The sequence below is a fragment of the Megalops cyprinoides genome, chromosome 3, assembly GCF_013368585.1.
Source record: "Megalops cyprinoides isolate fMegCyp1 chromosome 3, fMegCyp1.pri, whole genome shotgun sequence".
NCBI classification, from domain to species: domain Eukaryota; kingdom Metazoa; phylum Chordata; class Actinopteri; order Elopiformes; family Megalopidae; genus Megalops; species Megalops cyprinoides.
Window position 1 is genome coordinate 19,881,880 of NC_050585.1, and position 72,089 is coordinate 19,953,968.

At 44.9% G+C, this 72,089-nt stretch overlaps 3 protein-coding genes across 3 annotated transcripts; 2 read left to right on the plus strand and 1 right to left on the minus strand.

Annotated features, from left to right (window-relative positions):
- Positions 1 to 4,246: 4,246 nt before the first annotated feature.
- LOC118774880 (protein numb homolog) lies at positions 4,247 to 42,000 on the minus strand. Its single transcript, XM_036524452.1, has 9 exons — positions 41,792 to 42,000; positions 15,300 to 15,441; positions 13,307 to 13,381; positions 11,159 to 11,233; positions 8,771 to 8,911; positions 8,053 to 8,257; positions 7,373 to 7,636; positions 5,672 to 5,839; positions 4,247 to 5,465 (listed from the first exon to the last, which is right to left on the minus strand). Exons 2-9 carry the CDS (start codon positions 15,423 to 15,425, stop codon positions 4,705 to 4,707), a joined length of 1,815 nt encoding a protein of 604 aa, XP_036380345.1. The 5' UTR covers positions 15,426 to 15,441; positions 41,792 to 42,000; the 3' UTR covers positions 4,247 to 4,704.
- Positions 42,001 to 45,504: 3,504 nt separating this feature from the next.
- Positions 45,505 to 51,515, plus strand: LOC118774939 (F-box only protein 46-like). Its single transcript, XM_036524563.1, is given in 3 exon segments — positions 45,505 to 45,988; positions 49,430 to 50,216; positions 50,218 to 51,515. Coding segments are annotated over 2 exon segments (1,932 nt in total). The 5' UTR covers positions 45,505 to 45,988; positions 49,430 to 49,536; the 3' UTR covers positions 51,470 to 51,515.
- Positions 51,516 to 67,269: 15,754 nt separating this feature from the next.
- crx (cone-rod homeobox) lies at positions 67,270 to 71,769 on the plus strand. The gene is made up of 3 exons (XM_036525086.1): positions 67,270 to 67,366; positions 70,309 to 70,460; positions 71,134 to 71,769. The coding sequence occupies exons 1-3, from the start codon at positions 67,270 to 67,272 to the stop codon at positions 71,767 to 71,769; spliced, it is 885 nt and encodes a 294-aa protein (XP_036380979.1).
- Positions 71,770 to 72,089: the final 320 nt, after the last annotated feature.

Genomic DNA, 72,089 nt, shown 5'->3' on the forward strand with positions numbered 1-72,089 from the left:
CAGCAGGAGCCCACTCACAGATAAGGCCTGCCTGCCTGACTGTCTTCCTGCCTGCTTGCCTGGCACTGAATCAGTGTGTCCCTATCTCCATGCACGGTGTGTGTGTATGTGTGTGTATGTGTGTGTGTGTCTGTCTGTCTGTCTGCCTCTCTCTCTCTCTCTGTCTGTTTATACATATTCCTTCATGCAGTGGGAGAGTTTGCCGTGCCCTGACTCTGCTCCTCTGTCCCACTGGCTTTGTGCTCCCTGCATGAGGGTTTTCTCTGTGTAAACCGCATTCTGAATGGAAATGACTGCTTGGCTCCTCTCCAGGTCACCTGCAGTGTTGAAGGCATGCACTTGTACACTCATTATTCCTTAGGCCTTCAGGCATAGTTGGGCGTTTATAATATCACCAGGGTGGTGTCATAATCGATTACCAGTTTACAAAGAGCAACATCTGTGCTCACACAGAAGATCTGAGTCCAATTAATCATTTTAACGAGCTGACTGCTAGTGTTAAGGGGTGTGGTGAAAACAGGCATGTGAGTGAATTTCACTGTAATGCTATGGAAACAAAATCTCTGCACATCTGATGAGTAAAAACATCAATTAAAATAAACGCACAAAGTTCCAAACACTAGCTATGCACACACACACACAGTCATACACATGTGTATGCACATGCATGCACAGACCACAAACACATACATATGCACACACACGCACGCACATACACACACACACAAACACACACACGCACAAACACACACGCACACACACACACACACACACACACACACACACACACACACACACACACAATTACACACATACGTAAATCATACACACACATGGGATTGTGAGGGAAAGTCAGGCTAAAATCTGCAGGGTAATCACAAATCATCAATCAATCTTAATTCATAGCTTGGACAATAGAGCAGTGCTCCACACACATTTAAACAAGAGCAGGTGTTCACTGTCAGACAGCAGCAGGGTCCCTGCAACATGCAACACTTAAACAAGGCCAAGAAATAAATCTACATTAAATATAAAAATACATTTATTTAGATGTAGTGAAAATAAATGTTGCTTCAAATAACACTTTTCTGTTATAATTCAATGGAGATTAACTGAGGAGAAACGGAATATGATTTATAATTGAAGGATTCTGGGACTGGAGGTTGCATTGGCTAAATGGTTTGCATCAGTTTCTGTTCCAGAGCAGCTTCTGTGCCCATTTATTCATTTGGTTTTGTAAATATAATATAATATAATATAATATAATATAATATAATATAATATAATATAATATAATATAATATAATTTATTACGAACATTATAATGTGAGTTCAAGTCACATTAAACCACTACTGGAGACACGTTTACATAAAGCATCCCCTTTTATGTATTGGATGCTGAATAGAAAATGCTTAATAAAATTAAAATAGTCTGTCGCCTGAAAACGCACACCAGACATCAAATAAAATACATATCATATGAAATGTAATGCTGAGCCCATGTGTGTCAGGCTCTATCTATGCTCTGTTTTGCCTCTAGTTCATCTCCAGGAGGTCAGTGTGACACTGTAGTGACTGCTGTAATTATCCAGGTCATTTGAAGCTGGCCTCGGTGTTCCTGGAACACAGGAAGACAAGATTCCTTTTCTTGACACATTCTAACCGCTACTCCTGCCAGACGCTGAATTTAAACTAAGTGGTCGAATGTACACTGTAAATAAAATATCAAAGAATATGACTGATATGATATGGAACAATATTTTTCTGCCTCTTTTTACACTTTCATAATTTGGTGGTGCCAGTTTCAGTGCATTGGGGGGCCAGCATACTAACCGCCGTTCATTGTTTGGCTCTCCAGATTTGGACAGTGCATGGATTACTGCAGAGTAGCACACATAGCTTTCTGGGGAAAGACATAAAGGCTGGCCAAAGGACTAATGTGTCTCAGTTTCTCTAATAGGAATGATTGAAGATGCAGCAAGAGAGCAGAGATGAGGGAGATATTACTCTTGGTGGCTGTAAAACAGAGGGATCTCTACTGTCACTCTGGTGATCTGTTTGCGTTTGAAGTCAGGTACCTGTAGACACTATGCACTGATTTTGTGTTCTCTTCTTACATTTGATAAGCCAGTGTACAGCTGGACTTGCATGGTAGCTGAACAAGAGCAACATTCATAACTCCCCATTTAGCAGGAATAAAATCAATGCGTTCAGTCTGCCCAGGGAGGCTGGTGAGAGACTCACATACACAGAAAGACAGACAGAAAGACAAATTCTCTGACCAAAAACAATGCTCAAATGCCTCACTTTTTAATATTATATTATTTATTTGTCTTTGTACAATGTAATTTATAATACAAATATGTAGGTTCAGATACAAAACTCTGTAAATAAAGATTAAAAATAAGCTTCACTGATTCGTTATCACTACACTACATTTTACAATCAAGTTTATGAGGTAATTTAGTTTTCTTCTTTTATCAAATGGAAATTACCAAATTTTTATATTAGAGGTGGTCTTGAAGAGGTGCAAACGAGGGGACTGCCAAAAGTACTGTCTCAATTCTTTTGATTTTGGGGTAAAGAGGATAGTGATGTGAAGCACTCTGCTCCAAAAGTCTTGATTTCTATTTTATATTCTTCATTTCTAATGAGAAAGGTAACTGGGGGTCAGCTTTTTTCATACATATAAAATCCTAACTGACCAAGTAATTAGAGGGTAATGATCAAGAAATTTAAGGAAAAGCCCCAGGTCTTTACAGTGTAGGTCTGTGTAGGTCACTGCTGCGCCAAGACCATTACAAAACCACGTTTATGCAGGAACACAGGAAAATGGTCACATTCCAGTCATTGCTTCCAATGCATTTTTTCCACATGTGTTAAAAAACACCAGCTCTCAGCTATTGAATGGCAGGCCATTTTGATTCATTTTGTCAGCAGTGATAGTGTACTGGGTAAAATCTCCAGGTAATCTTCAGTAAAATCCCAGGGATTTCAAAAAGAATGATGTACCTGATCTTCATCTTCAGCTCTGTGTGACCCCTGTGTGACCTCATCAGTATCTCTATTTCTCTTGCACATCAAAGAGTTTTCCTCTCCTCCTGGATCGCTCCTTAAAACACTGTTACGATACCATTTTTGTCTCACATAAAATGTTTGAACAGGACAGTTCTGACCGTTTCTCAAGAAATGTAATTGAGAAAAGATCAGTTGGTACCAGATGTACAAATTGTCATGACTACTTCATAGACAGTGGCTAAAGAGACATTCCACTCAACCCGAAGAGCAGTAAATGACAGAAGTCTGATGTTGCTGTGTGTTTTCACACCCAGCTACATCAGAACACACTTTCTCCACATTAGTAAACCTCTCAGCACATAAACCTTCTGTCTGCCGTGTCTCAAAGGTAGCTTTATTTTCTCATCCTCTTTTCCTTTCTGGGCAAATTTCATGCTGTTTGCTTCTATCCGCTCACTGCCATTAAACTCTGCCATTAACCCCGTCTCTGCAGCTGTGCCTTTCCACTCCTTCCTTCCTTCCCTGGCCACTCACAGACGGCTCACTCTGCCATCTCCCTCCGACTCACTCATTCACTTACCACCTCAAACATCACTACAGCCCATCCTCTGCCTCATCCAAACTCACCTGGCACCACCTGACATCATAAACCACATGACCTTATTCTCCGCCTTCCTGATACCCAACGCCCTCCCACCACCACCGAGACAGTCTGGCAGTACAGAAAACAAACCACAGACAGCTATGGCACCCGACCCCTACTAGCTGCAGGCAACATGCTTGTATGCATGACCTCAGATCTCAGGCTTCCAGAACCTTCCATATCAACTGGTTAAGTCTTTGTAGGCCTGCATAACTGACTCAGGAACAGCCAGTCCATTTCTACCATGGTACAACAGTGACCGGTTGCAGTGGAATGACAGCTGACACACAGGGCTCTACACATGTGAAGAAACGCACTCTTCGCTTTCTTCCTCACAGGTGATGCTCTCACAGGTTCACCGCAGTAAGCCTGCAGATTCGGTCGGTGTTTTCACCCTGATCAGTTCTGCATTACAACAATACTAACCAAAATCTGCTGGCCTCTTCTCCAGCTCTTCCAGTTCTACACAGATATAAATACATGACAATTCAGAACACTTTTTTTGGTGATTAAAATTTAGATTAAAAGGAGAAAAAATACAATAAAAATAATAAATAGAGATAAAAAAGTAAATATTTTGGCCATCAAAGACACCCTTGTATTTTTTTGGTCAAGATATGTGGACCAATCCTTTCATTAATGCCCCTGTTTCAGATAGTGTCATCTGCTAGTAAACCAGTGACATTTCCATACACACGAGGAATGTTGTCCACTGTGCCTTGGGGTTAAGACCAGGTCCTAGTTTGGTCTACTCAAGTTCATTAGTTCTCCAACAGGTTTTGAAACTGAATCTGAAATTCTGGTTTAGCACCTGACATGAGACTACACTACCAGAGGTGCCTGGCCCTCCATCATTGTTTCCAGGAAGCCTTTCTCCTGCAACCCCTTTCTGTCAGCTTCCTGTCAGTAAGTCAAGTGGGAGGGACAAGAAGAAGTGGTTCTCCTGGGAAAAAACTGAAGAAATCGGGAAAGCTGAGACGGAACGGAATAGGGAGTGTTTCGACTGTCCGTTTGTGCCGGCGAAGCTGACGGGCGGAGCGCGACTAGAGCTCGATCTCGAACGTCTTCTGCAGGTCGTTAGAGAATGGGTTCGCGGCCTTCTGTGGCGTTTTGGACTCCAGTGCCGCCCACTGAGCCTCGAAGCGCTCAGCCTCCTGGGACTGGGTGGGCGGGGCTTGCTGCAGGGCCTCGCCAGGCCAGGCTGTGCCGTTGCTGGTGCCGTTCTGGCCGGCCGAGCTGGTGAGAATGGGGTGCGCTGGGAGCCCATTCATCGCCACTGGGTTGGTGAGCTGGGCCCCTGGGATGCCTCCGTGGGCCTGAACACCCTGCTGCCCGCCAGTGGCACCCCCCGTCTTGGACCCTGTCAGCCCCACGCTGCCCATCGAGGGCATCCCCGCCCCGGTGGCCGTGCAGAAGGCATTCGCCACCATCTGGGAGGGCGTGATGCCCACCACGGGGACGCTGGCGCTGGGGTAGGTCATGCTGTTGGCCAGGGTGGGCATGTAGGCCTGCATGGGCATGAAGGCCGGCTGCAGGGGCGGAGGCACGTACATGCCCACGGGCGCCGGCGTGGCGTCGAAAGCCAGGGGGAAGGGCTGCACTGAGGTGGGCAGGGAGCCTGGAGGCCCAGGCACCACGGGCACTGCAGGGGGTGGCATGGTGGCCAGAGGGGGCTGCTGGGTCCTCACTGCCTTGGCCACCTCCTCCAGCCAACGCTCCGCTTCAGAGGGAGTCCGCTTGTGGCCGCCCTGGTCCAGGGGAACCGTCTGCACCACCCTTTCTGCCTGCGCCCACAGATTCGTGCCTGAAGGTCAAGGGAGCAAGCAGAATACATCAGAAAATACTACCATTAGATATCTGATATTTTTTCCCCATTGTGTGGATTTAATGCATGAACACTGTATGGTATAATTTTCCAAAGACTGAACTGAGCAGTGAGAGAAATTGAGATGAGCAAATGTTTGAGAAGGGCACTGACAAAGACAGAGAGAGTAGGTGACGTATTCTCACTTTGCAGTGGTGTGGGTGGTGGCAGGATAGCCGGGGGCACAGTGCACGCTGGGATACCGTTGGTGGACAAGGAGGTGAAGGGGTCGTCCGAGGGCTTTGTGAAGGATGTGTTGATTTGGCTGCAGAGGGCGTTGATGCTGTCTGCTTCACCCAATATGGATTCCATCTCTGAGAAAGAGGGGGAAAATCGGGTCAGAAGATTTGCTTGGGTCATGCACATGCACATGCACGCGCACACACACACACGCGCGCACACACACACATACACACACACACATTAAAATGCAGGAAAAAGCATTGTACAATTAATCATACAAAACAACAACAAATCTGAGATCCCTGTACCTCTACAGCTGCACTAATTTTTTTGTAAAACAGGGAAAATGAAAACAAGTAACACAGTGAATACAGCTAGAGGGTTTCTCAGGTTTCACCCGTTAGAGCACAGCATTGCAAGAGCAGAACTAGGGTTTCTCTTATAGGGGTGCAGAATTATGAATACAGCTGTGGGGGTTTCCCCCGACTGGTGCAAAACATTGCAAATACAACTGCAGGGTGTCTGTGGTCAGCATGAAGTGATGGGGAGCTGAAGAGGGCTGGCCTAGCACAGTCAGCGTATTGAGGGCTAGGATCAAAACACCCATTGTCTGAGGAAAGCCAAGGAATTCAGAGGAAGACTGTCTGCTGTAAAGTGTGTGTGTATATGTGTGTGTGTGTGTGTGTGTAGATGGTAGAGAGCAGAAAGAGACTCAGGCAGTGACAGACACCATGTCGAGAGAGGAAGCCACTCGGGGTACAAGCAATGCCTCTCTGCTTGGTGTGAGGTCCTACATAAATCACTCCAACGGCAGGAAATGCTGCATCTGCTCATAGCGCATATGGCCATTCAACAGAAGGACGTAAACACCGAGCAATGAGAGAGATGATCCTGCAGCAAAAATACTGTGATATGAATACTAATAATGGCAGCAATAATAATGTTGTCATTATTATTACAGGGCTAAACACGCTCAGTTTCCCTCTAAGCTTTTTTCTGCTTTGGTTACTTCCAAATTTACAAATAATTGCTGAAAAGGACATTGGAATTTAAGGACAACCTGAATACACGCCTACCAACAATGTGCTGCTTAGCTGATTCTTGCAGCTGAATCTGCCCATATATTATTATACTGTTACTATTTCAATACTGCTCATAGGGCAGCCCTGTTTTTTCTGATTTGCTCTGAGGGCCTGTCAGCTGCAGTAATAACACTCGGGTGGGCTTGTAGGCTTTATTTATTATTTACTGAGGTTTTCCTCCATGAAACTGCCAGTGAGGCCCTAGCTAATCTTAGCACCAGCTAGGAGAGTGGAACTTATTGGCAATAATTGTGAAGCAATAATTACTGCTGTGGTCATATTACTTTCACATTCATCTTTTGCATTCACATGGTCGTCGGCCTCACTGTCATTGGCACGATGGTAATTAGAATGACTACAGTTGTAGTTGTAGCAATGAGAACTGACCTGGCTTCACGCTGTGGAAATTGCTACGAATGTCAGTGTTAGAGACCATCAGAATGAGAACTGATCTGGGTTCAGGCGCTGGAAATTGGAATGAGTGACAGCGCTGGAGACCATCAGAAAGAGAACTGACCTGGGTTCAGGCTCTGGAAATTGGAAGGAGTGACAGCGCTGGAGACCATCAGAAAGAGAACTGACCTGGGTTCTTGCTGTCGAAGTCGGTCTTGCGCTGCAGGGTGGAGGGCAGGTCGTTGAGCCGCAGGGAGAGCTGCCTCTTGAAGGGGGAGTTCTTCTGGCTGAGGGCGGGGAAACCCCGGAATGAGCCCTGTCGCACCAGCTGCTCGATGGGGGCGTGGCGGCGGGGAATGGCATGCCCGCTCCCTGCATCTGCCCGCTCCCCCGGTGAAGCAGCGCCCTCTGGTGGGGAGGCAGTGCCCGGAGGGACAGCGGGACCAACTGTCTCTGTGGGGGAGGTGTCACGTATACATCATTAATGCCAACATGCTAATGTGGACTGGATATAGACAGTGATGTACTAGACACACTGCACAGTTAGCTACTGTGGTGTAGGAACAGAAGCTGTCATTACCAGGAAGATTTTTGTAAACAAGAAATATTTTTGTAAGTAATGGATATTTTAGTAAGAGAATAGTAGCTTTAAACAAAGGACCCCTCAAATTACTTTGCAAGCATTTTGATTCCAGAAGTTACCCTTGATTTCTGCACCCTGTTGATGTTGGTACATTCAGAGTGATAGTGCGTGGCAACAAATAAGCCAAAAATTGAGGTGAAGGCATTGCAGGGGTCTGGACTAGGTGGCGGTGTAGCTGGTGTTGCAATAATACTGCCAGGCAGGCAGGGGGCAGCAGCATTGGTACCTTTCTTCTTCTCCTGCAGGTGCTTCATGATGTCCTCGCGGTCAACCTGCTGGCTGCCGGATGTGACCCGGAAGGAGCCTTCACGCACAAAGGAAGTGCGGCTCGCGTCAAAGGAGGCCGTGACTCCACACTCTTTTTCTCGTTTCTGCTTCCGCTCCAAACAGGCAGCGAACGCACAGCCCACGGCATGACTCAGTCGCTCCCCCTGGTGGAGATAAATACCTCCTACATTTACTTTGGATCTACAAGTAATTTGCATGTTTTGTTTTGCCACAGAAAGAACTGTGCTATAAATATTCGGAATGATCTAGTGTGGTCCAATTTTTGGCTATTTTGGGCATTTTCTGTATCGGGGAAGAGAAAATTATACATGGACACACAGACAAAAAGCATATGCAGCACATTTTACAACACTTTTGACATTATAGAAAGCTAAATAAAGTACACTGCATGAAAGTGACAAGACCCAAGACAAAAGTAATCTCTGCATACACCACATTTAGTCTGTTGAAATATGACAACTCTAAATACAAGATCTCAGTATTTTTTAAATTAATTTAGGAGCTGCATTGGTTGTGAAAGCCATGTTATTATGGTGATAGGGTTAAAAAAAGTATACTCTAAAAAGCCCCTTATGGTATACCACTCCTCCATAGAATTGGTGGTGGCTGACGACCTGCCTGTGGCGCCCCCCGGAGGCAGTGCTGTGGGAACTCACCGAGTCCTTCAGTGCCATGAAGCAGTGGCAGATCCAGCGGCGTGTGGTGCCGTCACGGCAGATGTAGGAGAAGGCCTTGTCATAGTTCCGATCAGGCGCACAGAAGGACACCTTCTCAATGGTCTGGTCAACAATGAGGTCCTGCAGATAGAACACAAAAAATTAACACGGCTAGCACTGGTGAGATTGAAAGCGAAACACTAATTAAATGACTAATTAAATGACAATATGAGACATATGAGCTTTAGAATATAGCTATATATTATTAGCCATATGTATATGGCTCAAGTATAGTATACTGAATATGTGTGTGACATGCGTCCTGTACTGTTCAAATCCTCCTCCTTACTATTCATGGACCTGATTTAGGAGTCATGAAAGGATGGAATTTTTCACATTTTCTTTTTATGAGAGGATAAACTTGTTTACAAATGCAAAATGACTCTATATTTACCTTAAAAAAACAAGACAACATCACTGACGAGGACTTTCAAAAGAACACCCAGTGTCGTTCTACGAGGAACTAAAACCCAAAGCGTTCCATTCGACACAGCTAGGATTTATGAATCTAGCTTGTGTGGGCCATTCACTAACAGCATGATGAATTCAACCAAGTACTTTCCCTGAGGTCATCTATTGACTTTTTCCAGTAAACTTATTTTCTAGTGGAGTCTTTTCGAGCTTCAACTGAACTTGTTGAGTCACAACTGTGAGGTGAAATACTAAGCATTTTTCCCTCAAAACGTCCCCCACACGACCTCTACACAGCAGACACAGAGCAGGGCCCTGTATGCACAGGGGATCCAACTCCCTCCGGTTCCTCTGTTTGCTGATGACTAAAAGAGCAGAGTTCCGGAGCGGAGGGGCCTCCGTTCCCGGCACCAGCCCGGGCGGAGGTGGGCCCGCGCTCCGGGTCACGGCAGAGCGAGTGGGAGTTTAGAGAGAGACGGAGGAAGAAAGAGAGAGACGGACATGCATTCGCCCCGAGAGTGTCTTTTCCACCCCTCGCCCTCTGAAAAGGAAGAGAGGGAAGAATGCTCCATTCACCACCAGCCAATTAGCTGATTAAGGGGCCGACCGAGGAATGAAAAGAAAGCTGTGAATAAGGGTGTGAGGGGGCAGCACGGGGATGGGGAGGGGGGGCTAGGGAGCACAGACACACAAGTTCACAAAGCGGGCACACCAATGACTCAAGCCACAGGACTGATACACGGGTGAAAAGTGTCTGCTTCTGGCAATGCTGTGTCCTTTGCATTGACTGTAGGGCCAGTGTGTGTGTGGGGGGGGGGGGGCACAGAGGGAAAGTGGGGGTGAAATGAGGACAGAGGGTGAAAGAAGAGGTGTGTGTGGTTAGGGGGGTGGCTTGCTGAGTAAGTGGAGAGTCAGGGGGTGGTGAAGGGTGTGTGGAGGAAGGGGGGGGGATTCATGTGGAGCAGAACAGGAAACAAAAAGGCAGCTTTGTGGCGTTTTTTGTTCCTGCTCTGAAAAGAGACTCTGGTAATTGCTCTCGTGATGGGAGGCCCCCATTGTGCTGGCATTCAAATGGGCAAGGGGTGGCGTCTCCACCCCTGCCTGCCCCCCCCCCCCCCCCCCCCCCCCCAGTGTTTTAAGACTGAACTCTGGGCCATACGAGTCTTGACTGGCTGACGGGATAAATATGCACACCAGTCATCAGCGTGGGCCACAGAGCAGACTGGTCTCAACCAGTTCTGTGACATCATCACTCTCGCATCACACTGGGACTGAGTGATGGATTGGAACATGACCGGGGTTTGAGTCACAATCGGGAGAGGAGATCATGTGACCCAGCTTTGGCAGATGGCCAAACTCTCACCTGCAAGGCCATTCCCAGCTTCATGTGTATGTACGCATTTAATTACATGCTCATTTTGTGTCTACAGAGAGTGTGTTAGTCTGCCTTTGGTGTAAGTAAACATGTATTGTATTCCTCACATATGGTTTTGAGTAGCCTGGAGAAGGAAGGAGGAAGGAAGTTGAGTAAGGAACATTTTTACAACAGGGCACACTGAGAAAGGCTTCTGCCAAAACATGCCTGTCTAAACATCACTTTCCATGTCTCCATAAAAGAAAAAATATCCTTAAGGATATAAGTTGCCATGGTTATGTTTTGCCAGTATGGCTACATGTTGCCAGTGTTTCTTATTACTTCCACAACAGAAACAAACAGGCATCTGTGTATTCCGGGTAAGGAACATGACGACAAATCTGTTCATAAGCAGGAACAAAATGGTGCTCCTCTGTGAATAAAGAGAAATGGAACTTTCTCTGAGGCTGAAAGGCACATATTTGCTCAAACAGGCAAAGCCACACAGAGGTGCACTGTAAGCCTTTTCTGCTGGTGTGGAGTGCAGACGTAGGCGTTCTTACCTTGGTTTTGTCGTCCACGACCCTCAGGCCATCCGCTGACACCCACAGCACGGCTTTGACGGATTTACTCCCACTCTGACCAGACAGGAACACAGACAAGCTGGTTTTATTATTTAGTATTTTCCCTCTGCTTCCCCCCCTTTCCCCTGTTTTAGGCTTGTCTCACTGTGACAGGGTCATCCAATACACTCACAAGCCCACCCAGTAAAATCTTTCACACTACATTTCCCAAAATGCACCAGAAGAGCAAATTCCAAATGGAAGGTAGGCATCTCTTGGTGGGCATAATGTTTGTCGCTGGCTGCACAGCGTTCTACTCCACTACTCCGTTGTAATGCTGCGCTTGCTTTACATAAACAGTGAGGGAATGTTACGTCTCTTCTCAAAGCTTACTTTATTTGATTGGCTGCCACATGCAGAGTTCCTACTGACCGGGCAGCGGGCAGGATTAGATACCTATAAAGGCTATCATGATTAAATTAAAAAGACATCTGTTATCTGTTAAAGTAAAGAGCTTAATTTCATGAGAGTTCTTGGTTAGCAGTGAGTCCCAGCCCTTGCTCTGAGTGCATTCTGGTTTGAAACACATTCCCTTGCACGGTATGATATTTTTTTAAATTAGAGCTTCAAGTCTGATCAGCATCATGACTCAGGGAGGCACGCGAGGGACAGAGGCGTTTTAGGGAAAGTGCTGGCCAGTGAAGAGGAAATCTGCTTGGCTGCACACGCAGCATTCATGCACACCTTCACAAGAGCTGTCAGTGTATAAAAGCATTAAATGAGGACTGTGGACAGGGCAGGCAGGCAGTGGGGTTTTGGAAACAAGTGTGAGATTCCCATCTGTGGTAGCTTGGGGGGGGGGGCAGTAACAGGGCTGCCTTCGAAATCTTAAATGAAAAATCCCAGCGTAGGAGAGAAAAGGAGCGGCGGGAAACGACAGGAACTGAAGAATGCAATGGACTGATGAAATGCATAATGCATGCATCTGCATTGCCCTGGTGAAAGAGAGGGCCAGGACATGGTCAAGGCGAACAAGAGAGAAAAGAAGGGGGGGGGGGGGGGCACAGCTTTTCCACAATGAAATCGCAGCGAGGGGATGGGGGGTGGGAATCACTCCTGGACACTGGAATTCCTCACAGTTCTGTAGATATATTAAAAAGAAGAGCCGGGACGGCTGGAATGAAGGAAAACTGAAAAACAATTTAACACATGCAGGAATGGAGCGGAGCTCCAGAGGTGCAGGATATATAAGTTGGACCACTGCATCGGCTTCAATAAAGGTTTAAGGCTTTATTTTCTTATTGCAGATAGAACAGATCGACATTTCCATGTATATACTATGATTCAAAGATAAATGAAAATGAACACTGAATGTGGTGAAATTGATCTTATCAACTGCCCCAAGAATACAAGCTAAAAAACCAATTCATCACACACAGGAGCAGACTTTAACGGAATTTGGTCAGTACAGGGACTGAGGAGTACTTTGGGACCTGGACATTGCACCTCAGACCTGACATCTGCCCTTTGACATCTGACCCTCAATGCGTAGCTGCGGTTTCCACCACTCTCTCATAATGAACACCGTCATTACTAAAAGCAAGGAGTGAGATTCGGTTCACAGCAGTGGACGTGTTTTCTGAAGGTTGAGCTCAGTCATGTATAATGTAAGAACTTCTCCAGTCTTTTTTTGGCAGTGCGCTGCACTGTTCAGCAGGTCTCCAGCGCCAGACAGCTGTGTAACAGCCTGCGACAATAACCCCGCCACAGAGCCAGCCCCGGGCCAACGAGCAAACTCATTAAGGGCTAAACGCTGGAGAGGACAGCAGGGTCAGGGGCCAAAATGGATTCCGGCACCTTCCAAAAGAGTCTGCGGGGAACACGGGTGGAGCCGAATTGAAAATGTCAGCGAGAACGAGTGAGCGAGGGAGGAGAGAGAGAAAAGGGGAGAGAGGGGGGAGAGGAGGTTAAAGATAGAGATCAGAGAGTAAGAACACAGAATGAGTAATAAAGTTCAGGCGAAGGGCAGACACGGCCGAAATCTGATGAGGTGATAGAGGAAGAAGGAGGAAAAGAAAAAACTGGGCTATAGGAGAAGGGAGGAGGTGGAGGTCAGGTTTAAAAACAGAGGGAAGAATAAATACTCACAACTTTGAGTTTCTTCACAGCCTCCTCACACACGTGCATCCCTCTGGACTCTTCCACCTCCACATGGCCCAGATACTACAAGCAGAGAGAAGATCACCGGTATACTCAATACTAGCCACAATGCACACAGATATGTGCGTGTCTGTATGTATGTATGCATGCAGACCGTTGTGCATGTATGTATGTGTACATGTATGTAGACTAGTGTGCACAAATATATGCATACTTTTAACGATTAATTGTTCCTTAAAAGGAAAAGAGTTACTCAAACCCCCAGAGTTACTGTTCTGATTGATTGAGACTGCATTGCTGTCCATTGAGAGGCCAGGCAGAGCTGGTAACCTCTTGAACTAAAGTTTTCCAAGGTCAGGGGTGATACCCTGTATACCAAAGTTAATACACTGAGGGGACAGGGTTCTTTTCATTGGGTAAGTAATGGTATGAAACACATAGATTTCATGTTCGGTCAGTATTGTTAATGAAGTAATATAACTTATTTCTTGCCCTCCTTTATTCTCTCAGTTTATGGAGCGTGGGCTCCTTGCCTTATGGGCGCTTTGGGCTCTGGCCAGCTATTGATGTCTTGACACTGTCTTGAGTGCAGTGCTTTTCACTCTTCTTATGGAAGTGTTTCTGGACCACAGCAATTAGCAGCATCATAGTCAATTTCCCTTCAGACCATCAACCCCACCCCCATCTGCACCAGCTCCCTGCGCCTTTCCCACATTCTACAAAAGACTATCCAAAAAGGAAAAAAAAAACTGTGTGCTTTCCCACAATGCACTGGGCTTGGCAGATAGCTTTAGTAAGGGTAGCAAAAAACAGATTCCAAAAAAGAAAAAACAGAGACACTTCAAACAGCCACAGCATACTGTACAACTGATCATTCTCATCCCCTCGCCTGGAAGACTCATGTGGGTTTACTTTGTCTTTTTATTGGCCAGGACTCTCCACCAATCACTGCATGGCAGCCAGCTCCTCTGGTGTGATGCTGTGCAGCCTGGCTCTACTCTCACAGCCACAGCCGTGTTATATAAAAGGCAGAGAGAAGGAGGAAGTTCCAGCAGCCATACCCATCTCCTTGGTAACCCCTGGACTGCCTGTGTGTCTGCCCACACAAAAATGAATATGTGCCCTCTAGCACCATCTCTGCTATGCAGACAGACAGCTGCCTCCATAGACTTACAAAACACACTGAGGTCAAGCCATCTCAGGTCTAGTGAGGCTAGTTTCCTCTCACACTATCGGTTGCCTCAGACAGGCCCTAAAAGCAGTTGAGGGGTGGCATGTCTGATGCTGACAAATTGCATTACGTTTTGGATTTCAAAAAAATGGACCACAGAGCATGCCAGTGTTAACGATTCCCAAACAATCAATGTTTCAAACAATGTAATTAGTATTTCCCGGTGGTGGACAAGGCCCGATATGTTTGTATCATAAGGTGACTATGATCAGACTAGCAAAACTTCAGGACATCACAGTGCTTGTGATACTGTCACTCACTTCATTCATCTCTGCTGGAAGGGTATTACCACTCTAACTCTTCTAGCCATTTCATTTTTTTGTACCAGAGCTTGTTTCTCTGCAAAGCACAGTTAAGATTTCCATATTGAACGACAGCTGATTTGGGCAGCAGTGTGGTGCAGTGGTCAAGATGAGAAGCAGGCCTTGTAACTCTGGTTGCCAGTTTGATTCCCAGGCAGTGCACTGCTGCTGTGCCATTGAGCAGGATACTACATGGCACTGAATACCCAGCTGCAGACGAAGATGATATGCGAAACCCTGTCAGCTGCTCTAAATATGAGCATCTGCAGGGTAAATAAATAATGTCATATAATGTACGATTGGCTCAGACTGGCTGATTTGACTGGCTGATTGGCTCAGACTGGCTGATATGGAGGTTTTCATCCACTGAGGTGTTCATTTAATGCAGGGGTGAGGGACAGAATGGATCAGACTGGGCCAGATCGGGCCGCTAGAACTAGGAACTCACCCGCACAGAGAAGTTGCATTTGCCCTTGCGCACAGCCTCCTCATCGGCCTGCCACTGGTGCGGCCGGCTGGCCTCGGGCACGTAGGTCGGCTTCTTCCTGCGCAGGCTCTGACGAAGTTTGATCATGTCGACGTCGCTGTCGCTGAGAGAGAGGGGGAGAGGGAGAGTTTGAGTTTTAACACCACACACTGCCATCAGATCCTCTGTGCATAAAACTCCCCCACACTGCAAATACTCTCAAAGTGAATCAAATTGTCTGCCAATTTGTAGTATGAGGGCTTGACCCTCAGAGACAGACAGATACAGTGAGAGAAGGAGAGATAGTTGAGTGAGAAAGCAGGGTCGAACAATTCCTTTTTTACCATCTCAAGGTCCCACTATCTGCAGTGATATTCCATTTTTGGAATTGGGAGGTCTTGGCTGAGAGAGGATTATGATTGTATGTAATTTCATATATTATGTGTACATGTTATTTTATTACCTCGTTACATTCTCTTGTAAACTCCTATGCTTTGGCAGTATTTACTGTTGCATTTTGAGCCAGAAAAGCATTCTGAATTGAAAAATTGAGGGTGTCGATTATGGGTAACAGATGGTACTTGTAGCCATTTGCATTCAGACTGCTGGATTTCAAGGGTACACTGTAGCCTGCTCCAGTGCTGGTTGGAGGGGTACAAATCCCTTCCTGCTGTGAGGAGCCCTGCAGTGCCTGAGAGCATGTTCCTGATGAGGGGATACCCGGGTCTGGGTAAGGGGCTTTAGAGGAAGGGCAGTGGGGGCGGTAGGAGGGTGTGGGGAGCCCTCAGAGGGACCCTTGGCAGCTCAGCGCAGTGGACTCGGGTGTTGTCTCTGTTGTCATGGCTGATGTAATCAAACATGCCATGAGGTCATCGGGTCTAATAATGGATGAGCTCCTGCCAGAGGCTGCTGGACAAGCCATAGGAGGAAGGAAGGGGGTTGAGGTGAGGGAGAGAGGGAGAGGGAAAGACTGAGAGGCAGAGAGGAAAAGAGAGAGAGGGGGGAGTAAGAGAGTATTTAATATTTACTCTCTATGGGCTGGAGAATGGTGAAAGTATTCTGCAGTACCAGGGTATCACACAGCCCCTTCTGTCTAAACTGTAAAACCACCCCCCCCCAAACATACATAGGGCAGAGAAAGAAAAAGCTAAGAGCCAAGAGTTTCAGTGACAGCTGAGGCCAAATGCACATTCCCCGAGACCCAAGGGCGAGGAAATGACTCCCAAAGTGCACAGAGTCAGAGGTCACAGAGGCCACGGCCAGTGTACCCCTCAGGTTTCTCTTGCATGGACCTGGCAGAGATTTCAGACAGCTCTCTTTATGGGGAGGGGGGGGGGGGGGGGGGGGGGCAGGGGGGCGTCTGTGAGTCCTCTCTAACTGCTCTAATGGAGCATGACGATACTGGAGCAGTAATCATTAGAGCACATTTATGCTGGGGCTCTACATTGGAGGGTGGTAATGATAGAGCACAGTTATGCTTGAGCACAGTGCTGTTGGAGCATGGTAACACAGAAGCACAGTGACGTTAAAGCATGGTAACACAGAAGCACAGTGACTTTGTAACACAGTCACGCAGCAGCACAGTTATTCTGGAGCACTGTGAAGTTTGGACTGCAGATGAAGCCACCCAGCTTCAGAACCCTGCAGCTTATGGCTCTCCCCACGTCCCCTCAGTAACAGACACAAACAGCCCAAATCACATCACACCCCTCCCAACACGTGACCTCACCCTGCAATTAAAAGCAGCTGGAGACCATACTGCTGTTCAAAAAACAGGGCAGGAGTGAAGCCAGGACACCCCACCCCACCCCCCCCCACCCCCCCGAACGCACATAAGCACTCTCTGCAGTATGCATACAAACATTTCCATGGAAAAAAAACCTGCTTCTCCGAATATTTTCGTTAGCAAACATCTGGAACACATTGAGGAAATCAGGGGAGCGAAGGAGAAGGGGTTAGGGAGGGACAGGATCAACTACGGCATTGTTTCGCCTTTCTGAGACAGCGTCTGGAATGTCTGTCTAGTTTCCAACCAGCATCTTTCCCCTGGTCTAAGCCGCGTGTTTCTGCCGCGGCTCATGCGGGCAGGCTGGGATGCCCAAAGCAATTAGGAGATAGGAGAGATGGAGTGGGGTAAGCTGGGTCGGTTCTGGTTCATTTCATCTGAGCCGTTTCCCGTCTTGCTTGTTTCAGCCTCCTGGGCTGTCAGGCCCGTTCTCCTCTAAGCTCTGTCCTACCTCTACCAAGTCCTGCACCCTGGCGAGAGCTGGACAGGTGACAACTTTTTTGGCACAAAAAGCCCTGCTCTTTTCCACTGCTGATTCAGCTTCCAGGTGGGGTGCTGTTGTTGTACCTTTGAGCAAGGAACTTCACATGACATGAAGAAGTTAGAAGTCTCCTGGAATAAGTGAGCCTGCTAAGCAAATAATATAATGCAAATGTAATGCTAAACCTGTAAATGAAGCAATTTTTTTTCGCAAATTAAACAAAATCAGCCCAGTCTAACTACAAATCAACCAACTGAGTAATTCAAAACCCAAAGACATTATATTATTATATTTTTGGCAGACTCCCAAAGACTTTGCCAGTTACTCCTGAATAACTTACATAGCTCACACTTACATAGTATCCATTTTCACCATAGGATATTTACTGGGGCCATTCAAGCAAAGAACCTTGCCCAAGAGGACACAACAGCAGTTCTCCACCTGGGCACTGAACCTACAACCTTTAGGTTACAAGCTCACCTCCTTCAACACCACACTGTAGCACACTGCTGTGCTAAAAACGTGTGCACCTTCATCCCTTCCCTGTGCAACACTAACTGGTCACAGCAGTTCCCTCACTCATATCATAAATGCCATCATCCTCCGCGGGTGGTTCACTGAGAAGGGACGCCTTCTCACTCTCACTGGGTCTCTGCTAGGGGTGCTGTCAGAGCCCAGATCCAGGAATCCACCCCTCAAGCAGGTTGCTGGCTTGTGCTGGAAATCAGCCTGGCAGTGAGTCACTCCGGCTTTACTGTAAGTCAGCTGCATGGATACACGAGCGCATTTGTGTACAAAAAAGGGAAGAGATCTATGCGGTGTCAGCATTCGTCTCTAACGGCAAGGCATTTCTTTTGATGAGAGTGGGGGTGAGTGTCTGTGAGACACAGCGTCTGTCTTTCTGTCTGTCTCTCTGGTAACATAAACTTTGCTGTTTTCATCATCTTGTCCCTCTCTCTCTCACTCTCTCCCCTCCACCCCACCCTCACATTCGAGAAACAGCTCACAAAACGAAAGCTAGATTACGGCTTACTTCAGCAAGAAATAAGTGCCTTGCTTATTCAGATAATGGACCAGAGTGACACAGAGGAAGAGCCTTAAGATGCGTGTCTTGTGCACATACATATTTATGAAAAAAGCAAGAAAAATGCAGACTAATCAAGAGATTAAAGATGGTGGCTAAATTCAACAAGAGCTCAGTAGGAGAGCCCACCTGATGACTTCATATGAAGAAACTCAAAGAAACCACTGTGTCACATAGCCACTGATCTCTGCCTTACGTTAATGCTAATTAATTCGTTTTTATCTCAGCAGACAATCACAGCTGCAGGACTCATAAAAAGCTTTAGGTGACGCATCCTGAGTGTGACGGAGTGCCGTCATTACGGTTGAGTATGCGCTCTGACTGCCATACCAACGAGCCTGGCTCTTTGGCGTCGTGGTCAAAGTTGCATGGTTGGTACCCTGTAAACCCAGGTTCAAGGCTGGGTGGGGTGACTGCTCTCGCCCTTTACTACACTGAGAAAACTGTTCTGCATCTGCAGACAGGTCTCTTCATTTCTTCTGACAGTGTACAATCTGCACGTAAGTTCTCAGTCTGCAACTCTCCGCTCTATGACCCTAGTCACAAACTGTTGCAGCATGCTGCAAAGGGACAAGGCATTTCCATATGCAGCTGTGCTGATAACTAGGAAGAAATGTTTTGACGCTGTCAGGGATCAGTGAACATCACAAACATGGGTTAATTCAGCCTGCATTCCAAAGGAAAGCAACATCCTCACATTTCCAGAGCTAACTTCAACAAACCGCTGTTTATTTATTTATGCATTTATTTTCAAATTCTCCAAATTTTAACCCTTTTTTGGAATCACCAGTTGCACACGGGGCTCATCACGCCATCCTCCAAAATGCTCACACAGCATAAACGACTGTTCTTCATGCTGCAACTCCCACAGAGCACCGGGACAGCCAACGCGCAAACGGAGCGTGGACACATCCCCCTCCCATCATCTGAGTGACTCACAGTGACTCTGCGAGTTCTCCTCGAAAGGTCCATCAGTCTGTCCAACACAAATGGATAGGAGGTCACCTGCACAGACCTGCGCAGAGACCTTTCCTCCACGCAGAGGTTTGGCAAGAACGCAGCCTGGCCACACAGAGTGCTCTGTGACTGCACATCCCAGCTTTTTCAAAGATTAAGGAGGAGGAATTCGGAATGCAAAATGTTCACTTCTTCCCCAAGTGATGTCATAAGGAATGTTTTTAGGAAGTGTCACCCTGGGGCTTATCACATTTTATCTCCTGTCCTCAACCTCTCTTCCTCCTCCACCCATCCTCTTCCCCCGAGTGCTCTCCCCATTCCCCATCCTTGTCTTTCTCCCTTACCCCCGCCAACCCCTGGCTATCTCCCTGACAACACAGAACAGCCAAAACTGAGCCACATCTCTGCACCGTTACCACCCTCCCAGCCCCACCCCATTCCGTTACCCATCACCTATCACCTGGGTAGCTAAAAACTCAGATGAGGTGGGTTTCTGCTGCTTTAACCTTCACCAAGAGCTGCTTTAGTAAATTCCCAGGGGTACAGTGTGGATGGATGACATTTGAAATGCAAGTTAGGCCACTCTTAGTAAGTGCATCAGCAGATATGTAATACAAAGTGAAGCTCCGACGTTAAAGATTAACTTGGGTTAGGGCGGAATCTAAGTGTTAAAATTGGGGAGCTTTGCTCGTAACCTGACCTGAGGTTGTAGGTTCAGTTCCCAGGCGGAGCGCTGACATTGCACCATTCTGCCAGGTAATGTGCGAACAGATAACAGGTAAAAATATAACATAACAAATAAGATCCCAATCACAGCCCCCTGGCCCAAAACCAAGTGACGACAACCGGTATTAAGTATTCATGCATTCACTCTGAGAACAGAGGAGGCAGTGTTGCCTCTTCAGAGAACGCAAGCACCCAGAAACCAACACTGCTCCAAGCTCAGTGAGAACAAAAATACAAACGGATCAGCCAGAAAAACAACCCAGGCTTGTAATTATACATGTGGAAATGTGCACACAGATGCACAGCAATGTTCTGAGGTCATGTTAACCGGGAGGGGTTAAAACACAGCACCGTGGGAATGAGCCCAGAGAGGTAAACCGCTATGAGCAAAGCAAAGGGGTGTGCGTGTGTGTGTGTGTGTGTGTGTGTGTGTGTGTGAACGCAGCATGCACACAAACAGCTCGCAATCTGGCCACACATTAGAAAGCCGCCAAGTTCTGTGAGCCACACTGCCCACAGTATCGCCGATAACTTTCCAAATTTAAATGCACTAAGAGCTAATTAACCACACCATCATGGTGTGAACACAGGGAAAAAAATTGGACAAAATGAAACACGGAATGGATCAGATCGCCAAATGCAGGATAATCAAAATATCAGCAAGTCAAAATGTTGCGCTCAACAGCCTAATGGGACATAAAAGTGTTATACCGTGTTATAACATGCTTTTTTGGGCTTGTCTGGCAGTGCCTTTTCTACCTTGTGTAACTTCTGCATCGCCGCCGTTGCTCAACACACAGCATAAACACACACCGTCCATCCTGGCAACCTGATCCCTCGAGCCATCAATGTAATTACACAAGGGAAGGCCTTCCAGGAAGCCCCTGAGCTCAAAGCACAGGACTGGGAGGTAGAGCGTTGTGGTAGTACCCAGAACTACGGCGCGGAAGCTCTGTATTATTAACCCCAGTGCACGGCGGTGTGAGGCTCTGTTCCTGGAACCTCATTTCCTGGAGAGAGGAGCACTGAGCAGGAGCGCTCGTCTCTGGAAGCACACCCACACCTCACGCTCACCACCTTGTGTGTGTGTGTGTGTGTGGGGGGGTGTTGTCTCCCGTTTCACTCATTTAAGTCCCTCCTCTTCGCCCCCTTTAAAAGGAACCTGTTTGACAACACGCCCAAAAGAAGATCAATGGATACCCAAGTCTGCAAAACTGTGGAGGAAAACAAAGGCAGGGGGATTGGGGAGGGGTGTTTGTTTGGAACCTCAAGTAATCCTTCTTTTTTCCAGGACTCTCCCATCAGACAACCCAGCTACAGAGAATGATGAGTTCATCTACAGTACAACAAAACCCACCCTCACCAGAGCTAAAGCTCAAAGACTCAGACACCCACTCTAGTTCACTGCAGCTGCTAGCTCCCTAAAGCCTCATAAAATACCCTCAGAAAATAATTTAAAAAAAATCAGACTTCTCATGGTTTTATTTGCTTACCAGACAATGAGTTACAATGTTTTGCAACAATAGCAATGTGTGAGGACTGAAATCGGGAGCAGCAAAGCTCCCTTTACCGACAGCCACTCATTTAATTACCACTTATTTACTTTCACTGTCATGTACTGGCAACTGGTGGAACCACCATTCCGCCTTTCTATATTATTAGCTAATGTGTCTTCCAAATAAAGTTCAGGAATTCAAAGAAAGGAAGTGGCCGTATGAGTGTGCCTTGAAGCAGTGTGATGTAGAGATAAGGAGCAGGAATCAAACTCAAAGATTTGCCAGATCGATTTCCAGGCAGGCCTCTACTGTTGCGCCCTTGGGCAACGCACTTAACCTGAATTGCCTCAGTAAATATTCAGCTGTATAAACAGATAGCGTGTAAGCTGCTCTGGACAAGAATGTCTGCTAGGCAAATGTAATAAATTTCTGCAATGATCAATCGAAGGACTTTCTCAGAACAAGAGGGATTCTCATCCTGGGAACACGCAAGGAATATGTGGTGAGTTTGAGTGTTGCCATCACAGGAAAAGAGGAAGAGACAGTGAGGGGGTAACTGTACAGAGGAGAGGTGTACAAATGATCCCATATCAGAAGGAGGATTCAAGCAGTTAAGGAGGACCTTCTCTGTCCCCAGATTTTGCTAGAATACACAGCTGCTACCCATAAAGAACAGCTGGTGAATTCCTTAAGGCCTCCCGGGTGCCAGGCTACCTTAAACGGGGACCACAGGGACCTTGGGAGCAGTTCACATGCTGTCGGTTTCCTTTCAGCCCTGCCTCTCCACCCAGTTTAATCAGCCGGGTCTCTCGAACAAACAACCCGAGCGGATTTAAATCTGAATCTGGGCTGCCTCATTGAGAGCACGCTGAAGCGTGTCTCCTGGAAAACGCTCACTCATAATTTATTCATCTTTCTGGAAAACAAAGTCATTTTTTCCACAGTTTTAATTTTAATGAAAAGGTCAAAATTAAACATTCCACTGCTCCAAAATGTTTTTAAAACATTTTGCATCAAATTTGATATTTTAAAGATAGACCGTTAAAAATATGTATGCCTACTAATCTGTTGGTGAAGCCAACTTGTTAAGGGGACAGGAACTGATATGCCATATCTTTCTGGAACTGACCAAGTACCCCATTCTTTAGATGCAAGCGTTGGTATTAGAGTGCACAATCAGCCCAAATTCAAGTGCAAAACCCACCCTAAAACAATCCCTAATTTACAGTTATTTAGCAGTGAAATAAATTATTTCAATTTAGCACACAGTAAAAAGTGATCACCATGGCATTTCCTGTATCTTAAAACACAATCAACTCACCTTAATTCCTCCATTCCACTATCGCAGTTCATCGTGCCAAAAGAAACTCTTCGCTGTGTTTGAAACAGGTTTTGAGAAAAAAAGGCCTTTTTATATATTGCCCCAGCGATACCGCAGATCTCCAGTTAAATTTCACCAGGGCCGAAGGAGGAAAAACAGATTTCACCTCTTCTTAAAAGATAAACTTTGACAAAAAATCGAATACGGCAAAGGATATTCTGATATTGTCATGATGCAATACCAAATTCTGATAAAGTCACAGATGTCAGCATTACTTATGGGATGCTCCTAATGACCTTGTCAGAGTGAGACAGGGAAAGCTAGAGAGAACGGGAGTGTGGACGCGCGACCTGGACAGCACTACCACAGTTTCAGCTTCTCATCTGTGATCCTGCCTGTCCCCACAGTTTTTTTTCCCAGCATTCCTGGAGTCTCGCAACACCCTGGCCTCTCCCGGTGATCTCATCCGCTTAGCGCTCTAACACAAACGAGGCCCACGAGCCCTCCTCTCCCCAATAATCTGCATCTGTGCCATCTCTCTTTCTTTGAGCTGAGGCACCTGCAGATGTAAAGTAATTCAACAAGGGACAGACAGAGTGAGACAGAGGGAGCGTTAGGTGGCCCGCTTGATATTGTTGTGTAATGCCCACAGATAAGCCTGTCAATTCACTGTAAGCCAAGACACTCAGACTCGTCTGCTTCTAAGCCTATTAATGGTATTGCTATGGGACACAATGACCTCACAGAGGCTAAGACTGCACTAATGTGCAACAAAGCTCCCAAAATCAGATAATCACTTTTGTTTCCTTCTCTTGCCATTAGTACCATTGCTGCCAAGTCTCATACAAAACTATGACTCTGTTTACTCTAATGCACACTCTGTGCCCACATAAAAATAATATTTTGAGAGTATATTTTAGAGAATATCTGTTTTAACTCAGTCAATACATTGCAAATATGTTGTGTGGACGTGTATGGGTGTTCACCATGTGAGTACCTTTTACACCAAAAGGAAGAGTGCTGTAACTGAACCGTCCACAGTGTCTGCTATCACCCCTTTTTACTGTCATATTGTATGTGTTTAATATTGGTCATTTAAAGAAAAGTCTTTCTATGCGAGTTAACTAGGCTGCCTCTCATTATCCAATTCTTTTTTCCATATTATACGTGCAAAAACATTCTATCTACATTTAAAAGTACTGGCAAATTTTACAGCTTTACCCTGTCGACGATATTGTCTAGTTTCAGTTAAAGACACTGTTGTGGCCACAATGTACAGTACAAATATAATTAGAACAAGTACTAGCTTTCCTGCACATTTCAAGTCTCCATCATTGCTCAAAGTCTCAAATCAATGCTCCACATCCATCCTCTAATTCCCTATCTCTTCATGCCATCACTAATATTAAAAAAAGACACAATGGAAAAATACAACATTCTTGTGCATTGTTGTAGAAGCTCTCAATGGATGCTCTTCATGGTAAACAGCCACTGAATTTACACAAACAAGTTGAACAGGTTTAATACTGTGCACTGCTACAAAACATGAGTTATCATGAGCCATTTCAGATATTACATATTTAATGTGAGCATGTTTCTTTTATAATTCAATATATTTTTATGGGTTACACTTTTTTGTGATCAGAAAGAGCTGTGCAGTTTATGAATTCAAGCTTTCTTATGAACGCTGGTGCTAAAACGTCACAGCAGCGTCATGAGAATGTTTCATGTTGGCTGCGCCGGGTACCGCCTGAGTCAGAGGAAATGCCTGTGGTTTGTGCGGCGTTTGCGGAGACGTCACTGCGGGAGCTTTGGCCAGACTACACTCTCATAACCTCAAATAAACCCATGTTATAACATCACAAACCACTGGGTCCTATGTTTTTTCCCACTGGTTTGTGTATGGTGGAAAACATCAGTTAAAATATCTACAGTGTTCTTATTTTTGACTCACTTTGCCTTTTTTGTGTTAAGCTACACCTGTGTCGGTGACGGTGATGTCACAGTTTAAAGGAAGAACGCTGTCCTTGTAAATAATGTTTGTGGCGGTCTGCCAATCACTGTAGCTGCCAACAATCACTGTAAGTGGTGTTTTATAGAGATGAAACACTTCTGCTGAGACCACCACACCTGTACCTGAATAGGACATCCATTGTTGAGTTCTACACATGGCATAGCATTCTACAAGTCTGCGGCACAACTCACTGACATCCATCAGGGTTTTCTACGCAGCCATTGCTGAAGAGCACTTGGCTCGAATGCAGGTGCTGTCAACACCATTGTGTTACGTTTGCATCAACACAAAGTGATGCAGTGGGGCCTCGTGAGGTCATCTACCCTGAAAACAATAACTGCCACCGGCTCTTTACAGGTGGACTGTGGGCTGGCGCAGCCGAATGGCAGTACAGTTGAAAACCAATTTCTGGCCCAGTCCAACGATGGGGACACTATGCTGTCGGAGGTACCCGCGTTTCAGGTAAGGCTTTAAGCCAACATCCGGACTCACTGGCTCTCTCAATCTATCATTACCCCCAACTGACTGGCTAGATAATTACCTATATTCCCTATTGGCATTGACCTACCTTCTGGTTAAATAAAGCTTAACAGAAAGATAGTTATTTTTTTCTAAATAAAACACAATTAGCATGGAAATCTGTATGGAGTGCTCTGTATAAACTGTAAACAAATCTGTAAAAGCACATCTGCCAATCAGACAGTCACAGAAAGCTGGGGAAATGCCTGTGGTTTATGTGGTCTTTGGGGAAATGTACACAAGAGAGACAGTCCAAGCTAAACTCATCTGCACAACATAGAAGACTATGCTTCTACGAACACTGATTAGTGGTGGATACTTCAACAGCATTTCAGCCGATTCTGTGCTGTGCTGGAGGCATTTCCTTACAGTCCACACATTTAAAGCCAATTTGTATAAAACCCATCACTTGTGTCCATGTCCTGCAAATTCCTAGTTCTGTGTTGGGGACATTTTTTAAGTCTGTAAAGCTCTGGGGTTAGATCTTGTCCAACTAAACACATGTGATGGTGAGATTTAAATTGAGCCAACAAAGATTTTTTTGGGTGGGTGGGGGTTGCTACGGTCAAATTTTTACAGATCTTTGCCATACGCATTTAATAATAGGGGTGTGTACATTTACGCCTGCATGTCTGACCATGTATAAAAATGAGTTAAATATATGTTGAGCACATGTTAAATATGTGTATGTATTCAGCTGTGAATACTGGTGTATTCATTTGGTAGAATTCTCCTTCAAGTGCACTAACTCCAGCAAAGCAACAGGGGGCAGCACTGCTCATATCCCACAGCTGCTGCAGGTGTGGTAGGACCTCTGTTAACCCTTCCATCTACCACATTCTCATTTGCTGTTCTTGGTCTACTCCCACTGACAGGTGGACCACCGATGGCTGGATCAGTGGGTTTGCTGGAGGGGCCCTCTCTACTCTGACCCAGTTAGAACTGCAATCTGCCTCTTGGCTCGGATGCGCACGATCTCCTCTCAAGCGTTTGTTGAAGGCAACACAAAACAGACAAGCAGCACTGGTCCATCAGCATGATGCTGGTTTCCATTCAACCTGAGAGGCTGATCATCGTGATCACATCTAATTTCAGTCATTTAAATTAGACATCTTCCAGCCCATCCCAACACCAATGTTCCCACTCTGCTCACAGGAGGAAGACACAGGGAGTGTGAGCAGTTGTGCGCAACCTTCATCAGGCCTCCACAAAAACACGCAGATGAACATGACACTTCCCAAATCCATTCTTGCAGAAACACTGAATCAATCAACGGCTTTTTCTGGTCGAGTTACAGGGCGGTGACGTCATCGGCCTTGCAGAGACGGGTACCATCAGTGGATGGAGCCATGCACCTGACAGGGCAGTGCCAACACCTGTGCACCTGCATACAGTGTATGATGCTCACTCACCCTTGACCCACTTAATTTCTGATGAGTTGCTATTGATTTCTAGATTTCTATAGATTTTTATTCGGACAAAGGGCGAGGGTCCCTTTCAACTGTGTCAGCTAGCCAAATGCATCTTAACCCCACCCAATCACTTTTCCACCTGACCAACCACTTCCAACCTTTCCAATACAGGTATGCTCACAACTGTATTCTAGAAATCGTGTGATTGATCAACATCTCTAGCAGCCTAAAACTCTGCTCGCCGCACAGTACCCAACCCTTCCCATCACACCACCAGAAATGTGTGTCTGCTGTGTTTACTACTCAGAGCAGGCTGACCCATAACCCTACTCTACTTCTCTCACACTGTCCGCCCTACAAACGCGGTGCCCTGAGAGAGGAATCGCAGAGCGGCAGGGCCGGGGGGCATGGCATCGCGTGTGCAGATAATCTGAACCACAGCCAGCCTGCGACCTAGAAAACTCTGCCACATAACGTTGTGACAACAGTCATTTCCTCCAAACGCCCTCATCCCTGCCTGCTTACACGGGGGAAAGCAAAATGTAACAGTCTAAATGCAAAGGGAGCTACACGAAATAAAATGAATTGATGTAATAATTAATTGACTGATGGATTGTATTAAAAACATATTTAAATCATACAGCGTAGAGAAACCAGAGACAAACCATTTATCCACTATCCTCTCCTTACAATGTAACATTTCAATATGCATTCTCTTAGAATATTGAGAATTATTGATAAGTATAGATACTACACTTATCAGACTAACACCCAACAGGGGAATTGCTCCTGACACACACACACAAAATATATTTATTATAATGCGATAATGTAACAGAAAGGGATTAGTGTGCATACATACAAATTAATGGGATAAAAACATATATTTTTTTAAAATGTAGGCATGTAGGTAGGAATGGGAGCTGGGTTCAGGGCGTGCTTCCTGATGTTAATATTCAAGTCACTGCATGGCACATTGTCAGATGGTGAGGGTAAGGAGCAGAGAGCAGCTGCGTATCCAGGCAGCATGGCTCTGCTGCTGTTTCTAGGTCTTATGACCGGAACAGGGAGAAGGGCTCGGCCTGCGATCTCCTCCTCCCCACATTACTTCTGCTGCTGTTGTCAAGTTCAACATACAGCGCTGAATCGGACAGACACGTCACATCCTGCCTCTCCTCATCTACGTAAATCCAAACCCACCCACCCCCACCCTGCCAAAACAACCCCATCCTCCTTCCACAGCCTAGCAACTGGCACCCATGGCAACCCAGGGGGATCTGTGAGGCCAGTGACGAAGGCTGCTGGGTTCAATGAGACAATCAGAGACAGGCGGAGAGGCAGTGTATCATCCCAGAGGAGTCACATGATTCTGCTTACCTGAGAATACCTGGAACTATATTCTCCACCCACTGCAAAAAGAATCGGTGCTCCAGAGCAGCTCAGACAGTCTAGATTAAGCTCCAGATGCATTATAATGTCAAAAATCACACTGTAACCCTTTAATACATTTCATTCACATGTAGGTAGTGGTGTCCTGTTTGTGCAACCCCCTCATGCCAGCTAATTAGATGCACTGTGTAAGTCTCTCTGTAGTGTACGCACCATGACAATAATGTAATGTAATGCAAATTTGCATTATACAGTATGCCTTTTGGTTATAAAGTTTACATGAAGTTTTAAGTGGCATCTTCGATTGTTTTAAGTGTGGACGGTCAGGAGTTAACCACTGTGTGCCTCGAGCGGCGTTAAATCGCCACTCGGCTGCCTGTGGTGACTCAGTCGGCTGGTGATTCTGCAGTATAGCAGCTTTGCATTGCAAATCTCACTTTCTGCTGCTCCTCCTGCTGTTTCATCAGCATATTCTGGCATGCTGCTCCGTTCTGATGATGCAGATAATGACATGCTTATGCGCTTTTTGTGTTCATTTCCACTTTTTCCTGATTTCAGGCTCCAGATCAAAGCAATGAAACGTATCTACTTTTTAGCTCTCACAAAAATGTAAGACGTCCTTTCTCTCATTAAAGTGTAGAAGTGTATGACTTTATAAGACACCATTTTTTGCAGTGACGAATGTTGGTTAAAATAAACGATTCAAATAAAATCAATATTTTATTTGCTATAAATATTTCATATTAAATAGAATATTTTGAGCAATCTAACAGTGTTTTTAATGCATGAGCTCCACTATTATAACCTCTGTTCTTAGGCGCACCCATGATTCCATCAGACACAGGTTTCTCCATTCACAGTCTCTGATTGTTCTCGGAATTTGACAAAATGCAACACTAATGCCGTCCTGCTGGGGGATAGAACTGGTCCTACCAATTTTCAGGACACCAGGTCAAAAGTCAAAGATCAAATTGCATCTCCCATTGAACAACAGGGGGGAGACACACAGACACACACACACTTCCCACTGTTCCAGCGCAGGACCCTCCAGGTAAAAACACAGGCCACAGGCGCACAGATGGTTCCAAAGCAGGAAACGAGTCCATCAGGACAAAAACGAGATACGGGGCACCCTCACTCTGTCATGCTAATGGCACAACAGCTGCCTGGAGGTGAGCGGCTGACAAAAGGGGGGCAGGGAGGGGTCTGAGCAAAGAACCCCCCCCACACACAGACACACACACACACAAAATGCCTGCTTGCCCTTTGACCTCCGGACACACTTGGTTGCTGGCCGTCTGCTGTCCCAGAGAGAAGCAGGAACAGGATGAGCACCTTGTTATTTATTTTACCAGGCAGGCGTCCCCCATCCTGGCCAGGCCCCGCTGCGGCCATGTGACCTCTGCTCTGTTTGGACAGCCGGCTTTTTAGCGGCAGCAGCTTCAGGCAGTGCTGTGGTGTAGCGTTAAGGTGCAGGCCTCGTGACCCAAAGGCCAGCGGTTCAGTTCCCTGATGGGGCGCTGCTGTTGTAGCTTGGATCAAGGTCCTTACCCCAGATCAGTTCACTATAAATGTATAAGTCTGGGTTACTCTGGGTAAGCATGTCAAATGTTATACACAGTATCTTGCCTGCTAGTCTTATGGCAGGACTAATTATCACTGACCCGTTAAGACCACACCCTAGCCCTCCATAAGGGGTGCGGCAGACCTCATTCTCTGGCAAACCCCTAAGCTGGGTGAGAGCCAAGCCAGAGGCACAGTCAGCTGTGAAATCCATAAATCTTTGCCAGCACATGTCCATGCGAAATCACACTGGGCTGGGCTTCCAACAGCTCCTGCTGTGACAATCGAAATGGTGTCCCAGTGGCCCTCCCATGGGCCAGTAAGAGTCACGCCAGACTGCCATCTCTTTCCCTGTCCCAGTTTGCTGGCTTAAAGCCAATTAATGAACGCAGGAAGGTGAAATGGAAGATCATTGTTTAAACATTCATTTCCATGTTTATTTTAATCCCCCAGTGCGCCTTTTGACACACCCCAAGCTCCTGAACTGGACTGCCCAAGAGCAAAGAGTTACCAGAGAGAGCCATTGTAGGTCGTTAGCAAAAAGCATTTCATCGCAGTGAAAGGCCTGACCAAGGTTGTGATGGGGGGGGGTGCCTAACCGACAGTTTCACAGAGCTGTTTGCTTGATAACTTGCGAACAGGTGTTGACGCTGCCCATGAAGCTAGCATTGGATGTTTTTACAGACTGCACTCAGACACTGGCAAAAGAAGTGTCCCTTCAGCAGCAATCAAGGACTGATTGGTAGACCCACATGATGTAGTGCATCTGGCACAAAAAACTCCGGTGTGTATTTCAAAGTCCCAACTTATTCCCCTGCTTTAAAGCCTTCTGTCTACAAAGAGCAGCCCAGCAGGGTTCGGTATCTGCTGACAGTGTTAGAAAGTGCGGGCTGGCGCGCAGACGGCATAGTTCCCCCCACCTTCAGAGGAAACGGAGAGAGTGAGCCACTTGCTGACGGTGCCCGCCTGTGAGAGGGACGCGTTTGTCTCCGTCACTATGAAAACGAGGCCTTGAGAGCGGAGCCGCTTCTTAGCCTCGGCATTCAGCTCCTCGGCTCGGAGCGGCAGCCCTGCTCTCGTCCTCATTCACCGCGGAGTGATGGCACTCCTCACCGGCACTCGTGCGATTGAAAGCTTCCAGTTAACAGCTTGAGGAGAAGAAAAGGAAGTGGCACTAAACTCTTTTTAACTCCCTTTCAGGCTCTGAAAAGGAGAGAAATCAAAACAACGCAGAAGGCGAAAAGTATGGCAGGACAAAAGAGGGAGAGGATGGAGGAGGGGGTGTGGGGGGGTGGGGAGGGGTGAGAGGGGGATTAAAGTAACAAATCACAGATGGTCTCCGCGTCTCGTCTTTTCGTGAGCCTGATAATAATTAATCGAAACGACCCTGATTCTCTTTGTCTGGGAGTATGTCTGTCAAACGTAAGCGTGCGTCAGGCACAATGGGTGTCGGGCAGAGGCCCTCCCCCAGACCTCCCCCCCATCAATAGTGTGAATAGCAAGGCACGAGCAACACAGTCAGAACAATGGATGAAGGGGAGGAGAGGGGGTGCAGCAGCCGGCGGCCGCACTGCCCACCCCCGGGCCTGCTAGGCCAGCCTCTGGAGTACCCTGACCCCTGGCTTCTCTGAAGGCCTTGGAGCCAGATTGTCAATGCTTAGCCACACTCTGGTGTGACTGACAGGGCTATTGTTCCTGTGTGGGAGGGTTTCTGTAGGGGGTGGGGGTTTGTGAGGGTTTAATCAGGGTGGAGCAGAAATTCAGCCCCGCCCCACCCAAAAGTCAAACTTTGGAACAGCTGGGATGGGTCTAGGAGACACAAAGAGGGTGAGCGCATGTGTGTGGGGGGGGGCTGTATGTATGTGTTTCACTGTGCATGTGTGTGTGCATTTGTGTCTGTGTGCTTCTGTCAGCATGTGCATGCGTATATGTCTGTGTGTTTGTGTATGTGTGTATGGTGTATGTCTGTGCGTGTGTGTGTGTGTGTGTGTGTGTGTGAGTGTGTGCGCATTGGGGGGAGGGAGGATAAGCCCAGGCAGGCTTCCACTCTAAAGACTTGACAGGGCCCTTTTGTGGTGGCAGCTGGCTGAGAAGGGGTTAACGCCAGCTGTGCTCCCCACTGCTCCCCTGTCTCCTGCTCACCCCACCCCACCCTTGAGCAAACACCGCCAGAGGGAGAGTGTGCTGTACTTTTGGAAAGGACTATCCCATTTGCAGCCCATTATAAAATGGTCTGATACAGGGAAGCAGGGAGGCATGCTGTGACTCCTGCTGTTCAGTGCTCTGATGCGGGGATGCTCAGACCGGACAGAATCTGTACAGCCAGGGAGTCCATGGTTCTCAAACCACCCTACTGGAAAAACAGTTTACACAGGCAATGCACAACATACATTACCAAGACAAAGACATTTCATATCTCTGAGAAAGAAATTTTTGCACAGTTTGTTGTAGGAAATTTCAACAACATGTACACATGCTCCTTGCTTGACTACATCCATGGCACAGCAGCCAGTTTTGAGGTGTTTTTGGTGAGTGCCTATCACCGATATAGTCCAACAGGTCTACAAGCACAGGGACAGTGATGTAATATCAGTACAAGGTGCATCAACAGAAATGACTACACATAATCCCAAATGAGATGTGTCCCTCCACTGTAACACTGTGTCCCTCCACACTGTAACATTAGATATTTGATATATCAGAAACCTGGAAATCACCCCCCCCCAACCCCAAAATAACTAGGAGCCCCACTGACCTTGACACTGACCTCCATTTAATTGTTTTAACCAATGAAACACGGCAGAGAGGTAAACATATTGACTCATTTAGCTGCATTGTGCAGGAAGGACACCTTAATTAGCCAGAACTCCCTCAGCCTCTGTAGGCTGTGCTTCAACTCAGTGGGCGATGATACAGTTGGTGTGATGCAAAACACATCCTCAAAAATGAGCCTGTCTTTCTCTCTCTGAAAGTGTGACAATAGAGGTGAGGACATGCAGCTAAATAGTCTGGAGAGACAGTTCTTCTGCCTCACAACAACCTTCCTATGAAAGTATTATACATTCATATTTAGATCAGTTGAGTTTCCTGCAGAGCACAGTTTTTTATTCCTTATTTTGATTCATTTCTGAAGTGAAGAATATTGCTTCAAACGCAAGATACCCTTTCATGCTATATGCTAAAGGCAAAAGGAAAAGTAGGGTAGAAAATCTATAGGATTCCGGGGTCCAGTGAGGACAACATTTGTGTCAGTTTTCACAGCAGTCGATGCATAATCGACCATCACAGAGAGCATGAACTGCTTTTGTGACAGAACCACAGAACACGTGACACAACACCGCTAGGATTTCCACAAGGGAATAATGTAGAGTTCAATACTGTGAGGACTTCTCTAACTCCACACAGATGCCCCCAAACTCTCCTTCTGACCCCTCCATCCCCCACCACCCACCCCCATCAGGAGTCTGACAGTTGCAACTTAATCAGTACCCCTAAATTCGGCACACCCTCTCCCCTCTCCCCTCTCCCTCCATTTCTCTTTCTCTCCATCTTGCCAGTTAATCTCTCTCCAACTCTGCCTACCTCTGAGCTGGTTGGCTTTTGTCTTCACCTAGTTCGTGGCTTATACACATGCTTACAGCAAAAGTGCAAGCCTTATGAATAGCCATGTATTCAGGCATTAATCACTTGGACCATTTCCCTGAGCAGGAATACATACCAGTGTATATATTGGTATATCCATCTCATCTGTAAAATAATAACAGTGAACAAGCAAACAAGGTTTTTCATTCATCCTGACTAAGCCTTTAAATAAACGTCTTGTCAGTGTTCCAGAATCTTAATTCTGATTCAAGCATGCAATAAGGATCCGTACTCTACATCACACATAACCACACTACCATTTATATATGCAATTTTTAAAGCATGTAGGCTGCCATGTGTCGCGTGAGCTTCCGGGACCCTCGATGGCAGTTCTCCCTCTCTCACAGGAACACAGAGGTTCCTCTGATGGAGCACATCCGGTTCACTTGGGTCTGACTACAAGCGCCAAATTCTACAGCTCCGTGATATGAGCAAACACAGACGACCCTGTATCAGCAGTGGGTGACAGATTCGCACCCTCCTGCGAGAGGGCAATGCCTCACTCCATCCACCCCAACACACCTGGGGGTGAATGTGCTTTGTTTACCCAAAAACAATGCCCCTACATAGCCATAAGATTTTATTACATTGAATGTCTAATAATAACATTATCTTTGAATATCTTTATGAATCTATATCTCATGGCACATGGCCTGTGAGAGCAATGGAAGAATCAATGAAAGGTCGAACAACATGATTTATATCAACAGCCATATACTGTAGCTTAAGAGTCAATAAGAAATATAACATGCCACTGAACATGACTGCACTTTTTCACAAAAAAAAAATTTTTTTATCCATCATTATTTTTGTTCTTTTTTGAGTACCTGTGTGTACCTGAATGGCTCCGATGACAGCACCTTCATGTCCATGTTCCCAGAACAAACCATTACAGAGATGGCATAGGGTCACTGTCCTAGACATTCTCATGTGGCACTTACAAGTGTCTCTTGGAATTCTCCCCAAAGTTCATAGTCAGATTATGTTTTTTTAGCACAATAAAAGCTTCAATTCAACAAGATCATCTAAATTATATCCACAAATCCTAACAAAGGACAAGTGTGGGAGGCTTCAAAGACTTCTCCAATCTTCTGAGCGACAGAGACAGCAAAATGTGGTGAAATTCTGCCTTCTCACAGAGATATAAAACTAATTCTTGTTAAAACCAACACAAGTCAATCCAACCTGCCAAGCATTGCCTTTTGTCCGTCAGGGGGGTGTGCTAAAGCCACCTCCTTTCACACAGGGGAGGGCGGGTCTAATCCATCGCCATCACGGCGCCAGAGAGCAGGGAACTTGCCCTTCAGCGTATCATTAATAATGTGATTAAAAGCATTACGCCCGCAGGAGATGATCAGCAGAAGATTTAAGCAAGGTGCTCCGAATGAAGCTGGCAGGGGCTGTGGGGGTGTGGGGTGCACGGAGGAAGGAGATGACTTCCTGTAAGAGGTAGTCCCGGCCTGTTCAGGATCCACTGTTCCGCTTTAGCAATGCAACAGTTCAATGGTACAACCACAGGCCACAATGCAAACTAATGGTTCCCAAGATCACACGCAGACTAATGGCTCCCAAGATCAAATACTTGAATAATTAAACCCCACCTTTTCTAACTGAACACTGTATGAAATGTCCCGCATAAGCCACTGCTCTCTCAAGCTTTCAGGCAGTAGAATTAAGAACACCAATATCGTTGTGAGTATTGAATGAAAAGTACAGATCCAAGTAATCTGTGATCTCACGGTTGAATAGTTGAATGAATAATCAAATACACGGCCTCATACCTACTCAAAAATACAGACACTACTGACTGCAATGCAATAAGGGCCACCTTTGGTCATGTTCCTTTATACTTCTATGCCCACTTATTTCCAGCAAACTGAAAAGGACCTTATTTCCATGCATTCACTCATCCTGATTGTACTGCGTGTTAACGTGTACTGAATTACAGCGCATCATCCTGCATTAAGTTCTCCATATTTTTCCCCCTATCGTACTTTACACCATGTGTCCTTGCACATGCTAAACTGTTAACCCGCAGGCTTCTGCTCAAACTCCAGAGCCCGAGGGGGAGCGACTCCCGCCTACCCCTCACCCCCTCCCCCATCCCCTGCATTGACTGCCTACATCTGGAGAATTCTGTTCATGGTCCGCAGCCCCCCAAACCCGCCTTCTGGATGTGCTGCACTTCATCACTTGCTGAAAAGCCAGCCAAATTGCCAGCCACGCTCCAGCGGTTCATACTTCAGGGTCCGCTCTGCTGAGGTTTAGACCAGAGCGGGTTATTTATGGACACGTGGCTCTACTAGCTCATCCACATACAAGCCTACGATGGGAGAGGCACATATTGGATCAGGCAGGAAGAGTTACAGGGGCATTCAATCTAACTACCATGGTGTTTCAACCATCAATTTGAGTTAAAAGGGTAGGCAAGTGTTACATTTTTTATTCTTATACGGTATTGTTGTATTATTTTCCTGACTGTTCAACATGGGAGTATACTTAAGAATTGAAAAATGTAAAACACATTTAAATTTGTAACTCCAAGCACACAGCACACACTCACACACTCCAACATGCACACATACACATGTGTACACACATAACATACACTCAAACACACACCTACTCACACACACACACACGCACACACAAACACAGGAATGTCAGACAGACAGAGCATCGGGAGTGGTGTAAGAGAGGAAAGACAGCATAAAGCCTTATTTCTGGATTACAGTTTATTCAACCCATCTCACACTTTCCATCTGCTGTTTCTGCCCCCTTTCACCTCACATTCTGCGCCTGCTAAAAATGACCAGGCTCCCTTCCAAGCCTCATGGGCATGGGAGCAGCAAACGAGAAGGGACAGCTCCGAAAGTCTCTCCTTTCGGCCGAGGGGTCCAGTTAAGTGACACAGCTGTTCACTTGGGAAGAAGGGCAGGAGCTAATCCATTTAGTTCCATCTTTCAGCGAGTCAGGGGAGGTCAGACAAGCCGAGCGAAACACGTCAAGCCAGGCTGAAATCTGGAGACCACAAGCAGCGTTGCCCCTCCATTCACCTGCAGCCGAGCCAAAACGTCCGACATCCTATAATTCTGACTGACATTGTGGGACACCACGTCCCACAGCTACAACAGTCAACAGGATGACAGCAACAATGGCAATTTGAAATACAACCAATCAGACAGAAATGTAAGACACTTAGGACAAATTCAAACAGATCCATTGATGCATGGAATATTGCGAAATGCACAAATGCACAAATATTCCTATGGACATTTCTGAATGGGCCCCGGCTTTGTAGTTTGTATGAAGGCTAGCGCAGTGGAAGATTTGCTCTTTCCTTAGGCATTATGTTGTGTGGTGCTCCTTAGGAAACTACAGAGCAAACAGAGCTTGAAACATATCACTCTGATAAACTCCTAAAAATCAATCATTCAGGAGAAAATGTATATCAAATATTCTGACACACAAAGAAAACAAGATACAGGACCAAAAGTTCCACTTGAATAAGCAGATATGTGACATTAGGCCGATTGCTTGTCTCCCTGTCCATGCTTGTTCACCTATCCATCTATCTGTCAAGAGTATGTTTGTATGTATGTATCTGTCTGGTTTATTATCCATTTATCCAAAGGGGGCTCATTGAACACACTCAGACTCAAAGCTCCACTTTGCTTTAATCAGTCCAAACTCATCCCTGCATTGCAAGCTTGAACAAAGAAAATGGGACAATTTGTTTTTCTCCCTTTTTCTGTGACAGTTTACATCCAGCCCACTCGCTCTAAATACAGTGATTAATTCAACAGATAAAAATAGCTCTGTGTCTTATATGTGACAGTACCTGCATGCGGTACGCTGCAGCACTGAACAGGCATACATCACGCACTGACAGGCAAATATCATGAGCAAATATGTGGCTTTGGTATTAAGATATACTATAAGATGCAGGAATGCCAGTCCTTTGGTCTCTCTGTAGTGAGTAGTGGGCTCTGAGCAGTGTCTCTGTATCTGACATACTGCTTCTCACAGCTGTCTCGAAATGAGACACATGTACCCCGATATCTCTAGACAGGGTTCCCCCATCCCCTCCATCACCACTACTGACACAAAAATGAACACAGCAACACCCCTCCTTCTGCAATATTAAGCTACAGATACACACACCCAACAGTCGGTCAAGGTACACCAATGGTACAATCAGTTAGGGTCTGCTGAAAACCTTTGATAAAAACTCTATACAATGGCTGACGCCAATTGTACATGTTGAATTGGGAATAACTGCCATTAATGGCGGGTGCCCTCAGACCACGGAATGGGGCACACCACAGTGATTACAACCAACTGTCAGCCACCACAGAATGTTGGTTGGTTAAGAGTTTGTCACTGTGGGTTCAGCAGGTGAGAGCTGTGATATGTGACCTGACAGGTGGTTGACTGTGGCAGGGTGCTGTCAGTGGAATAAATGGAACCCTCACAGAGGTGAAGGTGGAGCACGCTCACACCACAGGAATTGGGGAGAGCACTCTGAGCATTCTGAGACACTCCTCAATACAGCGCTTTGTGCTCCGGAAGGCTCTGGAATGAGCTGCCATTGTTCTTTCATGCTTGTATAATCTATACATCATTGTCTCAATTCCGCCTCTGAAACTCTGATACAATTCCAGAATCTGTCTTGTCATATGCTGCCTTGGTGTTGACCGCTGGTTGACTTTTGAACCTGCTGCTCATACCTTCTACCTTTCTCTTTTATTATTGTAAAGTGCACCGTGACAAATATATTGAATTTCAAAATTTGATTGATTCCCTCATTGAGGACCTCAGAGACAAACTGAGATACAACACACACACAAAATCTACTCAATATATTGACATACACTCCATTTACACAGTCTGCAGGGGCAGGTTTATAATCTCACTAAGAATTCACTATAAGTGCATTCTTGTATTAATTACTCACATTTTCAATATGTTTCAGTACGAGCGCAAAATGTAAAAAAGAAAACAATAATAAAATACAGACAAATGGGAATGTGACATGATTGCTTAGCTGCCACTGAAAAATCCATTCTGGATTTACGGTCACGTTTGTGACCCTTCCTGATAAAAAGTACTTCCTATGGCACTGTGGGTGATCGATCCCCAGAAACGTGGCTTGTGTCTAATGCCTGTGTGACTTCATTCTACACTCAATCCACATCCCATTAGTGCATGCAGTGTCCTTCAGGACCTCTGCAGCCGTTTAGAGACGGAAGACATTAAATGTTGCCTTTTTGGTGGTGCTTTTTCATGGTGATTCAAACTTCCCACAAAAATGCTGTTATAACCAATTCTGACTTATAAATCCAAACCAGACAAAGCAGGAATTGGAAGTGGGTTCGTAACAACAGCATCAGCATTACATTACATTTGCTGAGCAGACACTAGTCCAGAGTGACTCTGCATAGTGTAATTTTTTACAGGTTGTCCATTTATACAGCTGGGTATTTACTGAGGTCATTTTGGATTAAGTACTTTTCCCAAGGTGCTAGCAGCCCTTGGGTTACAAGCCCTGTTCCTTGCCACTGCAACACACTGCTGCCTGCCTACTAACGCAAACAATGCAACACACCGCTGCCTGCCTACTAACGCAAACAATGCAGCGGAATGTGCATTTCCTAAAGGACTGCTCCTAAGCATGGCAGCTTCTTCTCACAGCTTATCGCTTCTGAATAAATGAACTCTGCTGTATTATGACTCTGTAAGGCAGATGATGACTGCGTACTCTGACTGGACATGCCCTCTTTTCACACATTCTGATCTATGTGGATTTGGATTTCAACACTGCGATTATCCTTAGGCAAGCTTTTTTTTCCCAGACAGCTCAATGAAACATGATGAATCACTCTTCCAGGCATAGCTTAAGTTTCCAGTTCCAGTGGATGGGACGGCATCCAGCAGGTTGTAGACAAGCATATACCAAGGAGACATGAGCCATCACTGAATAGGAAGACCCTGCCATCACTCCCATGGCCACTGCTGGAAAGGAAGACCACACAAATAGGCTATCCTAGCCATTCTTTATCAGCAGTAAGCAGACATATTTTAATCTACAAGCCATTGTTAATCTCCATATATCTGTTTGTTTTCTTATGCACTAGAGTGTCTCTCAATTGCCTTTTGCTGGAGTCTATAAATCATGTCTAGTTCCCCAAAAAGTGAACACATACTCAGGTATTACTGAAAATATGTGCTATTTTAACTGGATTTTCTCCCTGGAAAAAAACAACCTCAGAGACTGCAAAGATTTTTGCAAGGTATCATGATACTGCTCTGTCTCACCATAGCACACTCAACACTGCACTGGTGCAGTGGAATACTGTAACTATTTCTCCATCCAGGACCTTTTACATCTGATATTTGTGGTAGCTCCTGTGTTGTAATATAATCGAACAAAAATCTTCACCCTGAGTATTCCATTAAAACCTTGCCGTGCACAGATACTTCAGCACAGATATAATAAATGCTGTGAGGAAACACTTCGAGTCTTAGCCCACACCTGTCCTTGCAATACAAGTTTAAAAGCGCCTCGTCGATGTTTCACTGTGATAGTGTATAACCTCCCAACGCCCACAGTCTTCTTCGCTGTCCTCATTTCTTTCCGGCGCCCCGGGAAAGTCGCTTCTGAGAGCTTTTTCTCTGAGAGTACTCTTTCATGGGGCACACGGACAGTGGCATGAATGTGAAGCAAACCACAAAAAAAACCCCACTCCGCAGTATCTCGGTCGCTGAGCCACATTTAATGTGATGTATCACGGTACCATGGCACACACCAAAAGCAATGCAATTTTTGTTCTTGTCTTTTCTTTGCATAGCATGTCAGAAACCACAACCCGAACAGGGCTTTGCTGAAAAACGTAAACTGGCGCAAGAGAGACATTATTTGGCTCATCCTGGTGATAATAACCTCCTGACAATAAACAAACAAAATAACTTCAGTGATGATTATCTTAAATCAGACACGTCAATACGGTGATTTCATCCACCGTTACGTGCCGACACCAGCGGCAAGTGCGTTGCGTTTTTGCACTTGAAATATGTAACAGGGTGTGTGGTTATCTTTTAATATCTCCCACAGCACTGCGGTCACCCTATCCTTAAACATCGACGACTACTGAAAACTACATTTTGGTTTTAACTACAGTTATTTAAACTGCAACATTGACCTATTTCCAGTCGATATTAACAATGCCTGTGGTATCCATGGTTTCAAAGACCGATTCTCGTGCCTGCAAAAACCGGCAAATACGTGCCTGTAGTTTACAATACAATGTATCAACCATGAGAAGCTAGTGCTCGTCAACCGCAAAATACAGCGCGTAGCAGCACACGGGGGATACAGACTTGCAGCCCCACTCTCGCATGCAGTTAATCCAGTCTTCAAGCACCAAGGTGGCAAACGGGCGACCTGACAGTACCAGATGTGAACTTCAAAATCTGTCTTCAGACAGAATGATCGAGTGGAAGTGAACGTGAGAGGAGACTCAACGGCGTATTAAAACACAGGGCGCGTTTTTGAAATATGCAGCGCTTCTCTCTCTCTCTCTCTCTCACACACACACACACACACACACACACATTTTCAGTTTGTGGAAATTACGTATTTCTATAATCTAAACATAACCGACATATGCATGACAAGCACAAACGTAAGATGTGTATGCATCCTATGCGCCTCTCGTTCTATTAGTTGTATTCACAGATGCGTCTAATAGCAAAGCTGAATGATAGAGGCAAACTAACGTGAAGAATAAGTCAATATTTAGGATCACCTCCACAAGGCTATTTTTATCGCGTTTCACTCAAATACAATATATGACCGCGTAGCCTTCGTCGATAGCTTGTTATACCATTCTAACTTAACCCAGAAACTGAATACATTCGCGCAAACCATCCAGTGTCTACGATTAAAGTGCCACAATCGTGGATAAAAATAATTCGTTGTAAATCAAACCACCATGATGGGAATTAATAATAGTGATGCTGTATTTATAATGTTAACTCACATTGCAAAGTCGAGGACGATATGGTGGTTAACGTCAACTCACCGTTTAAACAGTGGGTTTCTCTACAGTCCGTAGCTCCTTTTGTGTAATCCAAACCCAATCTTGTAAAGAAAGTGTTTTCACTGCTTGGGCATTACAATGCTGAACATGAAGAATGGCTCAGGGCAGCTGCCGTCAGCTACCTGGTGTCCTTGTTTTCCTGAAAATCCGACAAGGATAGAAAGCGAGATGAAAAATCACGGCCACTTCGCGGCGATCTTTGACGCTTTTGTTGTTGACTGTGCAGTTGCTTGCGCACAGATTGGTTTCCTTTTGCGGCTCCTCCTGCAGCCCTGCCCTCCGCGTGCGCCCATTGGAACAACCTACCCAAACATGCAAATACGCTCTCCCATTCATGCTTAATAAGAGTCTAATAGCACTCAGTGTAACCCTAAAAAGAGGATTTTCAAGAAGTGCTCCGTAATTGATGTTGCTGACTAAATAAACTGTATGAAAACTGAAACAGATATCGCTCCGTAGTCACGTAGTCCTTACGTATACTGCTAGCCTGAGTGTTTATGACGTACCTTACCGGCTACATTTGTGAAATGTCTGACTTTGTTTTCATAGATAGGGGTTGGGTTGTTCCTTCTGGTCGTGGTAAATGCGGACCCATCATAATTATACGCATCAACGTTTAACGGCGACGAATCTCAGTGGTGGAACAAGAACTAGAAATAAACTTTAACTCATCAACTCAAATAGACGTGACTACATTCAATTAAGCTGAGGTCGGGTCTGAAACTGGAATTAATAAAAGTGGCTTTGACCCCCAACTGTAATTCGCTCCAGTTTTCGAGACTTTTATAATTCCTTGTTTGTCCAGGCTGCTTTCCCTCCACCTGTCCTGACTCCTATCTTGACCCTTTTCAACCAGTTGTGTATCAGTCATCACAGTGTTTTGACACGTAACAACGTATTATAATTGTTCTTACAGTTGTTATTCTACTTTTCTCAGACAATTGCAGTGTTGTTAAAATTTTCCAAGCGAGCTGCAATAGCTATTCCTCAGCTACTCAACGAAAGAATTGAAAAAAAGACCTTTATTATAGTATGAGTGAAGAGCGCCATCTTGTGTTTATTCTACAAAGTGACGTACTCGCTCGAGTAGAAACAAAAGTGCTCTTCCAGAGGTCATGAAGTACGTACTGTATCTCAAACATAATAAATACATTGTATATGAATACACTTAGGTCCCGTTGTCATGGTATTACTTAAAGGGAATATACGACAGATCTTTACATTTATATTAATCATTAATGGAAACTTACGTGTATCTTTACATTTACGGATTCTGTGTGTTTTTCAGCACAGTCATTTTTACTTCATGTTGTATCTCCCAGTTCAGTTATGTATGCCTCCAATTTAAACATGTTCACATAATTTGTATGAACATGCACCATGCAGAAATAATAATCAATTTTGTTGTTCTGTTATTTGGTGTCTGTATGGCTGATCTTAGCAAAGATTAAATGAGGACAGAGGCCTTTCTTGTGTAATAAGTTTAAATGAATTTACAACTTGTCTGTCGGAGACACACTCATGATAGGCAGAAAATGATACAGACAGCGGGAACCATATACTTAAATGTATGGATTGGGTAAGTATTGCCAATTTTGTGGCTGTCAGTGCTCAACCTGTTTTCATTGAACAAACCGGTGGTCAAATATATTAAGATGTTGAAATTTGAATAAATGCCAAAGCTGACATTAAAATTGCTCAACGTTATTCTCAGGGGGTTGCACATTCATAATTTCTGACACAGTGGGATTTATATTTCAAACATCTACATTGGTCATAAAATACTTAAATACTTAAATAATCAACCCCCCCCCAAAAAAAGAAAATATGACTAAAATGCCAAAAGAGTATTTCAATTTGCTTTCTGGAAATATATTTCCACATTCACATTATAATCACTAGCAGTCATATCACCTGGATGGCAGTACATAAGTCCAGGTGGCAAATTTGAGTAAATGTGAGCATTTGACTGTAGGTAATGTAAGGAAAGGCTATTTATTTTTAGACACACCTGTGTCTGGGGTAGTTCACACACAGTTCAACATGGCTGATGGAAACTAGCCATTTGTCATTTGAGCTACCCCTTTCTGCACACACTGGCCTTTAATACCAGATATTCAACACACTTCCATTAGTACATGTGTGGACATTTACAGATTATTCAACAGAAACTGCAGACTGTTTGGCACATTACCAGCATGTGCACACAACTTCAAATACAAACATTCACCTTCTTAGGTTAGAAGTAAATGCAGTGACCTGATATTAGCACGAGTTTGAGTAATGAAACGGAATAAGGACATAGAAACCTTATAATCAGATTCACTTCATTCATCTAATACAAATTTCATGCAGGACATTACGGTCCTTGATATAAGCATTCTTATTAACTATACTACCGTATAATTGTCTCATTAAAATGTTTTATTCATTTATTTTGTGTGTGTGTGTGTGTGTGTGTGTGGGGGGGGGGGGGGGGGGGGGGGGATGGGGGGGCTCACTGAACACCTACTCCTTCATTATTTAAATGACTGGCTATCTGGGCTGTGGTACAGTCATAAACGTCACACAAGTGCATTTTTATTGAGTGGATAAGAGTTTCCTCGCAATCATTCGCAAATGAGGCAATAAGTTCTTGGTTAAGAGATTAATGCTCCAAATATGCATCATGTTTCCAACCACAGCTAAAAGCTTGCTATGCAGCCATGCCAATCAGTCAGAGCGAGGTTTATTGCATATTGGCTCATAGCTTTGGCAGCCACAACCCATAGACAGACTGCAATGACCCCAGGACTGGACTACGACACATGCTCTGCCCAGGTATCAGATACATTACCTGGCTGTAACAGCTACATCACGCATATGCTCTCTCATGTAGCTAGCCCAGTGGTGTTGAAAACGGCAACTAATTGTAGGTCTGAGAAACAGTGTCTTTGATGTTTGTGTTGTAGGGTAGGCCTACACGTCTGCAGCAGAGTGACATTTTGATGTAAATTAAACTGATAAACTTGCCTCTTCCAGGATCATCCCTACAGTACAGCTGTCTCGCTAATTCAGTAAATCTGTTCTGAATCACCACCAAAAAAACATAATGACCTGATATTTACTTGCTAAAGATCGTTATTTTTTCTAGTAATGTGACGATATTTTGCCAGATGACTTTATTAAAAATCAACACGGAAACCATCATAAAAGTTTTATACACGACTGATTAAAACAACACCAGCACAGCACACAATTAGTCTACTCTATATTGTATGTTGAAACATGTATTTAAATGTTTGATGACCATGGTCCTATCACAAATAATGACAGAAACTCGTTGGTGCAATGTAGTAAACCTGGGCTCTTGCTCTAGCTTCAGGTTTTATTCTTTAGAGATCAATAAATTGTGCATTTTCTCAAACCTCACCTGTGTCCCTCCCTGAAGTAGCACAGTTTTAATCAATTTCACTGATTCAAAGATTCACTGATCTTTGAATGATCCGGATGATTTATTTTACTTAAAGTTCATTCTACATTATTTGCTCCGCATAAAATATGTTACGGTGAATCTGGACAGCGTTTGCGCATCATTGATAAAAAAAAATGGGAGTCCTGGCCTTGATAGCCCCGGCGCCAGCAGACAGGAGTGCTGGTGCGGAGAGGGGGAGTCAGACGGCAGCCATATATGGACACGTCGTCGAAACTGCCTTTCTATTGGCTGTGGACCCTGTGCAGCTGCCCGTCAACAAGATGGCCTTCCTTTTTGCTGCACTAACCTGGCCGGTTATTTTGGTAATTTGGGAATTCAGTGTGGTAGGCCTGTGTACTTAGCCAGCCAGCTAGCTAGCTCGATAGGGAACGGGGGAGCACTTGGTGAAACGGTTCAGTTACAGAAACGAGAAAAGTACAGTGCATGGCATCCTGTTCGTATCTGAGACAGATAAAATGAGCATATTTTGAAAATATACACAGTTGCTAAAATAAACTAGCTAGCGTGTTACACCGATGGGGAAAGTTCTTCCTAGATAGATAGCTAGCTAGCTAACTGCACGGATCCCCTTCCTCGCTGTGTTGTCGTGTTGTCAACGCAGGCCAAAACATCCAACCACGGCAGCTGGGTTTACCGTCACCTGAAGTGCACTACCGTTTGGAGAGCTGTCGGAATTGTGGGACAATAAGTATAGCTACACAGAGGTATGATGTGCAAAACATTTGAAACGTTAACGTTATATATCTTGAGAGAACCATTAATAGCAAGCTAGCGATAGTTGACAGCAACAACGTCATGCTAGGCTGTCATGTTTCAAATGTGTTTAGCTACGAACCGTAATGTTAACTGTTAACTTAGCCAACTTGGCTAAATTAACTAACTAGTGGTGGTGTCGCTAGGTGTTTTACTTACATGGCTTGGTCGTTTAGGGCCTTTAAAAATGGGAAACTAATTCGATGGTCTACCTTTCCATTATCGTTAGCTAGCTAACCAGAAAGGTAACTAATTCAACTCTCTAACAGAACTCGATAGGTAGTTAACGGTTTGTTAACTGGGTAGCTAACTAGCTTCACGGGCATGTTGCATAGTTGCCAGTGGCTAGGTTGAAGTTACCTTATCGTTAGCTGGCATCCAGTGAGCCAACGATAGGTTACACAAGGACAGGCTGAATATGAAATGTTGTTCGACTTGCTAACGTAACCGGCTAGCTGGCTCGCTAGTTAAGCAGTGTAACTTTAACCACCTAGTGCTAGATAAATTATGAAACATCTGTTCGTACTCGTTAGCTACTAGACTATGCTAGTAAGTAGAATTAACGTTGGCTAGTGCAAAGTGGTGCGCTGTGACAAGTAGTTAGCGTTGGCTAAGTTAGCTGTCAACAGTCTTATTCAGAGGTTGCCTCGCTAACTGTAAGTTAGCTAGCTACGGCCACAGACCTGTTAGTCGAGTTGGCAAAATAAGGTGATATCCACCAAAGTCAGAAACAATTGCAACAGTATCAACAGTTAGCGAACTAGCTAGCTAACGCTTTGGTGACGTTACGTTTACGTTAGCTACCCAACATTAGGAAACCAGCTAGGCTCTTAACCAGTGCTGTGTCAGTTTCATGGGTATGTTGTAACATCATTTAGCTAGCTTTACCTACCTGCCTATCTACCAGCTAACCTGGGTTGTAATGTTGTAACTTATTTTACTTAAACGTATAGGTTGTGATTTGGAAGAAAACGCATCATATCATTCACTATAATAAGCACTAGAAGATAAGTTTGATTAAGACGTTTAAAGGTAGTGTCTGGTAGCAAGTTAGACGGTGATGTGTTTTGTGGTGGTGGCCTGCTGCTGCAGGATTTGATGGATTACACAAACAGGCTTCATGTCGACCTTAATATGTGGGTATAGTCTCAAAATGTGCAAACACAGTTACTTCATCTGTTGGAGACTACATTTTTAGTCTCTCTTTACAGCCCCCACTGTGTATCTAATTCTGCTTGGAACAGATGAGCAACTCCTTGGTAGTGTTGGTAACGTGCAGAGTTTTTTGTGGTTCCTCAGAACATGACCCAGTCACAGAGCAGGAATACACACACTCTTCATAGGTTAAAACATTTCACCACAACAGTAACAACTGCTAATGGGACATGGCTGTAATTGAGTTCAGAACTCTTCTCAGCATTAACTTTTAAAGATATTAACCTGTCTATCAACTAGCTTTTATGAGAAAAGATGACCTTTGACCTAGCCTGCCAATGTCACATGTCCAGACACGTCTTGCTGGGAAGGGTTTTTCTGTTTGGCCTTTGCACATTCTCAGGTGTTTTATGTGCATTCTGTTGATGTTTGCCTTGCCACTGACACACCTTTGGGCAGTTCCATGGGACTGCAGCAGAAGATAGTTGAAACTTATCTGTTGTGATTGGATGGTGGCTCAGGAAGGAAATTCTGTCACAGGTATGCAACAACCAGGAAGATGAGCTATGAGCATCAAGGTGTTGTCATATGAGACCAAAATGGAATTAGGGCGACCCTCCCCAGAATAAGAAAAGGCTATGTATCATGTGTCTTTTTATTGGGAAGACTGCCTGTGACCTCTCTTATGGGAACAAGTGGCCAAAGTATTTAACGATGGACCTCGGTAGCCAGCCCCAAAGCATTGGAACATGCATGATGAATTTATTGGCACTTTTCAGGCATCTTGTTGTCCAGTTCTAGCAGCGTTTTGTGTCTTTGGTCATAATGAGACCAGACCCAGTCTGCTCATCGCAGATCACAAACCTGGTCCGGCTAGATTTATGCTGATTGTCTAAGGATTGTTGGCTCATATTCAGCCTGAAACCACTGTCATCTCTGTTTCATATTTGAGTAGTAGGTGCATCAGGCCTTTTTGGTGTAATTCAAGCATGTCTATTCATTGCCTTTTATTTTGGCCACTCCAACAGAAACTGAATGAGCAGTGCTAAGGCTGTGGTAGTGCAGTGCTGCATTATTGATTATACTCAGCTCCCAGGTGGCCCTTCTGGGTTGCTCCATGTGGAGCTTTGTTTGTTAATAGCATGTTAATTATAGATGAACATCTGGGTGCAAAATAAAGGCAAAGAGACAAACGGCAGTAAATTTTATACCACAGCGGTATGCAGAGTTATCCATTGCAGATCAGAGTGTTTACGCTGTAGCGCTCAGTCTTTTCCTCATTTTTGTTACACTGCAGTGAAATTTGTCATTGCTCGATTTTTAATAGAGTGATGCTGTTTCACATCAGAATTTGTGAAAAAAATGCATTTTTATTCAGTAACGACAGGGGCGTCTCGCTTCAAAACTGTAATCTGTGTGAATGGTTACATAATATCCCCTATAATCTCCCTAAAATGTAAAACTGGGATTAATGCTTCAGAACAAGAAAATCTGTGTCTGACAAAAATAATTTGCTTTGAGGACATTTTGATTACAGATATTTCTGGTATAAATTCTTAAATCATAGTAGTGCTGTTTCCCTGTATGAATGGTCGAAGACAGTTTCACATCATCAATAAAGCAGAATAACTGAGTGTTGTAATTGAGTGTTGTAGTTAGTGTTAATGTCTTAGTGGAGATAACTGAGTGTGAACCATACAGTCTACAGCTGTTGTTTGCTCAGCACTCAGCATGGGTCACTTTTTTGTCACATAAAATCACCAGGAACCTGAAGACCTAAAAAATTGCAGATTAATATGAGGAAACATACTAATTACCATCATTTTGAAATCTTTAGCATGTTTCTCCTTTAAGGTCTTCAGAAGCAGGTGAATGATAATGCAGTGATTGTTCATTGTGTAGTGGTGTAGCCTGTGTCATGAGTAACGCATTGAATCCCAGTGGTACACAAAGACAGGGAATGCAAACGCTGGCTGTTGTGTTATGATGCAACATGATAAATGCTGCCTTCAGTTTTTGTGCTTGCATTTCAAATGTACTGTCTCACTATAGTTCTGAGTCTATGACTTATGTTTGGGTGGTGGGCGAGAGGCTTGGGGGTTGGTTTGTGAAACCTTTTTGTGTATTCTGCTTGTTTGTTGTTCCTCAAAGTCTGTGGTGAAAGTGAAGTATGGCATGGATTGATGATGTCTCATGGCCCTTGTTCAGCCAATCAGCATGTTTTCCTGTCTGTCCAGGCCCCCTGACCGCAGCAGAGGCAATGAGGGGTTTGGAGTGCAGTGGATCCCTAGCCTAAAGCCGGCAGGCTCCCCTGGCGTACCCGCGCCATGCCCCCGGCCAACCCATGATGGAGCGCGACACCTTCTCCCAAATCCGCCTGTGGTGCCCTCGTCCTTTCGGCACCTACTCCCAGAATAAGCTGTGCAGCGTTGCCGGGGGAGACCTGCTCAAAGGCGGTGGCCACGGCAGTGGCCGTGATGATGATGATGATGCAGCAGTGTGCACGCCCATGGAAGCGGGTGCGAGGGAGAGCGCCAAGGAGGACGTGGTCTCTGAGAACACGCCCCCCATCACGGACCCACCCCCCGTTCCCCCCGACAACCAGGTGGAGGATGGGCGGGTTCTGCTGGACACCTGGTACGTCATCAAGCCGGGCAACACCAAGGAGAAGATCGCCTTCTTCGTAGCGCACCAGTGCAGCGGCGCGGCACTCCTCCGGCCCAACACCATGAAGGTGAAGGGGAGATGGGGCAGCGACTGCACCAAGGCCAAGCGCAGGCGGCGCTGCTCCTACACTCCCCCAGGCCCGGCCTCCGACACCGACGACGCCCGCGGGCTGAGCGAGACAGACCTTCTCTCCGTGGCCCAGATGGTGGCGCTGGTGGAGCGGCGCACCGCCATGGCCCTGCAGGGCATCGTGGCCCAAGGCCCGCCGCCACCATCCACCCAAACCGCCCTCCCTGACCCCGGCACCCTGGTCTTCCCGCCGGAACCCCCCCGGCCCCCCGTCCCGGCCGCCCTCGCCCTGCGAGGTGGAGGAGCAGGAGACGTGGCGGGTCGCCGAGGCCGTCGCCCACTTCGAGGCGCAGCAGCGCCTGGAGGACGGCCTCCTGCAGCAGGGGGGCGAGGGGGGCAAGAGGGGCGAGCAGCTCGCGGATGCAGGAGGCGCCAGCGGAGAGGTGAGGATCGCCTTCCGCGTGTCCAGCATTGATCCTCGCTCCCAGGCAGAGCCCACGGGCCGCCCCAACTGCATGTTCCTGAGCCGCGGAGGAGGAGGAGGGGGCGGGGGAGGGGGAGGGGCCGCACCATTGGGGGCGCGGGCCAAAGAGAAGATCACCTGCGACCTGTACCAGCTGCTCAGCCCCTCATCACGGGACCCCAGCACCTTGCTCGGGACGTCACCCAAACCTGAACATGGCGCAGAGGGACCCCCCACCGGCTCGGCGCCCCCCCCCAGCAGTGACCCCGATCAGGACCAGGGGGTTGGGGAGCGTGTGACAGGCTTCCACGTGGAGGTGGTGGTGACAGGCGCTGTAGACCAGTGCGTCTTCTACGGCAAGGACGGCTCCGAGAAGGTGCAGGAGGAGACAGTGTGCTTCAGCGTGTCTGGCAGCCCGGCCGACGCCTGCGAGGACCCACCTCCCGGACAGCTGTTCTTCCTCCAGCCCCCCCACCCTGAGGAAGAGCGCCACAGCCCCACGGAGTGCGCCGGGGGCAGGGCTCCGCTGGGGGGAGGGGGCGAGAGGGCTGCCCCGCCCTCCCCCGCCCCCAGGCAGGAGCAGGACCACACCGACGCACCCCTCTGCCGCCTGTACCGCCACGTCTCCCACGACTTCCTGGAGATCCGCTTCCAGATCCAGCGGCTGCTGGAGCCGCGGCAGTACCTGCTGCTGCTGCCCGACCACATCATGGTGACCATCTTCAGCTACCTGCCCACGCGCTCGCTGGCCGCCCTCAAGTGCACCTGCCACGACTTCAAGGCCCTGATCGAGACGTACGGCGTGCGCGCCACCGACTCGCGCTGGAACCAGGACCCGCTGTACCGCGACGACCCCTGCAAGCAGTGCAAGCGGCAGTACGCGCGCGGCGACGTGTCCCTCTGCCGCTGGCACCCCAAACCTTACCACCACGACCTGCCTTACGGACGCTCCTACTGGATGTGCTGCCGGCGCACCGACAAGGACACGCCCGGCTGCCGGGTGGGACTGCACGACAACAACTGGGTGCAGCCCTGCGACCTGGTACAGACTCGCTGTAAGAGAGAGGATGGGAGGTGAGGGGACCCCACACATACACACACACACTGGCACACCAGCACCTACACACACCACACACACACACACACACACACGCAAACATGCACACACACTAGCACACCAACACGTGCACACACAAGCACACTAGCACGCTAACACACTTACACCTACACACACACACACACACACACACACACACACAACGTACACAGAGGCTAGCAGACTAGGCACACTAAGACACGTACACACACACACACACACCACACGTCAGTCACCAACATGCTGATTAAAATGGGGCGTGTGGTTTTGGAGGGTGGTGCTGCTCGGAAGGCAGGGCAGCGCAGAGAAACCACAAAAGGAGTGCTTTGATGTCACTTTGTAAGACACAATGAGTTCTGCTGTTTTTTTTTTTAATGTGTGCGTGTGCGTTTTCTCAGCGTTTGGTTTCCTTTTTTGGTGAATGTTCTGTGGGAGATCCTTTTTGTGGATCTGGCCCATCTCAGAGACTTGTATTACAGATGTTTTATGTGTGAGCGCCTTCCACGTCCCCTCTCCTAGCCGGGAGGCAGAGGTCTCTCGCTGCCAAAGCTGTAATGTGCTCTGTATGGGGAGACAGCGTGGACCTCAAAGTCACAACACCAGCTTCCTGCCTTAACCTCCGCAGCCCTGTCACCCTTTCCTTGGGCTCCGACCAGCCCTGTCAGAGAAAAGGACAAGACTCATGCAGGGCTGTGTATGGCCTGCCTGCATTTCTGCTTCTCAAATAAACCCAGGTGATTAAAACTGGTACCTGCTCAATCGTGTGCCGCTGTTTTTATTTTGTGTGGTTGTGTGGTTGTGCGTTTTAGTCAGCTGTCTGTTTTTCCCTACCTGTTAGTCTTTGTTTTTTTGTGTGTAGTTTTCAGTTGGTGCATTTGCGCAGTTGCAGGGAGAAACTGTTCATGTCACACCTGAACGGATGGCTTTTGCAAAGTAACTGGCCATGAAGCGTTGCCTTTGGTGTGCTGAAAGCAAAAGCACGACAGCAGGGGGCGATTTTCACGGTGGTGTACTGGCTAAGGAGCAGGGCATGTAACCCAGAAGTTACTGCTTCAGTTTCCAGGTGGGCCTTTTGCAGTTGTTCCCTTGGAAAATCCACCTAACCCAACAAGTCATTACATTATTTCGCAGACGCTCTTACCCAGAGTGACTTATATGGGGTACAGTTCTTTACAATGTTACCCATTTATATAGATGGATATTTATTGAGGCAATTTTGGGATTAAGTACCTTGCCCAAGGGTACAGCAGCAGTGTCCATCCATCTTTCGGTTACGAGTCCGACTACTACGAATAAAATAATTCAGTAGAAACAGACCAAAAGCAACATTCTATAATGATTGCTGCACACGCCATAATATCAAAATGGGCCTAAATTCATGCTTTAAAGCTGACCTTACACTTTTGGTCACTGGGGTAGCAAAATGGAAGCTACAGGAAGTCAGTTACAGGAACTGTGCATCTTTTTTGCTAAATTATATATTTATTGCAAGAGTGTTGCTGTGAGCATTACCTCAGTACAGTTTCTGCAGTGAAGATTTTTTTCTATCATTAGAGTAAGTGATCTTATGTATTTAAATTCTGGGTAAAAATTTGTATAAATCTCCTTTGTTTCACACTTTCCTATTCAGGTGCACAGGGTTCTTCCGAGCTAAACAGATGGTTTAGAGAAAAGTCAGTTGGTACGTAGCATTAATCCAAAAGATCCAAAAGATTTTCTTCTTTGTCAGCATGAATGGAATTTGAAGCTGTGAAGACAACGGCAAATGGAGCCACACTCTGATTTCTGTGTGGCCTGGGCAAGAAACAACATGTCAGAGACAAGGATTCAAAAGAGTGGGGTGTGGTTTCTGTAAGGCTACACAGGTAGGTCAGCAAGGCAGGGGAGTCTGCAGCCTCCTAAGGTGGATTCCATGTTTATTCTGTTGTCCTAATCAGTCAAATAAGCATGCACTCTTGATGGGCTACAACCTCAAGTCACAAAGTGAAGAGTCAAGAGAGATTTTATTGACAGCCCATCCATATACAAGTATGCAGTATGGTTGAAATAACTCTTCTCTGGGACCCATGGTGCTACAGTCAGACAGTGAATAAATACACAAGGCAATAAATAGACAAAATAACAAGACAACTTGTTACCTGTAACCTTGTTACCATCTTGTAGGGTCTACTAAACCTCAAAACAGATCTATTGTCATGTTATTAAATACCTGATGTGCAAATGAACTGCGGTAATTTGTCACTGGAACAGAGAACTCCCCTGCGGATTTTTCATTTCCTGCTTAAGCAATGTCGGCATCACTTTATAAAATTTCAGTTGAAGGGGACAGTGATCCCGATGACATTGCTGCCCCCCTGCCTCCAGTTTCCAGTAGCCACAGCGAGCTGGTTTCAGTCTATTTTCCGTATTCAAATAAAAAATGTATTCTGGAGTTTGTATTAAGCTTTGATTGCCACAGAGTTGGTCACAGAATCAAGAACGAGTGTCAAAAGAGCTTCATTGGTGTAAAAAACACCTGTCGCTGTTGATTCCTACTTATGGAATTGTGAGACACAAGATGAATCATTACTTAATGGGTGATAAACTGATTTACAAGACTTTCTATTGATTATTTTCATACGGTATAATATAGCAATACATTGTTCAACCCCAGCCCTTAACCTTACATAATATTACAATGCAAACCTCTGGCAGTCGTTTTCCAGACTGTCTATGGAACGTCCCTGCATTACAGTAGAATTATGCATATGAAATATTTACACTGAGCATACTAAAAGAACATATACATTCAAAGCCCCTTTGCCTTTTCATCTCAATTTTATTGTACCCAAACAATCCACACAAAGTAGCAGTCATACATCATGGGTGGACAAAGAAGTGACACATTTATCCATTTCATCAAATTAACTTTTTTAATGTATCACCTTTTTAAACTTTTCACACATTTTGATATGCAAATACTGGGGGAAACAGTACTAGAAGTTTTATTCATGCAATGTGAGCCAGGTCAGTATGACACGAATAAGGCACGAACCTAGCTCCAGCCCAACGTAACCACACCATTGTGCAGATGTTTTCTGGAGTCACATCTAGCTGTCAAAAGCTAAAAGTTTATCGTCTGAAAAATGTCTGTTATTGCCTGTAGCTGGTTGATAAATTGCAGAATGGAGGAAGCCATATGTCTTACAACTGCATAAAATTAATCTTTTCATTGATTTGGTTGTTAGACTAAAGACGTTGGAACTCTAGCTCTACAGCCGACTCTGAATTGGGTGAAATAATAAAGATAAAATTTAACGGCGTTTTGCAGATCAAACGACGTCATCCGCATGCTACAGGTCTTGTTCGTAACAATATAAAATAATCAAATGAATCTTTGCTACCTTTTCTCCGACACCATGTATATTTAAACGCTTTTTATACTTGCCTATACTGCAAAAATAACGGTCACATCCGTTCATACTGCAAATGTCTATTAGAGTGGTCCACACATTTCCACGAGATGGCAGTAGAGTATCATCTGAGTGTAGTCAATTGATTTTTCTGCGCCATTGTACCTCAGAAACTAGGTTCGGAATTGTCATTGGGGAGCGATACAGCGTTACTAGTATAAGGCTCTGTGTCTTTGTTTGAGGGTCACGCATTAAGGTCTCTATTAAAAGGACCTATAATTGGTTGATTCTTGTTCAATTTTCAAGTTTATTACAAATTCATTTTTGGGGTCAAAGGGTTAGGGTTACTGCAAATGTGATGATCATCAAGAGACAAGCTTCAAGGTCTTGGTTTGGCTGACTTAACTGTTCACATACAATGAATCTGTTCTGAATGCAGGAATTTTGTACAAAGGTGGACCTTCTACATGAAATAGAATAAAAATAGAATAAAGAAATAGAATAAAATTGAATGAAGAATTGAACTGAAGATTCTATGATTAGTACAGAAACTGGCTGACACTTCTCCCAAAAATGAGCCAGAAAAGAATGAAAGGTTAAACAAAATCAATAATTTATTGTAAAATTCAGCAAACCAAACAAAGAAAGCCAGCCTATTCACACCAACAGCAGGGGGGAAAAGTGAGCCTTCCCCTGCTCTGCAGTCACACCTGCATTTAATCTGCTTTCAGTTAGTAAGGTGTGGCTTGTTAGCTGCATCCACAAACAAATTGCCAACATGTGCACACAATTAAATGATTGACCCAATTGACAGTTGACAGTTAGCATTTAGATTCAATGGAGAGGTGGTGAGGGCTCTCATTCACAATTATATGATATTCTCTGGTGGTGCATTTCCCATGATACCTCACATCATTCACCTTCTTGTGCGAAGTTTGTACTTAGTGTCTGTAAATATACACTGTGAACAGGAACAAAGTTAATGTTATGGGAGTACTTGCACAATAATATTATAATATAGTGTATTTTAGTTGCCATTAAATGAAGATGCTCTAGTGCAGAGGAGGGACATGCATTTCCACATCAGATGGAATAAACCCACGTAAATTTATGAAAATGCTTTTCTCTAATTAAGTTTTCAGACAGGGCAAACGAACTATACAAACTTGTTGTGGTCAAACAGCAGAAACAAAAGGAAGCCGTATTCGTCAGTCAGAGTTTAACCGGATTTCTGTGCTGTGAAGAGGTTTGATGCTCTGTTCAGCTGTACCCAATGCACAGGATGTCAGTTCAGCAAACATGGCTGTTACCCCATACCACACGGTCAATGCTGACTGCCAAGCCACCAGCATCAGTAGATTTATTTTCAGTCTCTTCAAATGTACAACTGCTGTTCTCTACACAGCCTGTACTCTATGCAATTTCCTGCAGCAATTGGCATCTTAACCTGGTGAATTGTGACTAGGTTGGGTCCAGTTCAATTCAGTTCAGTTCAGTTCAGTTCGGTTCAGTTCAACTTTATTGGCATGACTAACACAGGGCACAGCTTATCAAAGTATGTACACAATGGAAACATATTCTGCAATATGAGAAAAACAACAACAATAATACAGATAATATTAACACAGATAATGTTAACATTTTGTTGTGGGGAAGGCAGGTCCTGGTTGCCTACCCACTGTCCCTCAGGCCATGGTGCACACCTGGCAGTCCATGGTGCTGTGTGTCCCTCTCCTAGTAAGACTGACTTTTGTTCTTCATCTATCATTTCTTTGAATTGGGGGAGAAATAATTACCCCTTCAATTTGTGTATTTTGTATTTGATTTTTTTTTTTAGTGAAGGATAATTTCTGTCTCTGCCTTTCCTGTGTCACAGTCACTTCATATCCTGTCCTTCCTTGGAAGCCGGATCCTTGGTAGTGTGAGATTCCTTCTGTCTTGTGTTCTGAGAAGAGGTGCATTTTTGAAAAGTAATGCAACTGACACATTGGGATGAAACAGGTTGTCAGAATAACACAGTTTGTAAATATCAAAACAACTAAATACTGTATGTCTTCCCATGAGATCTGTATTCTCTTTGTACCGATTAAAGTTTACACTTTTACACTTTTAGTTATCATGTTTACACTGTTTACTCTTGCCTACTGTACTGTTATGTGAGATTCTGACATGCAGCAAAGGCTGATTATAACTTTTTTGCATAATTGTTTCAGTTGTTGTTTACATGGAGGGAACAGACTGTTTCAGCTGGTCTATATTTTCTCTGCACAGAAAAAAAAACTGGCCTTCACTCATACCGCCCTTTTAATCTCATGACCAGATTACTGCCCAGGTCAATCATTGCAACCCTGTCACCTCACCTGACTCACCAAACACACACATAAACTGTACATGGGGACACGGGCATGCTTTTCACATACACGTGCATGCATGCACATACACATAGATTTATATATGCACATATACACACATACATGCATTCAGGCTCACACACACACACACACACACACACCATTTCCCAGGTCCACTCAGCATCATTATGTTCATCTCTAACTCTGTGAAGACTTGCTGTCATTTCTCACATGTGGACCTCAGTTATCAACTGTGTGCATATGATTATACACAGATTTTGGTGATTGATCAAACCTGGCTCTGCATGATTCTGCTAGATAAATTCTTCATAAATCCCCACAACGTGCTGAGTATTCATACAGCGTGTATGCATGTACGGCTGCATGTATGGCTTCACTGGCAATACACTCATGCATTAACACAATCTTTAAAGGCAAAGTCCTGCATTGGAGGGAACATCCCTGAGACTGGGATGAACATGCTTCTGCCCAGGAAGAAAGCTTAAAAAGTGTGTTTGGCTTTTTTCATTTTGTTCAGCTTTGTGGAAGTGGAAGGAAAGGTTCGTGTTCATATTCATCAGAGAGCAAGACATGCTCAGAAACAAACATATGCATGAACTCTGAATAGCCTGGCTTCCGTGCTGGTCTTTCCATGGAGACAGCCCTCCTTCGGGTGCTTAAAGCCCCTTGCATGGCACATGCGAGACGGCACGTCACTCTGCACAGGGGCAAAAACGGGCCAATGAGCCAGTTCACCACGCTTTGTCTTCTGTGTGTCTCATCCAATCATCACTCAGCACAGTAGCCACCTTTGCCACCATGCCAAAACATCTACGTTTTTAAAAGGAGAGTCTAAGTTCAGAGTGTTGAAACTCTAGTTTGGCTTAAATGTCTTAAATGTTTTTAAAAAATGCACAAAGGTATTCAGAATGTGAAACTGTGTTTGCCTGAACCCAATACCAGGTCTACAGCACCAGACCCAGTATTTGTAGCACCAGACTTCATACCAGCCCTTCAGTAGCAGACCAAGTACCAGACCACAGCCTGGTCCAGCAGGTACTGGGCAGGCACTGGAAGTCTGGCCTACTCTGACAGCCAGCACAGGGGGACAGCTGGCGAGCCGGAGCATGGTGCTGTCACATCACCGCGTGGGGGATTAGGCGGCTGTGAGTGATTGGGAGAGACAGCGGCCTGTGCATTATGAGGCCGTGCAGCAGATTTCTCCTGCCCGTTTTAGACACGCTAATCTGGATTAAGGGCCGCGGTCTGCCAGTGGTGACGCCGGCTGGTCCTCCCTCGCCAACCCCCCTCCCCACCCCCTCCCAAGCTCTGAGGCTTCACTGTGACCCCTGTCCCTTCACACCTTTACCTGCTTCTCCCTCTCGTACACTTAACCCCCCCAAACCCCGCCCATTGGAGTCTGACGCTGTCTGCCTGCTCCTTCCATTTCCATTCTCCTTCACCACACCTGCCACCTCCCTCTCCACCTATCCAGCACCTGGCAGCACTCTTGGCCTGCTGTTGTACCCCTCCTTCTGTACGCCTCCTTTGCTGTGATCACCCTCTCTGCCCCATTTTCCCTCAGTCCTCACCTTAGACCCCCTGCCCATGATAAATGGTGCAGACATACGTATGATGGAATAAACACATTGAGTGGAAGCACCCCCCACTGTGAGCCCTGGTGCTCCAGAGCCGGCGGGCAGACTGTTGTGTCTCTCTTCGCCAGGTGAGCACAGTGTGCTGTGTCCAGATTAGGAGTGCTAGCATGCTTTTAGCCAAAATTTGGGAACAGGGACAACCTGCCACAGCTGCCATTCTGTCCCTTTTGTGCTGCTGCATCAGGGTCTGTGTGGGTCAGGGTGTGTCTGGGTTTCGTCTTTGTTGAGGACAGCATGTCTGTGTAACACAGCAGGTACATTGATTGGTGCCGGGTGTATGTGTATGTGTGAGCGTGTGTGTGTGTGTGTGTGTGTGTGTGTGCTGCCACGTCACTGTTACAGCCTTGTTATTGTAATGTAACAGGCTGAGTAAGATTCTGAACAGTGTGTGTGCTAATTAGTGACATTCTTCAGAGTTAAACCCTCAGTTCACAATGAGAGAACTATTGTGAAGGTTTGTGTGTTGCGTCATATTTAAAGGGTTTCTGGGTTTGTGTTTATTTCAAATCCTTTCTCCTTGTTTTTGCAAGGTAAGAGTTTAGGTTTCTTCAAGTATATTACCTTACAAATCAAACCTTCTCATAACTCACAGAAAACTGATCATCTCCAGAAGCACTTTTTGCATAGTACCAGATGAGAGGACATCTCTGTAGCCACACGACATGTCATTATCTGACAATACAGAGAAGCTGTTAGAACAAATTTCAGTCGGGAAATATAAGCAGTATCTGTGACGGTGTATGTGCGTGTGACAGTGTGTGTAACTTTGTGTATCCATCTGCCTGTGTGGAGAGTGTGTGCGTGACAGCTTGCATGTGTGTGACCGTGTGTGTATGTGTGTGTGTGCATGCATCTGCATCAGTGTGTGTGCCAGCGTGGCACGTGGCCGCGTGTGTCTGGGGATTAGAAGGGGGTCAGTCCTGTTTGCTGACACCCTAAATTGCTACTGCACCTGCATTGCTATCTGCTGCCATATGGGACAGTGAGAGAGGCCCCCATTAGTGTCCCATCGCCCCACTCTGCAGCCCACCCGCACAGTCACACTCACTTCATCACCACCATCACACACACATGCATACACACACAACCCCGGTCGACTCTGACCCTGCTGTGCTGGAATGAGCTTCCCAGCGGAGTCACTGACCATTTCCCCCTGCAGACTGAATCTTGGCCTCCTTACCTAGCTATTACAAATCTGTTGTTTTCCTCTGTATTACTGTAGGGTATTATTGCAGTTGACGTTGAAATATTTACATTGTGGCTCTTCTATATTCATGATGGCACTGATTACTACAGCACTGTGTGTACATGTATGTATTAGCCTTGGCCTGTAGTGTTCCATGCTGTTGATCATGTGAAATTATTATATGAACTTTTTAATACTGGATTTAAAAGGCACTCTAGATAAGAGCCCCTGCTAAGTGGCTAAAGTTAATGTAAATGTGAAACACATCCACAGCCTCTCCACAGCAATGCCAATTTGAACTCGTGCACACACAGATACACACACACAGGTGAAGAGATACCCTCACCAGCACACTAAGGCCAGTACACTAGGATACAAGCCCAAGACTCTCATACTTCCTTAGCAACCAAAAATGGTGACACCAAACAAGGAGAGCAGGTGCTCAACATTCTCTCAACATTGTTGTGATATTGCAGCAACATCACACTGTTTGTGTTGGAATGGCCTTCTCATTCTTGGCATCCCATATATATTCACCTCCAAAAAGGAAGGACCAAGGATTCAAAATATACATAAAAGAAACATTTCTGAAATCTAAAAGGTGTAACAAATGGAATTCATTTCAGAAAGGGTGTTTCTGAGATCTGATTCAAATATGTTACAGAAACTAAAACTGAAACACTTTGCTACCTGTCGAGACAAGTGTTTGCCAAGGTTCCCATCCACATGCTCCTGCCCCAGCTGTGTTTTGGACATGCTGTTGGGTTTGTAACTGAAACAGATTGTCAGTGTTTTACCATCAGTTGTCACTGCTACATTAAAAAGATTCAAATAACATTATTGGCATTTAGCAGACACTTTTACATCAATTACAATGTTATCCACATATATAGCTGGATATTTACTGAGGCAATTTGGGGTTAAGTACCTTGTCCAAGGGTACAACAGCGGAGATACAACAGAGTTACACTGGAAACCGTGCAAAGGTTTCTGTTTTCACAAAAACAGGATCTGTATTTGCTATGCAGTTTAGGCAGTGCCTAAATATATATATTTCTATCATTTAGAAAATTATTTTGGCCACATTAAGCACAGTAAGCAATGAATTAATCTAAATACAGTTTGGATGAATCAGTAAATATTATCAGCTGAATCTGGATGCAAATCTTGTGTAATGACAGAAAAGGCTACAATTGGATTTGTGGGCACATTTATAGTTAGGGTTACAATTAAGAGCAGTGACAATTATTCAGGTAAGATATCATTCAGCTAAGATGTCATTGCCTTGACCAAAAAACAGTTTCATTGGTATATGTAACCGCCACATGAATTCTGTATAAAACAGTCACATGGTACTTTTTGGCACACAAGTAAATTAATCATGTAATATTTCATTGTTCTTTTTTGCCAAAAGACAAAGCTGCAAGTTATAATAGTTAAAAATAAAAATAAGCAGAATTTACTGCCTGTTCAATAAATAAACAAATATTTCAAAACTGAGATGGATATTGACAAAATGAATGGCAACTCAATAATTTGAACTGTAATATTTAAACATAATACTGTGTAATTCTGAGCAAATGTGGAGACCAGGTGCTGGCACATACATTGTCTGAATGCCACACTTGAGTCAGCATCATTTTTAACATGAACAACATCACTGACAGCTTCTGCTTAAAGTCTCCTCAGGTACCAGAGACCATGGTACCATGTCTCTCTCCCAAAAGAGAAGCTCCCTGAGAGTTCACACAAAGCACACACTTACAAACACACACACACATACAAACACACACACACACACACACACACACACACACACACACACATACAAACACACACACACACACAAACACACACACACACACACACACACATACATACACACATACACACACACACACACACACACACACACACACACACTCACACACACACACACACAAGCCAGTAAACACTAGGAAGTTACTAACATACAGAAAGAAAGAGGCCAGAGCCCCTCATCAGTGGCAAAGGGCCACTGCCCTGTGATGTCACCACCAGCAGGTTATACTCCCCTTCTCTGCCCCGCCCCCCCCTACCTGTCTCCGCCTGCTCTTTTCCATTAACTATCCTGCCTTCATTATCGTCCTTGAGCTGCAATCTCATGGCAGGATCCCAGAAGGCCCAGCCTGCCAGCCAGAACCAGCAGTCCATGCTTCATTTTATATGTCCATGTTTCCACAGGTCACGAGGGCCATTCTCTTACGACCCCCCCCCCACCCCCACCCTAAGGTGAACCCCTTGTTTTTCTTCTTAAATGCTGCCCCTCTGTCTCCCCGCGGATCTCTTGTTCATGTCCGCCTGGGTGCAGTTCTGTTCTCCCTCTGGGCCAGCGATTCATTCCCTCTATCCTCCCTTCCTCTGCCACACTGACGTGAAATCTCTCTTTCCTCCCTTTATCCCGAGGTAAGATACTTACTTTTCAGATAAAGCATATTATGATAAATCGGCTAAACTCTGTGTGTGTTTGTGTGTGTGTGTGTGTGTGTTCATGTACAGTATGTGCGTGTGTGGGGAGGGGTGTGTGTGTGTGTGAGAAATAAATTCTCCATCGGTTTGCGTGTATGTGGTACTATATGAGCAGGTCTCTGGGTGAGTCTTTGTGTTTGTCTGAGTGGCCTGACGTGCAGGCATCACTTTGTGTGGACCACTGGCATTGATGCGGAGGCAAATCAATCTGCCACCTTGATGAGGATGTGTCCCCGATGCTGTGGGGACCCCGAAAGAGAGAGGCGTCTGCATCCTCCTGCCTCTGCCTTCTCTCACATATTCACTGGCACACTTGCTAGGCATTCTCCAAATCACTCCGGGTTTACCACGTCAGAGTGCAGCAATTCAACGGCCTTCCAATGCTTGTGTGTTGACTAGGCTTTACTGTCATTTTCCCATAGTTGCACTGGAACATGTCCACCTCAGCAAAACACTGAAAAATACTTTGCAGTCATGTCAAAACTGTTTTTTCACAGTTTTAGAGAGTGAGGGTCTCATGGTGGGAATATAGTGATGTTTATCTGAAATGTGAATGAATATTTATATACAATAATTAGTCCTTACGTTTTTTTATTAAGGTAACCCCACACTGACTCTGAAACAAAAGTTTTTTATTATTATAATTGGAAATGAAGTATAATGTAAACATGTTTGTTACGTATCTAGCTCTGTCATGCACTGATGATCGTTCTACTGGATGGTGCTTCATTCATGACCTGAAGGGTTTATAAAAATCAATACATTGGTTGATAGTCGATGCTTATCATAGTGCCAGTGGTTGCATTTCTGTTTGTATTTCTGTGTGTACGTGTGTGCATGTGTGTTTATGTATGTGTGTGAGTGGGTGGGTGGGTGGATTAGACACAATAAGCCTCTTATGTTATGGCTGCAGCCTTGATTTTGTGCTGTGTGCTGGGTCCTAGTGTTACAGAACTACATCTCAAATGGGAATTTGAGACTTAGGAACAAAAACAATAATGATGACAATTTTTATTATTACTATTATTATTACTATTACTATTATTATTATTATTATTATTATTATTATTAGTGTGTAGTAGTAGTAGTAGTAGTAGTGGTACTAGTACTAGTAGCAGTATTAGTATTAGTATTAATGCATGTGAAATGAAAGAGTTCCCAACAAAATGACCTAATAATGTGCAATTAATAACCGCTAATACGGTGAATAATTCAGTTGGGTTCCTTTACAAAACGTATTTACACCATTATTATCCAAGACACATTATTAAGCGTAAGGCTACGAACAGAAATGTTTAAAATGGACGTGAATAAAACCTTGCTCTGTGATACGAATAATAGCTGTTTGTGTTATATATATTTAAAGAAGTACGCCTAGTTGCACTCTAGGATTGGAAAGCCATAAAAAACACTCTTTGGGGAAATTTCGGCACAAAAACCGATTATAGCCTACAACCTTCCAACGAGTACTGTAGGCTTCAGATAACGCCAATAAATTGACAAAAGAGTTATTTCTTTTAGAAAGACCAAGACAAGGCAAAAATGACAATCAAAAATAATTTTAAGAAAGTCGATTTTAACGTATATAATCAAATGATTCTCGCTTTCATTGTGTAGGTGGTTAAGCTATTCAGCAGGAAACTGTAAATAAGTAAAAACACAATCAAAACGAGAAAGAATACAGAACACTTATAAATGAAAGATGAACTGAAAAAACCAAAGCACAAAACCCCATATTCAATATTCAGTGCGGAACGTCTGAATTGCTTAGATTTCAACTACACGAATCAACAGTAAAAGCACAGATTTGCTCTGGATAGAATTACTTGAGAGTATAACAGCATGCCAAGATGCATGCAAAAGATACACCTATTTCTCATTACGGTGTTCATAAACCCGCTTTCGATAAATTGATTTAAATTTATGGTCAAGAGCAAAATTTATTTTGATCATTAATTTGGGAAATATGCCTATTTGTCGTATTTCATAACAGCACAGAAAAACAATAATGACAATAAAGAAACGATTATTGTTGTGGTTATTACCATGCGATTACAGGCATTATTGTGAAACTAATGGGCCTGCAGATTAAGTGCATTTTCTCTTATGTCAATACTTAAACAAACACATACAGATCTAGTGAAATAACACAGGGCTAATATTTTTAGTCGTCCTGAAAATATTACAAAATTTTATGTGTAAATAACATCACTAGCCTAAAATACCCCAAGAGAAGTCTAAGATCGATCTTGTCAAATTTTTCGTTTGTACTGTAATATTGAGCAGATTCAAAGCAAATGACGTCCGAAACCAAACCCATGTTGAAATTTAAAAGCAGCAATGAGGGATATTTTCATTTGATGCTGATAATATTAAGTGTAAAACATGTGTAAATTATACATAATGTAATGTAATTACAAATAAAAATCGTTTAGACAGGATTAATGCAATAAGATAAACTACAATTACGAGCAAAATTAATACTTTTCCATGTCAATAATTTTACTTTCAATACAAAATCAGCAACAACAACAACAATAATAAAATAATAACATAGCTCTGAAAGGAAAACAGAAGCGGAGAGTCCTGGGGATTTGGGATTTTACTGAAAACAAGGCAGTTTTTGTGTACTTGTAATCCTCCAGGCCAGAGTAAGAGCTCGCGCCGATTCGCGCCGACCAGCTGTGTATTTTGCAAGAGCAGAATATGAACATTCTTCAGACAAGTTAAGATTAAAGATTTTGCTACACGCCTCTTTGTTCTTAGTTAAGTAACTTTGTTCTTAGTTGAATAACTAACTGTGAAGTGGAAGTTGCTCATACCTCAACTACTTTTTTCCGTTTTTTGGTCGCATACAAAAGCAAAAGTGTCTTTATCGTGGAAAACCTAAGGACACACAGGTGACGAAGAAAAGAGAATGTAGCTTTTCTTTCTTAATTATTATTACTGTGTGTTACAGATGTATTACAGACATTATTGGCATTTAGCAACAAACATGTACACGTTTGTAGCACTTCACTAAAATGCCCTATGACAAATACATTTGATTGACTAAGCAAATGCATAAGCACCTTTAACCAGGTCAACGAATATGGGGAAACCAAAAACATCTTTCCGTACAAATCTGTCTGTCATCACAGAGTGATGACGTCCCCCGTTAGTCAATCATCCAATGTACTTTTGGGCATGACTTTATATCCTAACCTTCTGTGCCCTGCCGTGCGGAGTAATTTCACCTCCAGGTCTACTTCCTCCAGTCCTACTTGACCCTGTGCGGTGTGGTCTGTCACAGCGGCTACCACCTGCCGTTGCAGTCTCCGGGTAAATGGGCTAATTCCGTGTGTCAATGTCACTGGTCGTGTACAGCCATATGCCCAAAATAAACAAATCAATGAAGTTTGTTTTTAAACCGTTTCCCGGGGAAAAAAATCCGTCCGGTTTTGAGACGTTTACCTTTTTCATGAAGACTTCCCAAACCAAATAGCCTGTATATTCATTACAACGATTTCAGTTAGAATATTCACAATGAGGTGATAGATTGAATAAACTTCAAAATCAAAATCACTGATTTTAATTACATTTTAAATTAGAACTTTGATATCAAAAGTAAATTATGTGTAATTCTGTGTAATTTCTCTGTCGAAAAATAAGGCAAAAATACAAAAAGTAAAAGCTGTTTTTTTTTAGCATCATCCAGCAACGTAATGTTACAATGTGTTAACTTACTTTAATATATTTGGTAAAATAGCCTGAATAAGAATAAGCAACTCCTTACAGTATGTAGAATGGGAAAATAATGGTTTGAAGGAATTCAGTCACCTTTCTTGTTACTGCAGATAGAAATAGAAACATTTAGAAATATTTTGCCACATATAAATATTTTGCGCCCATGTTAGGGTCTTTGTACAATGTCACTGTATATCTGTGTATCTCTCTCTTGCGCACGCATCTGAGTAAACAGTATGTAAAATATACCTTGCTGTGTTTTACTGGTGATGACGGATGGCGAGAGGACGGTAAAGATGACGAAAAGGAGACGTGCGTGCGTGTGTATGTGTGTATCAGAAGGGGGGGGGGGGGGGGGGGGGGCGTGGGGCGTGGGAGGGGCTCACACCTTGTCCCTAATTAGCCAACCCTTCCATGATGAGCGCAGTCCAGAGGTCCCGACTCACCGACACTTGTAGACGGCGAAGCGTCTTAACGCACTCAGAGACAAGAGTCAAGCGCCTCTGGAAAGCTTTCATTAGCCTCTCCCTACCTTAGACGCGCATTCCGGGAACCCAAGGGCCCAATCCAAGAGCGCGCACTAAGCATTAGGTAAAGTGCAAGCAGTTCTGTGAGTTGTTAATATTGACTGTCGACGTGTGGAACAGGGAGCGCGGAAGGGAGAAGAGAAGAATAACAGCAGATAACTTGACTGATCACCTGGCTCGGACACTTCCACAGGTGTCCGCTGAATCGCTGTGAGGGGGATATAGGTGCGTTGCACCCGGTCTCTCCCGACTGGACAGCCTCGCCGCATCTCGTGACAGAAGGGGCGCGTGAGGCTGCAACAACAACAACAGCAGCAGAGAAGGAGGGAGACTGTGAGGGAGACTCCCCCACAAATAAGAGAAGGGAGACCCATCCCCTGTCCGTCTGTCTCTGCACGAGGGAGTGAGAGAGGGAGTTTAAAACCGGCACAGGCATGATGTCCTACATAAAGCAGCCTCATTACGCCGTGAACGGGTTAACTCTGTCCGGCCCGGGCATGGACCTGCTACATTCAGCCGTCGGCTATCCGAGTGAGTATTTTTTTCCACATCCTTGTCAGGTCGTTATATTGTATTATTATTGTTATGTATTTCTGGCTGTGGTTTATGTACAGTATCAGAACGGTTGCAAAGTGATTCGTTCAGGAAAGAACAAAGCAGAATTCACTTTTTAAATGGATGTACTCATAATGGGTTTTAAAAAAACTATCATCATTATCAATACGATGTCGATGGGTATTTACGTTTAATGCACGGTCCGTAAGTTACAGAAGTGCGTGATGTGTGGGCGGCTTCTGAGCTCACCGACCACGAAAAACGCCACTGACTCCCCTCAGTTCAGCTTGCAAAAGTAAAACTTAAGTTTTCTGTAGGGCACACGTTTTAGTCCTGTGCTTGCGTCTTTTTTTTAAAGCGACATTACGGTCCTCCTATATTTCGTTAAAATCTGCTCTCATTTTTACCGTTTAGAAATAACATGGTATAGGCTACGCATGGCGCTGTGTTTCTTTAATTTAAATCTGTGGAAATACGGAACGATATGGGGTATCTTTATTTGTTTCTGCTCTGTATTTTTTCGAAGAACATTATGAGAATTATCCTCTGACTTTTTAAACAATTTAACATTTCCAAATTCGTGTTAGCACGTTACACTGCAAAACAGCCGTCGAGTACATGAAGCGAAATCATGTTGGTCAAACTACAGGGTACCGTTCCTTTATCCTACAAACCGCAGTTCTATATTGAGATTACCTTTACATTTCAGATCTGAGGGAAAAAAAAACATGTGGCAACCTTCTACTCCATTTTTAATTTTCGTGTTAGAAAAATGTTTACACTGTGTAGCATCGACCGCAACTTTAGCACCGTGGTGATCAAAGCGATACGAGACAAACTTGTTTTCTTTGGTAATTTGTTTTCTTATAATGATACTAGTAAAAACAATTATTACTATTAGATTAAGTTACATCAGCTATTATTATTATTATTGTTATTATTATTATTATTATTATTATTATTATTATTATTATTATTGTCGTTGTTGTTGTTCATTGTCTGACATACTAATGAATAATTATTACAATCGGACAAATAATAGCAAAAACGTAAGTCAATATTAGATTGAGGTACTGATGCGGAGAAAATTAAATAAAACAATGACGTGAAGGTACTTTCCATTTCCATTTCGGCTAACGTCGAAAAGTCAGTTGAATCGCTAGAATGTATTTACACAGTCACAGCACATACCTGAACGGGACTTATAACCGATATTAAAAGATCAAAAACATTCTACACATAGTGGATGCAGTAAATAGAAAAATACACACAATTATTAATTATTTAAAAATGCTTACACAAGCATTCAAAAATGTCTTAGCATTGTCTTTACTGTCATCATCAATAGCAAAAAGCATCATCATTAAGAACAGCAGTAATGTAATATTGCTCTCCCCTGCGCGTGGGTCCTAGTGGTTTCCAGTCTCAGATGCATTCACATATGTTCCATATTCACAGTTTGAAATTTCAAAAAATACCTTCATATTTGTGTGTATGATACATGTAGCTTATATTAGTCCAGAAATGATTGTTTAATTGTTTCAGTGGGATTCAGTCAGCGTCAGCAATGTCTGTTTCTTCACACCACGACTGCGTGCAGTAGCTTGTCTTTGGCCTTCAATCGAGTAGCAATGCACAACTGCGAAATGAATTAGGGGCTCCGTTCTTTTCTCACTCGCACAACATTTGTCATTAAAAAAGGCCACCACAGTCATAGTATTTATTGTGTAACAACAAATAACATTCCATAGAGTCTTTGGTCAGTTAGACTACATCTGAGCCTCAGTAATGATTCAGTCCAGCGTGTGTAACCTTAAGTCCAAGTAGAGTAATCAGGATGATTCATTGATACTATTAGTACTTGTAGCTACTGAAGCCAAGTAGCAAAGAAATAAACCTACTGTAGCAACACTGATGTTATGATTAAAGTTAAAATTTATTACCATGATAATTAGTACTTCCATACCACAATTACAATAGTATTTTACTTACTTAAGCTGCTATTACTACTACCACTACTAATGATACTCAATTGCATTTTATTCTCTTTACAATAAGCACCAAAGGATCTTTAATGTCCACAGTTTGTCAGGACCTCAACTGAACATCTTAACCAAATGACCATGCAGTGTCTTCCGTGTTGCATTGGTTGTCTTCTTGGTTCAAAAGGAAGACTGCCCCCTATTGGGCTACCAACACCATTTCCAGCAGTCATATCCTATTATATATCCTGTTTTAGTCAATGGTGTTTCCCACCTCTCCCCTCCCGGTCGCCATGTGGCTACCTCACTGCTGTGTGACTGCCTGAATTTCCCCAACATTTTGACTCCACTGGAGTAGAAATCCATCAGGCTCCACCCACAGATGAGTCTCTGAAGCAGACAAGAGTCTCAGATGTAAACAAGTGAAATGTGTAAATCGTGCCATTCATGAATCATTGCAGTTTTGCAGCCAAACTGTAATTTGGGAGCTATACAGCAGTACTACTACAACCCCAGTAATTTATACAGCAGTACTACAACCCCATAAGTAATTTAGTACTTTAAACATTAGTTCCACTATTATTACTTCTACTGTGACTGTTACTGATGTTTTTATCTGTAGTTTAACTCTCTAAGACCTGGATTCAGTCAAAACTTGTCCTTAACATTGATTCACAAATAAAACACATTTATAAATAAAACACAATTGATAATTAATTAATTTAATTAATTCAGATTGCTAAATTTGCTAAGCTATGACTGACAAATAAAAGTAACGCTTCAATGTGATTTCGAGTCAAAATTAGGGATCAGCAGTGATTGAATCAAGCCCTATGTAGCTGTGCTTGATTCAAGAAATGACAGAGTGAGAGAGTGCGAGAGAGAGGGGGCCAGGAGATTAATATCCAAGCGCTTCTCTCTCTGCTTCTCTCCCAGCGACTCCACGGAAACAGCGGCGGGAGAGGACCACCTTCACCCGCGCCCAGCTCGACATCCTGGAGGCGCTGTTCGCCAAGACGCGCTACCCCGACATCTTCATGAGGGAGGAGGTGGCGCTCAAGATCAACCTGCCCGAGTCCCGCGTGCAGGTGAGAGGGGCAGCCCTCCGACTGCACTCCCACGCTCGTACCAGCTGAGTTATCAGCACAGCACAGTCCACCATTACTCACAGGGGCTTCCACATCAAGGGCTATATTCCACCCAGTTAAAACACAAGACATAAATCCATCACAGACAGAGGTCCTCTCCACATTGTCCTGTTCACTGTGTGACTTCCTCACTGCTATATGACTGCTCAGTGTGGTTCACATGCCTTACTGGTTTTATCTTTGCTTGGCCACAAGCTCATCCCTAAAGCATATGATATTGTGGTGTCTACACATTAATTTATATTAATCCATGACCTTCACTCATTCATTTTGACATCATAGCTTGGCACGAGTGTATATGCAGCCCAGATTTAGACAGGGGTCTAGGTGGCCCAGTACTGCCGAAGCCTTTGCTAAACCAAGCAAACACCTGGCTGACCTGACTGGTCATACCTCTTAATGGCAATGTGGCCCTCTCAGTATGCCAACTGGCACCATTAAGAAAGGGAGCTGGATCCCCCCTCTAAATGACATCTGTACTCAGTGAAGTTCAACACACCACCAATGCAAAGCCTGTACACTTTACTTCTCTCTCAAAGCCATCCACTGTAACACTGTCTTGCTGTGTCCATCCCCCTTGGCCGCGGTGTGTGTAATGCCCTCTCCTCCGCAGGTGTGGTTCAAGAACCGCCGCGCCAAGTGCCGGCAGCAGCAACAGCAGAGCAGCGGGCAGTCCAAGCCCCGCCCACCCAAGAAGAAGGCCTCCCCCGCCCGGGAGCCGAGCTCCGAGCCTAACGGCAACACCAACGAGTCGTACAGCCCCGTGCCCCAGCACCCGGGCACCACCATCACCCCCGGAGCCAACACGGGCAGCGCGTCTGTGTCCATCTGGAGCCCCGCCTCCATCTCCCCGCTGCCGGACCCCCTCTCTGCCTCCACCACGCCCTGCATGCAGCGCTCCACCGCCTACCCCATGTCCTACAGCCAGGCCCCCGGCTACAGCCAGAGCTATGCCAGCTCCTCCTCCTACTTCACCGGCCTAGACTGCAGCTCCTACCTGTCCCCTATGCACTCGCAGCTCTCTGCCACTGGGGGCGCCCTCAGCCCCATCACCGGCTCCTCCATGGGCGGGCCCCTCAGCCAGTCCCCGGCCTCTCTCTCCTCGCAGGGCTACACCGCCGCCTCGCTGGGCTTCGGTGCCGTCGACTGCCTGGACTACAAAGACCAGGCCACCTGGAAGCTCAACTTCAACGCGGTGGATTGCCTGGACCACAAGGACCAGAACTCCTGGAAGTTCCAGGTTTTGTAGAGAAGACAGAACAAGAGGAGACAAGAAGAATAGTATGAAAGGAATAGGTAAGAAGATGAAGTAAAAAAATTCAGAAAGTTTTGCGAACTGCCCCCCTCCAAAATATGATTCATTCAGACCAAGAACTTATGATTGTCTTTTTTCTTTTTTTTTGTGATTGTCATCTCAGTGTGTTATTGCTAGTGGAAAGGTGTGGGAACGCAGACACAACCTGTGTGAAGCTTCCTTTTTTGTTTTTGATGGACAGTGCATAACAAATACTTGTGTTGTGTTGGAACAAAGTTTGGTGGTTTTCCCGTGTTTTTGTGAGAGAAGAGATA

Coding starts and splice junctions, on each gene's coding strand:
- LOC118774880 (XM_036524452.1), bottom strand. CDS start 15,425: ATGATCAAACTTCGTCAGAGCCTGCGCAGGAAGAAGCCGACCTACGTG. Junction 11,234..13,306: donor CTGTGAAGAAACTCAAAGTT/GTGAGTATTTAT, acceptor CTGTCTGGTCAG/AGTGGGAGTAAATCCGTCAA. Junction 5,466..5,671: donor ACCACCCACACCACTGCAAA/GTGAGAATACGT, acceptor CTTGACCTTCAG/GCACGAATCTGTGGGCGCAG.
- crx (XM_036525086.1), top strand. CDS start 67,270: ATGATGTCCTACATAAAGCAGCCTCATTACGCCGTGAACGGGTTAACT. Junction 67,367..70,308: donor TTCAGCCGTCGGCTATCCGA/GTGAGTATTTTT, acceptor CTTCTCTCCCAG/CGACTCCACGGAAACAGCGG. Junction 70,461..71,133: donor TGCCCGAGTCCCGCGTGCAG/GTGAGAGGGGCA, acceptor TCTCCTCCGCAG/GTGTGGTTCAAGAACCGCCG.